The sequence below is a fragment of the Rhinopithecus roxellana genome, chromosome 12 (assembly GCF_007565055.1).
Source record: "Rhinopithecus roxellana isolate Shanxi Qingling chromosome 12, ASM756505v1, whole genome shotgun sequence".
Classification (NCBI taxonomy): domain Eukaryota; kingdom Metazoa; phylum Chordata; class Mammalia; order Primates; family Cercopithecidae; genus Rhinopithecus; species Rhinopithecus roxellana.
The window spans coordinates 74,020,595-74,092,683 of record NC_044560.1 but is presented as its reverse complement, the minus strand read 5'-3'; the positions used below and the strand labels follow the sequence as shown (position 1 = coordinate 74,092,683).

The 72,089-nt window shown below is 40.2% G+C and overlaps 1 protein-coding gene across 1 annotated transcript; it reads left to right on the top strand.

The window, feature by feature from the left end:
• The first annotated feature begins 22,070 nt into the window (after window positions 1-22,070).
• Window positions 22,071-55,954, top strand: LOC104664005 (zinc finger protein 626-like). Its single transcript, XM_010365422.2, is given in 4 exon segments — window positions 22,071-22,222; window positions 37,168-37,294; window positions 37,800-37,895; window positions 52,843-55,954. Coding segments are annotated over 4 exon segments (1,659 nt in total). The 5' UTR covers window positions 22,071-22,219; the 3' UTR covers window positions 54,276-55,954.
• Window positions 55,955-72,089: the final 16,135 nt, after the last annotated feature.

Here is a 72,089-nt window from a genome sequence, read left to right as displayed (position 1 = left end):
GTGAATATTTGTCAAGTCCATTTGTTGTAGGATATAGTTTAAGTCCGTTGTGTTTTTTGTTGTTATTGTTGACTTTCTGTCTTGATGACTTGTCTAGTGCTGTCAGTAGAGTATCGAAATTCCCCATTATTACTGTGTTGCCATTTATCTCGTTTCTTAGGTCTAGTAGTGATTGTTTTATGAATTTGGGAGTGCCAATGTTAGGTGCATATACATTTATGATTATGATATTTTCCTGTTGGACTAGTCCTTTTATCATTATATAATGTCCCTCTTTGTGTTTTTTATTTTTTAACTGTTTTTGCTTTAAAGCCTGTTTTTTCTGATGTAAGAATGGCTACTACTGCTTGCTTTTGGGGTACATTTGCATGGAATATATTTTTCCAACCCTTTACCTTAAGTTATGTTAGTCCTTAAGTGTTGGGTGAGTCTCTTGAAGACAGCAGATATTTTATTGATAAACTCTTATCCATTCTGCTATTGTGTATGTTTTAAGTGGAGCATTTAGGCCATTTACATTCAACGTTAGTATTGAAGTGTTAAGGACTATTTTATTCATTGTGCCAGTGGTTTCCTGAATACCTTTTATATTGTGTTATTGTTTTATAGGCCTTGTGAGGTTTATGCCTTAAGGAGGTTCTATTTCAGTGTATTTTGAGGTTTTGTTTCAAGAGTTAGAACACTTTTTAGCAGTTCTTATAGTGGTGGCTTGGTAGTGGTGAATTCTCTAAGCATTTGTTGGTCTGGAAAAACTGTATCTTTCCTTCATTTATGAAGCTTAGTTTCACTGGATACAAAATTTGGGCTGACACTTGTTTTGTTTAAGGAGGCTAAACATAGGACCCCAATCCCTTCTAGCTTGTAGGGCTTCTGTTGAGAAATCTGCTGGTAATCGGATACGTTTTTCTTTGTAGGTTACTTGATGCTTTTGTCTCACAGTTCTTAAAAATCTTTCCTTTATATTGACTTCAGATAATCTGATGACTGCGTGCCTAGGTGATGATCTTCTTGTGATGAATTTCCTTGGTGTTCTTTGAGCTTCTTGTATTTGGATGTCTAGATCTCTAGCTAGGCCAGGAAAGGTCTTCTCAATTATTTCCTCAAATAAGTTTTCCAAACTTTTAGATTTCACTTCTTCCTTGAGGACACCAGTTATTCTTAGGTTTGGTTGTTTACATAATTCCAAGCTTCTTGGAGGTTTGGTTCATTTTTTAAATTCTTTTTTATTTGTCTTTGTTAGATTGGGTTAATTCAAAAGCCTTGTCTTTCAGCTCTGGAGTTCTTTCTTTTACTTGTTTGGATCTATTGTTGTAATTTTCTACTATATTTTGCATTTCTCTAAGTGTGCCTTTTATTTGCAGAAGTTGTGATTTTTTTTTTTTTATTTATGCTATCTATTTCTCTGGTAATTTTTTTCATCCATATCCTGTATTTTTTAAAAAATTTCTTTTAGTGAGTATTTATCTTTCTCTGGTGCCTCTGTAAGTGGCTTAATGTTGGACCTTATGAATTCTTTTTCTGGCAATTCAGAGACTTCTTGGTTTGCATCCATTGCTAGGGATTGCTAGGGAGCTAGTGTAGTCTTTCAAAGGTGTTAAACAATTTTTCCTTTGTTATGTTACCAGAATTGTTTTTTTGGTTCCTTCTCATTTGGGTTTTCTATGTCAGAGGAAAGAGCTGAGGCTCTAGGCTGCTGTTCAGATTATTTTGTTTCATGGGGTGATCCCTTGACGTGGTGGTCTCCCCTTTTCCCTTGGGATGGGGCTTTCTGAGAGCCAGACTGCAGGGATTGTTATTGCTTTTCTGGGTTTAACGACCCAGTGGAGCTACTTGGCTCTGGGCTGGTACTGGGGAGTGTCTGCAAAGAGTCCTGTGACGTGATCTGTCTTCAGGTTTCTCAGCCATGGATACTACCACCTGCTCTGGTAGAGGTAGCAGGGGAGTAAAGTAGACTCTGTGAGGGTGGTTGGTTGTAGTTCTGTTTAGTGCACTGTTTTTTTTGTTTTTGTTTTTGTTTTGAATGCTGGTTGTTCTAGCAGTGAAGTTGTCACATGAAAGACAGGATTTCTGGTTAGCCAGGATGTTACAGGTGATGGAATTAGCTGTTGTTTTCTTCTTTACTGGAGTGGGTTGTTTTTTTTTTAAATTTGTTTGTTTGTTTGTTTGTTTTTGAGACAGAGTTTTGCTCTTGTTGTCCAGGCTGGAGTGTAATGGTGCGATCTCGGCTCATCGCAACCTCTGCCTCCCAGGTTCAAGGGATTCTCCTGCCTCAGCCTCCCAAGTAGCTGGGATTACAGGCGTGCACAACCACGCCTGGCTAATTTTGTATTTTTAGTAGAAACTGGATGCAGTTTCTCTGTGTTGGTTACAGGGGTCTGGAACTCCTGACCCCAGGTGATCGACCTGCCTCAGCCTCCCAAAATGCTGGGATTACAGGTGTTAGCCACACCACCTGGCTGGGGTTGTTCTTTGATGAGTTGATGTAATGGCTTGAGTTGGTTGACTTCCAACCTGGAGGTGGGATTTTCAATAGAGCATCAGCTGTGGTAGTATAGGGAGTATGCAAGCTTGCCATCGGGTCACCTGGATAAGTATTCAGGTTTCTCAGGCAATGGGTGGGAACATAGAGCTCCCAAGAGAGTATTTCTTTTGTCTTCAGCTACCAGCGTGGGTAGAGTAAGGCCATCAGGTGAGTGCAGGGTTAGACATGTCTGAGCTCAGACCCTCCTTGGGTGGGGCTTGCTGCAGCTGCTGTGGGATTGGGAGTATGGTTCTCAGGTTGATGGAGTTATGTTCCCAGGGGGATTATGGCTGCCATGCCATATCATACATGTCAGGAAGGAAGTGAAGGAAAGCCAGCAGTGGCAGGCCTCACTCAGCTCCCATGAAGCCAGCAAGGCCAGTTTCACTCACTCATACCCCGCCAACAGCACCAAGTTTATATCCAATCAGTGAGCAGTACTGAGATCTTGCCCCAGGCTATAAGCCTCCCCATTGAGAAAGCAACCTGGGCTTTCAGGCCCCACCCCCCACCACCTGCCATGGCTTCTGTGCCCATATCTGTGCTTCTCATTCACTGTCCCCTCACCGATTCTGCCAAGGAACATTTGTACTAGGTCAAAATTATTACAGAGTTTAGCTGGAAGTTTCCTTCTCCCTGTGGCCCTTCCCCAGTTCCACTGACAGATCTTCCCAAGGACCCCTGTGAGATAAAGTCAGAAATGGCTTCCCTGAGAACCAAGAGCGCCTGTGGGGTTCTTCCCATTGCTTCTTCTGCTTTTATATTTTGCTTGGCTCTCTAAGTTCATTTCAGCCCTAGGTAAGGCTAAATCCTTCTCTGGTGATCTGGATTTTCAGGTTTTGAGTATGTGTGTTTAGAGGTGAATGTTCCTTCTCTTACACTTTTGACACTTGGTATTTTTCTGTAGTCTCACAGAGGTTGCAGTGACAAGTCACTTCTTTCAAAGAGTCTGTGCATTCTTTTGGTTTTCCTGGTATGTTCCTATGGTAGTTCTTGGAGCAAAAGTTTGGGATGAGAGTCTCCACATGCTGTTCTGTCCATCCAAGTGGGAGATACAAGTTAATCCTGTCTCCTAGCCACCTTTTTTTTTTCCTTCTGAGAGAAATATTGATTGATTCTTCATCACAGATTTTAAAAAAAAGATCAGTAGGCATTCTCACTCTTTCTTTATTGTTTTAAACAGAACTCTACTTTTTCTTCAGGCAACTGATTTAATTTCTCATTTTACATTTATTTATTTATATGTTTCTTATTGCCTGTGCTCACCACTAGACCAATTGGAAAAAATCAACTGCAGAAATATAAGGTAAGTCTTTCATAAATGATTACTCATTAACTATAAATCCACAAAAATTTCATATTAATATTCATCTGACCTGCCCTCATTTGGCCTTCTACAGAATGCTTGAAGTTAGATTAAAAATAATCTACCGATAAATATTCATTGATAGAACACTGAAAGGTGAAGCCTACTGGTGAAAATGTTGTTCATTCATTAACAGAAATGAAGTAGATACATTTATTTCTTGACTTGCTATTATGCTTCATTAGTGTGTGTTTATTTTTATCCAGTACCATGCTATTTGCTTACTGTAGCTTTTTTATTTTTTGAGACATGTTTCAGTCTGTTGCCGAGGGTGGAGTGCAGTGGCTTCATCGTGACTCACACTGCAGCCTCAACTTCACAGGATCTAGGAATCCTCCTACCTCCGCATCTCAAGTAGCTGAGACTATGGGTTTGTGCCATTACACCGTGCTAATTTTTGTATTTTTTGTAGAGATGGTGTTTTGCTATGTTGCCCAGGCTGGTCTAGAACTCCCGGGCTCAAGCAACCCACCTTGGCCTCTCAAAGTGCTGGGATCACAGATGTGAGCTGCTGCACCTGGCCTTACTGTAGCTTTGTAATATATTCAGAAACCAGGTAGTATGATGCCTCCAGCTTTGTTGTTTTTCCTCAATATTGCTTAGGCTATTCTGGGTCTTTCATGAATTGATAAAGATTTGATAATTACTTTTTAAATTCTGAGAAAAATATATTTGGAATTTTTATAAGGATTGCATTAAATCTGTAGATCACTTTGGGTAGTATGGACATTTTCACAATATTAATTCTTTCAATTCATAAGCATGGTGTATCTTTCAATTTTTTAGTGCCTTCAATTTATTTAATTAATGTTTTAGAGTTTTTAGTGTATAGATATTTTACCTCTTTGAATAAATTTATTTCTATGTATTTTCTTCTTTTTGATGCTTTTGTAAATGAGATTATTAATCTCAATCCCTGTCTACACATCTATACAACTTGAACAGTTTTAGAGATTAAAGTAAATACATGTAAAAATGCAGGAGAGGGAAGAAACTCAAAGTTTTATAGTTTTGTAAAATACAGGTGCCCAATTTAGCATCCTAAATTGGATGTCATGCCCTGTGGTGCCAAACATCGCATTAAGCTTGAACTTGAGCTCAAATTGACTTATTCTTTGGGATAACCCAAAGATAGAGAAACTCATCATCCTGATTTCACACAGGTGGAGACTACTGCTTAGAGAGAATAAATGAATATACAGAATCACATGGCTGCTACATGGTAAACTGGAACTTCTAGAACAAACCATCTGACCCTGAACTTCAAATGAGCTAGGCAGCTTCTTACCATCTGTCTATAAAAAGTCCAGAGATACCAGAGGGTGCCATGTGAGCCTTTGGTGAATAGGTGAAAACTTCAAATGTTGATACTCAGGAGGAAGGAGTTAGATTGACCCAACACTTGATGGAACACTTACTTTTAACTTAATGGAGCCATAAAAGTGCTTATAACATTTGGGGCTTTGAGTTCATCAATTAAGGCAGAATTTCTATAGAGTATACTTTTCCCTAAAAAATGTATTTAGCCATTGATAACTCTATGTAGCTCTGTGAAATATGTGCTTATTAGACAGATCAGGTGTTTTGGCTATAAATAAGATGAATATTGTGTTTGTAATAAAATATATTTATAAATAATTTTGATTCTGAATATTTAAAAACTATTAACTATTGTTTGAATACATCTTTGTCCAAAACATATATATACATTTTATATAATATATAGAATATATGTATATATATAATACACACATGTGTAATCATATGTAATATAGATGGTAATATAACTGTACCTTCTGTGGCTATTACGAGTTTCATTGCTCACCAGTTCCAGAATATAGGGTATCAGGTACTCAAGAGTGGCAGCAAGAAACATAACATGGAAGAGTCCAGACACTGGGCACAGCAGATCTCCCACAGGAGGTGTCCAAACATATCATGCAGAACTGCAGCTCTGCTCTTGCTAAGAAGGTGAAATCTGCTTTTTTTTTTTAGAAGCAGTCTCGCACTGTTGCCCAGGCTGGAGTGCAGTGGTGCTATCTTGGCTCCACCTCTCAGGTTCTAGTGATTCTCCTGCCTAAGCCTCCCAAGCAGCTGGGACTACAAGCGTGAGCTGCCATGTCCAGCTAATTTTTCTGTATTTTTAGTATAGACGGGGTTTCACCACGTTGGCCAGGCTGGTCTCAATATCCTGACCTGGTGACCCATCCGCCTCGGCCTCCCAAGTGCTTGGATTAGAGGCATGAGCCACCCTGCCTGGCCTCTTTTTTTTTTTTTTTTTTTTTAATACACTCTTGCTGCCCCGGCTGGAGTGCAATGGCACGATCTTGCCTTACCACAACATCCACCTCCCGGGTTCAAGCGATTCTCCTGCCTTAGCCGCCCAAGTAACTGGGTAGGCTGGTCTCGAACTCCGAACCTCAGCTGATCCACCGGCCTCGGCCTCCCTTGGCCTCCCGAAGTGTTGAGATTACAGGTGTGAGTCACCGCTCCAGGCTTTTTTTTTTTTTTTGCTTTGTTTGTATGTTTTTAGACAGTCTCACTCTGTCACCCAGATTGGAGTGATGTGGCACAAGCTCACCTCACTCCAACCTTTGCCTCCTGACTTCAAGTGATTCTCCTGGCTCAGTCTCCTGAGTAGCTGGGATTACAGGCGTGCACCACCACGCTAGCTAATTTTTGTATTTTTAGTAGAGACCGGGTTTCACCATATTGGTCAGGGTGGTCTCGAACTCCTGACCTCGTGATCTGCCCACCTTGGCCTCCCAAAGTTTTGGGATTACAGGCGTGAGCCACCGCGCCTGGCCATTTGACTCTTTTTTGTACTGGTTATCATATCGGCTGATTCCTCAGATGTTAAATACATATTTTAATATGTGTTCCTGTCTTTATGAGTGTCACAAATTTATAATTTTTTAAAAAATTATGTTTTAAGCACTTTTTATGTCACACTGATATGCCCAATGGATTTATCTATAAAAAGCATCCAAACTTCTATGACAGAGGATTACACAGTTGAACCTGGGTGTTTTTTTTTTTTAATATCTAGTTGACTAAAGCTTCAGCAGAACTTTGTTGACTCTGTTTTCATTTTATTTTCAATTTTCCTTTCAGCTAACTTAGTGTTTCTATGTTTTTCTGCTGCATTTATAGCATATTATCTAGTCTTTATCATTGGCAACAGTGGCTTGAAGTTTGCTTATAAAATTATGTTTATTGAGGTAAAATTCACATAACATCAAATGCAACATATTAATTATTTTCAGGTTTACACTTCAGTATCTTTTTGTGTATTCACAATACTTTACAATCATTACCACTAGGTAATTTTAGAACAGTATAATTACCCAAAAAAGAAACTCCACACCCATCAAGCGGCCACTTTCTACTTTCCCCACCAGCCTCTGGCAACCATTAATCCACTTTCTGTTTCAAAGGATTTGCCTATTTTGGGAATTTTATACAAATGGATTCATAAAGTACATGACCCTTTTTGTATAGCTTTTTCCATCAAGCATAATGTCTTTAATACGTATCCATGTTGTGTCCCATATTAGTACATCATTCCTTTTTCTGGCTGAAGTATACTATTGCCTTGTATACTATATCCCATTTGTCTATCTAGTCCTCCATGGATAGGCATTTGCACTGGTTTCACTTTTTGGCTATAACGAATAATGTTTCTACGGATATGTATATACATGTTTTTGTGTGGACCTATTTTGATTTCAGTTGAATATATACTCAGAAGTGGAATTGCTAAGACATGTAGTAACTCTATATTAACCTCAGAAGGAATTGTCAAAATGTTTTCCAAAACTGCTGCCTAATTTTACCATTCCACCAGCACTCTATGAGGGTTTCAATTTTTCCACATCTTCACCCACACTGATCTGTCTTCTGAAATATACCCGTACCAGTAGGTATGAAGTGATATATCATTGTGGTTTTGACTTGCATCTTTCTGATGAATAAAGATGTTGTGCATCTTTTCATGTGCTCATTGGCCACTTGTACAGAATAAAAATCTTGGAGCCACTGCTCCAGACTATCAGTCTCAAACACTTGTTACAAACAGATTTTTGGTACTGCACAAGAAATAGCACTCAGCAAGGCAAATTTACTTCTATAAAAGGTTGCGTCTCGCATATTAAGCAATGGCAAGGGCACACAGAACAAAGGAAGCTGGAGTTTTTATTATCTCTGATGCAGCTTCTACTTCTGTGTCTTTCCCTTACTGGTTAGGGTTGGACCGCACAGTCTAAACTAGTCCCGATTGGCTAAATACTTCAAATTTTTTAGAAAAGGGAGTCTTGTAAGGGATGTAAGAGAGAGAGAGACCAGAGGTCCATTATGGGGGAACTAGGAAAGTAACCTATTCCCTAATAAGGAAAATAATGCAGACTGGGTCTTGGGTTGTAGCAAGCTAATTTTTGTATTTTTGGTGGAGACAGGGTAATTTATTTTCCAATTACTAATATTTTCATTCAGAGTGAGAATATTCTGCATAAACACATAAAGTCTGTTTTATTTATTAATAAAAAACTTTAAAGCAAGGTGTAACTACAGACTCCACTGTTCAGTTTATACACTGAACTGTTGTTGCTTTTGCAGTATAAGTACTTCAGCCTGCAAATGCTGCATAATTGCTTTGGATCATCAGGTTTCCATCAAAGATACTTAGTGTCTTTTAGTCTTTATCATTCTATATTGCTAAATTTATTCCTATTTTTGTGCTAAGCTTCTGCGTGCTCTTAAAATTAGCTTTTATCTAAACAAATCTGTGTCTACTTTAGAGGACTAAAGATGAAAAAAAATAAATTTTGGGGAAGCAAAAACAAAGCAATAAATCTGAAGTACTAGATAAACATAATCTGGAGTCAGAGAAAATGACAAAAGGCTTATTCAGCTGTTAATATGATTTACACGTATTTCAAAAAAGCAGAGAAAAACATCTACAAATAATCTAATTCCCTTAAGAAAAGAGGGAAGAGCAAAAAATTTTTTGGTACTTTTTAAAGAGTTTTCAACTCTTGAACATCTGAATTTTGCACACTATATGCACTTGAAAGAATGTTCATGGGGGAAAAAGCAGAAGAGACAAAGATGTTATAAGAAATCCACAAGTGCCCAAGACCAACACAACAGAATAGAGAGCCCAGAAATAATGCCACCCTCCTACATCCATCAGATTTTTGACAAAGCTGACAAGAGGAATGTGGAAAGAATTCTCTCTTCAATAAGTGGGGCTGGAAGAATTACTTAGCATTATGTAGAAGACAGAAACTGGACCCCTTCATTACACCATATACACAAATCAACTCAAGATAAATTAAAGACTTAAATGAAAAACTTAAAATTATAAGAAATCCCACAAGATAACCTAGGAAATACCAGTCTAAACACAGAAACTGGCAAAGACTTCATGATGAAGCTACCAAAAGCAATTGCCACAAAAGCAAAAATTGACAAATGGGACCTATTTAAACTAAAGAGCTTCTTTACAGCAAAGGAAACTATCAACAGAGTAAACATCCTACAGAATAAAAGAAAATATTTGCAAACTTTGGCTCTGACAAAGGTCTAATAATCAAAATTTATTAAAAACTTAAAGAAGTTTGCAAGAAAAAAATCTCATTAAAAAGAGGGAAAACGAGACGGGCGGATCACAAGGTCAGGAGATCGAGACCATCCTGGCTAATACGGTGAAACCCCGTCTCTACTAAAGAATACAAAAAACTAGCCGGGCGACGAGGCGGGCGCTTGTAGTCCCAGCTACTTGGGAGGCGGAGGCAGGAGAATGGCGTGAACCTGGGAGGCGGAGCTTGCAGTGAGCTGAGATCCGGCCACCGCACTCCAGCCTGGGCGACAGAGCCAGACTCCGTCTCAAAAAAAAAAAAAAAAAAAAAAAGAGGGAAAAAATATGAACAGATGCTGTTCAAAAGAAGACATACATGTGCCTAATAAGCATATAAAAAAATGCTCATCGCTAATCATTAGAGAAATTAAAAGAGAAACCACAATGAAATGTCACATCACACTTGTGAGAACACTACATACCCATCAGGATGGCTATTTTTTAAAAGTCAACAAATAACAGATCCTGGCAAATTTGCAGAGAAAAGGGAATGCTTATACTCTGCTGGTGGGAGTGTAAATTAGTTCAACAACTATAAAAAGCAGTGTGGTGATTCCTCAAAGAACTAAAAACAGAATTATCATTTGACCCAGGAACCTTATAATTGGGTATATAGCCAAAGAAATATAAATTATTATATTATAGAGACACATCCACATGCATGTTCATTGCAGAACTATTCACAATAGCAAAGACATGGACAGGCCCTAAATGCCTGTCAGTGGTAGACTGGATAAAGAAAATATGGTATGGTCAGATGCGGTGGCTCATGCTTGTAATCTCAGCACTTTGGAAGGCTGAGGCAGGTGGATTCCCTGAGCTTAGAAGTTTGATACCAGCCTGGGCAACATGGTAAATTCTGTCTCCATGAAAAATACATAAAGAAAAATTGGCCAGGCATGGTAATGCACACGTGTAGTCCCAGTTACTTGGAAGGATGAGGGCGACGGAATTGCTTGAGCCTGGGAGGTTGAGACTAAAGTAAGCAAATGTCATGCCATAGCACTCTAGCCTGGGCAATAAGCCTGTCTCCAAAAATAAAGCAGAATAAAAGATTTAATAAAAACAAAATATGGTACATAAACATGATGGAATACTCTGTGGCCATTAAAAAAAAAGATCATGTCCTTTGCAATAATATGGATGAAGCTGGAGACCACTATGCTTAGAAAACTAATGCAGAGGCCAGGCGCTGTGGCTCAATGCCTGTAATCCCAGCAATTTGGGAGGCCGAGGTTGGTGGATCACCTGAGGTCAGGAGTTTGAGACCAGCCTGATCAACATGGAGAAACCCCATCTCTACTAAAGATACAAAATTAGCCACACACAGTGTCACCCACCTGTAATCCCAGCTACTTGGGAGGTTGAGGCAGTGGAATAGCCTGAACCCAGAAAACTAAGGTAGCAGTGAACGGAGATCATACCATTGCACTCCAGCCTGGGCAACAAGAGCAAAACTCCTACTCAAAAACAAAACAAAGCAAAACAAAAAAAAAAAAACAAAAAAAGAAAACTACTGCAGAAACAAAACCAAATGCATGTTGTTATTTATAAGTAACAGCTTAGTAATAAGAACACGTGAACACAAAGAGGAGAACGACAGGGGCCTAGTTGAGGGTGGAGGGTGGTGTAGGGAGACCTCCTGAAACTATTGCTATGGAATAAAAGATGAAATGCTCCTGATTATTGTAAATACAAAATTGCATGCAGGACTGTGTAAAGACAATGCCAGGTTGGACTGCCAGAATGAGCCGACAGCGTGTGATGTGCTTCCCCCTGCAGAGAGCCTATGAATGGACTTGCAATCAGGAAGGTTTCACATCACCAAGATTCCTATCGCAGAAGAGCAGATGTTCATAGCTCTGGGAATGGAACGCAACTCTCATGGAAAGCCTATAAATGGATGCATGGGGGGGGCGCCTGTCAATATTGGATAAGATAGGGCTATAAACACCCTCATCTTGCCACGGCTCTTCTAGGCTTCTTTAGGGTTGAGGCATACTCCCTTCTGAGAATTTCTGGTCTAACCAGTTGTCTAACTTCACGTCCTGTTTCTATGAATTGTTTGTAACCAGCTTTTGCTGCAACTGTTACTGCTGATTAATATCTTGCTAATCATAGGTTATGGAAAGACTGTGTTCCTGTTTTAAGGCTCTGTTAGAAATTACTGATGCACACACTATATTGTCATTTTTTATCTCTGTATACTGTACTTCTGCATACCAATGTTATGTTAAAGAATTACTTCATTCCCACGTGACCATCTCACCTCATAATTAAATGGCCCTAAATCCCTCACTAACCTACCCCCGCCCTCACTAAACTTTTTTCTTTTTTTTTTTCTTTTTTTTTGAGACGGAGTCTCGCTCTGTCGCCCAGGCTGGATGTAGTGGCCGGATCCTGGCTCACTGCAAGCTCCGCCTCCCGGGTTTACGCCATTCTCCTGCCTCAGCCTCCCGAGTAGCTGGGACTACAGGCGCCCGCCACCTCGCCAGGCTAGTTTTTTGTATGTTTTAGTAGAGACGGGGTTTCACAGTGTTAGCCAGGATGGTCTCGATCTCCTGACCTTGTTATCTGCCCGTCTCGGCCTCCCAAAGTGCTGGGATTACAGGCTTGAGCCACCGCGCCCGGCCACCCTCACTAAACTTAATAATAAATGCTGGCATATCCAGTGCATTGTTGGCACCGCGGAACCAGAAGGCAGTGACCCCCCTGGACGCAGTTTTCACTATCTTGTGTGTGTCTATTATTTCTCGACCTGCAGATCCACCTGGGAGCAAACAGAGAGCCCCGTTGCATTGTGGACTGCTGGCCAGATCCTGCAATAGGGTGGGAGGACTCAGAGGATCAGAAAATATACCTGTTTGGTGCTATGCTTAGTACTCCAGTGACAAAATAATCTGCACATCAAACTCCCATGACATAATTTTAGCTGTGTAACAAGCCCACATGTGTACCGTGAACAAAAAATAAAAGCTAAAAGAAAAAAAAAAATCCCTGGGTGGGAGAGAGTGCAATGTAGGTGAAAGGAATAATTTTTTGCTACACTCAGTAGCCCAGGTGGGGCTGTACTCTGATTCATTTCTGTGTGCATGCAGGCAGATGAGATTATGAACAGGAGGGCCAGAACCCTAGGCTGGTGGAGTAAACAGGCTGCTGCTGCAGATTCGGTGTCCAGGGATGGGGATATGCAAGGAGACCTGTAGACACTTGTGGCTTTTTGGCAAGAAACACTTGGATCAAAAATGCCGTGGTGAAGTTTCTGAGGATGGTGCCTAGTCCTGGGAGGAGTGTGGACACGTCAATGTCTAGTGTGTGTGTTTGGGAGCAGGTGGGAATCCTGTGGTAGTAGCTGCAAGAAAAGGGGGTCTGTCATCAGAGCTCTTTCCTCTAAGTTTTCAGTCCTCTGTCACCCTAGGAGAAGACCTGGAATCACAAGACAATGGGCAGTGTGACAGCCTGTGTACAGGAGAGCAGCGCCTCCAGTTCCCAAATACCCAGAGTTTTATTCCATGCCAGGCCTTCATGATATCTTTTTTTCTGGCACCAAATCTGCAGAGTTCTCTGCAGAAAACAATTCTCCAACACCAACTCAGTGTGAAACATTTGAATTCTGACAGCACCCAAAGTCAGCACAGACCATGATTCAGGACTCAGTCCCACAACATTGTTCTCACTGCAGATGCCAGTCACAAACCCCATGGGCCCATCTATGCTTCTGAGCTACTGTTTAAAAATTGGGGACTTTCATAACCTCCTTGAAGTTCAATAATTTAGGTAAAGCTACTCACAGAACTCAGCAAAACACCGTAGTTATGTTTACCAGTTTCATATATAAGAGGCAGCCCAGGAAAAGCCAAATGGAAGAAATGTGTAGAACAAAGAAAAGACATGGGGAAAGATGAAACACATAGATAATCCTGGAAAATATTTGTGATTAATAAAATTCTCCATCCTTTGTGTGCTCCAGGAACAGTTTATGGAAAGAAACACTCTTCCTGTTATGACTTTTTCTTACATATCACACAGCCAGACACACAGTCTGCACAGTTTCTCCATTTTCTCATTAAGAAAAATCAGTTGAATTTGTCTTCACTGGTCAAAATATATATATTTTTTGAGATGGAGTCTCGCTCTGTCATCCAGGCTGGAGTGCAGTGGCACAGTCTCGGCTCACTGCAACATCCTTCTCCCAGATTGAAGCAATTTTCCTGCCTTAGCCTCCCAGGTAGCTGGGATTACAGGTGCCCACAAGGATGCCTGGCTAATTTTTGTATTTTTAGTAGACACAGGGTTTCCCCATGTTGGCCAGGCTGGTCTCAAACTCCTGACCTCAGGTGATCCGCCTGCCTTGGCCAGCCAAAGTGCTGGGATTACAGGTGTGAACCACTGCACCCGGCTTAAAAGAAAATATTTTTAAATCAAACTTTACTTAGTGTTATCTCACTCCCTCAGGCTCCTGAACTTTGAGCTACCCTCAGCCTGAGTCAACATAGAAGCTTATTTTACATCCCTCCTAAGAACATGCTGATTTCAGGGTAAGACATTCTCTGATCTAAAATCTGACTTTTTCACCCTCCATTTGCCATTCCCCTCCCACCTCCTTTCTAATCTTGTTTGCTCCTCCGCAGGGAAGAAAGTCCTTTTATGCCTACATTTTTGCAAGCCATAAAGATCTTATAGTTGGTTGTTGCTTTCTCCTGTTGCAATAATTTTTTGGAATTCATTTTTTTACATAAATATAGTGTTTTTATTTTACAAAATCTAGAAAGTGCCTCAAAACAATAACAAATTCATGATCAGTAAGACCTTCCCAGTTTCCCTTCATAGCCTCAACCGCATCTGCCTGTGGGACCCCAGGTTTCCAGGGCTCTGTAGCTTCTCTCAGAATAACGGCTCCTTCAATGGCTGGGGTGAGCAGGGGAGTCTTTCCAGAATAAAGTAACTGGGCCTTTGGCCGCGCGCTGTGGCCTGTAATCCCAACACTTTGGGAGGCCAAGGTGGGTGAATCACATGGTCAGGCATTTGAGACCAGCCTGGCCAACATAGTGAAACCCTGTCTCTACTAAAAATTAGCCAGGTATGGTGGCGGGGACCTGTAATCCCAGCTACTCGAAAGGCTGAGGCAGGATAATCTTTTGAACCCAGGAGGCAGAGGTTGCAGTGAGCCGAGATCCTGGCAGTGCACTCCAGCCTAGGCGACTGGGTGAGATTCCATCTCAAAAAAAAAAAAAAAAAAAATCTAACTCTGCCTTTAATAACCTTCTGTTGCAGGCTTAATATTAGCCTTAGGTTCAAGTCACTAGGTTAAAGCTTTAATTTCCATGTCAGAGTTATTCACTTGATTTTGAAACTAACTGCTTGAAAAATCCAGTGACATTACTCAAAGTGTTTACATAAGGGAAGGAAATTTTAAGGTGCTTACATTTATTTTATTTTATTTTGTTTTGTTTTATTTTTGAGATGGAGTCTCGCTCTGTCACCTTGGCTGGAGTGCAATGGCACAATCTCAGCTCACTACAACCTCCGCCTCCCAGGTTCTAGCCATTCTCCTGCCTCAGCCTCCCAAGGAGCTGGGACTACAGGCATGTGCCACAGCACCCGGCTAATTTTTCTATTTCTAGTAGAGACAGGGTTTCGCCATGTTGGGCAGCCTGGTCTCGAATTCTTGACCTCAAGTGATCAGCCTGCCTCGGCCTCCCAAAATGCTGGGATTGTAGGCATGAGCCACAGAAAATGGCTAAGGTGCTTGCATTTTGTATCTCCATAAGAAAAGCAAATATGTCTACTTCTTTCAGAAAACATATGTATTATTTTATTATTTCTATTGAAAATAATGTAAAAAATTAGTCATATGGGAACACTTGTAGAAGGTACATAAGTTTCATCACATATAATTTAGCATTAAACTAAGAAATCAAGACAACATGATATAAAACCAAGATATTCACTGTCACAAATTTACCCTGCAAAAAGAGGAACTGATGTTTTGATGAATCTATGTAACCCATAAATCATCTACCACATTTTCCTGTGGATATATGTTCATTGTCCACAGTCGAAATGAAAGAGAGATTTTCTGTAAATTTTTTTCTTTTTCCTTTTTTTTTTGGTAGCTAACATTCTTTTTTTTTTTTTTTTTTTGAGATGGAGGATGGAGTCTTGCTCTGTCACCATGGCTGGAGTGCAGTGGCATGATCTCAGCTCACTGCAACCTCTGCCTCCCAGGTTCAAGTAATTATCTGCCTCAAGCTCCAGAATAGATGCGATTACAGGCGCCGGCCACCACGCCCGGCTAATTTTTGTATTTTTAGTAGAGACAGGGTTTCACCATCTCGGACAGGCTGGTCTTGAACTGCTGACCTCGTGATCTGCTCGCCTCATCCTCCCAAAGTGCTGGGATTACAGGCATGAGATACCGCGCTCAGCCGGTAGCTAACATTCCTAAAGCTAAGGCTTTAAGGAATTTTGTTTGAAATAACTCAGCCATAAAAAACACACTTGAAAAAATTCCTAAGCTTACTCTGGGAAAGAAAAAGGTAAATGAGAATTATTAACAAACGGAATATATTATTAAATACCAATTTTTTGAAACTCATCTCTTTTATGTCCTTTGTAAATATTTCTTACCTTTTAAGCCCTACTAATACAATGCAAATAACAGTAAAAAAAAAAAAATTGATGCGGCTGGGTGCAGTGGTTCACGCCTGTAATCCCAGCACTTTGGGTGGCCAAGTCAGGTGGATCACTTAAGACCGTAAGTTTGGGATCAGCCTGGTCCATCTCTACTAAAAATACAAAACCTAGCCAGGCGCAATGGTGCTCACCTATAGACCTAGCTACTTGGGAGGCCGAGGCACGAGAATCACTTGAACCCAGGAGGCGGAGGTTGCAGTGATCTGAGATCGAGCCATTGAATTACATACAGCCTGTGCAACAGAGGGAGACTGTCTAATAAATAAATAAATACCGGAGGTCAAAATAAGTGAACAAATCTTTTCAAGGTACACATCCAATTACCTATCCCATCCTGTTCACTTACATGCTCAGTAACCACCTTCCCAGGAGATAGTGCGCTATGCCCCAGTGAGAGCCCCAGGTGCATTTTACTTCGTAAGTTTTTATGCCATCACACTGGGGTCAGTTTTTTTGTCTGTTGGAGTGTTTTTTGTTTTTTGTTTTTTCAAATTTTTGACTATTTTTTCTTCACCATTTTTCTGCCCCACTCAAGAGAATCCAGGGACGGAAATTATCTGTTTTCCCCTCAATACCAGGTTCTGATTGGCTGCCCAGCAATGCGTATCCAACAAATGGAAGCTAGGTTGGGTGAAGACAATCTTCATGTCTCAAACGGTTAGCTTTTCAAAAAGAAAAAAAAAAGAAAGCGCACAGGGAGATGCCTTTCAGCCCCAAGGCTGCCACCTGCTCCCTTGAGAGGCTACACTCCATACTTCAAGTGGTCCTATTAGAGAAAATGACCAAAGAGCTAATAGTCACTAGACACTCTAGCAGAGATAGCCATGGTGGGTGGGTATCTTGGTTTATCGCCAGAAAGTACTAAAACCCAGGCCCAGAAAAAAAAAAAAAAAACTGAAGGATAGCTGAGGACACATCACCCTATAAAATTTCCAAAGGGTAATCTTAACCTAAAAACATTCTGATAAGTTCTCTGGAAAAATAGAAGAAAAAGAGGCACAGATATTTTTACAATACAGTGTCAGGGGATTATTCTTTGCTTTCTTTTCAGGGGAAATATTTACAAACAGAAAACAAATTTATTTAATAGTGTTATGCAAGGCTTTTTAAAAAATGATTAATTGAGGAACATGGGGTACACTTGAGGCCCTGCTTGGGACACATGTGAAAAATGCCAGAGAATATCAGTCCCCTGTGGGGTGTGAAAATAATTAAGTGGCAGACAGTTAGACTTTAGGAGTCTGAGAGACTGAAGAGGCTCTAGTCCCCGAATTCCTGCTTCTAAGAAGAAAATCTAAATTCAAGTGCATTTTTTGGTAAATCACTGCATTAGGGGAAACACAATTCAAGCTTAAACAACGATAAAGTGCCAATTAAACTCTGATTACATAATCAGGAAATTTTCACCTTGATTGTACAAATTAAGAAACTACCTAACTACATCTGACCAATTATTGAATATGGTTTTCTTCATCATGCATCTTATAAATGTGTTTTCTTCAAGCCCCTCCCATGGACCTCAAACTACAAACGATAGCTGGGTGCTCTACAATTCTTCTATAATTCTTTCATTAAATTACTGGATATTGTTGCAGTGACTCCCATATGGTTTTTGTTTTGTTTTGTTTTGTTTTGTTTGAGACGGAGTCTTGCTCTGTCGCCCAGGCTGGAGTGCAGTGGCCCGATCTCGGCTCACTGCCACCTCCCCCTCCCAGGTTCAAGAGATTCTCTCTCCTCTGTCCCCGGAGTAGCTGGGACTACAGACATTCGCCATCACACCCAGCTAATTTTTGTTTAGTAGAGATGGGGTTTCCCCATTTTGGCCAGGCTGGTCTTCAACTCCTGACCTCAAGTGATTTGCCCACCTCCGCCTCCCAAAGTGCTGGGATTACAGGCGTGAGCGACCGCGGCCGGCCCCATACATTTTTAATAGGAGAAAAGAAACACTGAGAACCCCACGGACCAAAGCTCTTTCCATTCATGAACCCGCAGCCCGAGTCAGGAATCTCCCCTGTCGACCCTTCCCTGATCCCTGCACAATCTGGGAGAGATGCGGCGCTGTGGGTGCAGAGCTGCCCAGAGAGGGCTCCAGGCCAGGGCACAGTCACTGTGCAGGGAAGAGACAGGACGGCCGGGCCCGGCTGTCAGCGTAGCCAACATGTTATGGCTGAAGCGGACAGAGGGCGAGCTGGGCAAGAAAAACTCGGGGAGCAGATTTTGGAGCTGACTGTGGGAGGCCTGAGTCCTGCCACAGCCATTTCCCAGCCAAGGGAGGGGGTGACTGAGCAGGCTACCCAGCCTGGGAAACTGTGCTTTTTCCGTGAAACTGTGCAATCCACTGATCAGAAGATTCCACTCGTGAAGCCACGCCACTGGAGCCTCAGATTCCAACCCAGGAGTGAACAGATTCTTAACATCCTGTCAGCTAGAGTCTGCTTCAGCCTGCTGAGTTCCCGGGGGGAGGGGTGACCAGCACCATGGCTGTGGCTGCCTGCTGTCTAAGCCTTTTGAGCTCCTTGGAGGAGGGACAGCAGCCAGCACTGAGACTCCCAATTGCCTAAAAGGCAAAGCTCCCTGGGCACGGGAAGGGCAGCAGTAATTTCTAGAGCTCCTGGCTGCATTTTTTTCCCTGCTAGAGCCAGGGAGGCTAGACAACTTGGTCTCAAGAGGTGTCCCCCACAGCCCAACACACTGGCTGTGGCAGACTGCAGCCAAAGTGTCTCTTTAGGCCTGACCCTGACTCATCCCTCCTCACTGGGCAGGGCCTCCCTGCAGGAACTCCAACAACTCCAGCCAGGGGCTCAGGGACATAACTCTGATGTCCCTGGGCCCGAGCCCCTAAGGGGAGGGGTGGCTGCAGTCTCTGCGGAGCAGCAGACTTAGCCTTTCCTCCTGCTAGTTCTGAAAAATGCAGGCAGCCCAGATGAGTGGGTTTCCCCCCAGTGAAACACCCCCCTCTACCAAGGAACAAAGTGCTTCATTAAATGGGTTCTCTTCCCCATGCCACCCAACTGGATGAAACTCTTCAACAGGGGTTGTCAGACACCCTATACAGGAGCAATCCTACTGGCATCAGGTTGGGCACCTCCTGAGGTCAGAGATTCCAGAGGAAGGAGCAGACACTCTTCTTTGCTATTCTCCAGCCTCCTTGATTGACATCTCCAGGAACAGGAGTGAACCTGTTGTCCTGAATAGGGCCTAAAGTGACCCCCAGCAAACTGCAGCAGCCCTACAGAAGAGGGACCTGACCACTGAAAGAAAATCAAACAAACAGAAAGCAACAACAACAGCATCAACAACAAAAAAGGACCGACAAAAACCCATCCAAAGCCAGGCATGGTGGCTCACACCAGTAATCTCAATACTTTGGGAGGCTGAGGCAGGCAGATCACTTGAGGTCAGGAGTTCAAAACCAGCCTGGCCAACATGGCGAAAACCCCATCTCTACTAAAAAATACAAAAATTAGCCAGGCATTGTGTTGCATGCCTGTAGTGCCAGCTACTCAGGAGTCTGAGACACGAGAATCACTTGAACCTGGGATGCGAAGGTTGCACTGAGCCGAGATTGTGCCACTGCCCTCCAGCCTGGGTGACAGAGTGAGACTCTGTCTCAAAACAAAACAAAACAAAACAAAAACAAAAACAACAATTCAATTGTCAGCAGACTCAAAGATCTAAACTAGACAAGTTCATGAAGATGAGAAAGAACCAACAAAAGAACGGTGAAAGGCCAGAGTGCTGCTTTTCCTCTGAGTTATCAAAATGTCTCTTCAGCAAGGGCGCAGAACTGGACAGAATATGAGATGGATGAATTGACAAAAGTAGGCTTCAGAAGATGGGTAATTAACTCTGCTGAGCTAAAGGAACATGTTCTAACCCAATTCAAAGAAGCTAAGAACCTTGATAAAAGGTTAGATGAAGTGCTAACTAGAATAACCAGTTTAGAGAGGAACATAAATGATCTAATGGAGGTGAAAAACACAGCATGAGAACTTCATGAAGCATGCAAAACTATTTGTAGCCGAATTGACCAAGCAGAAGAAAGGACATCAGAGTTTGAAGACCACCTTGCCAAAATAAGGCATGCAGACAAGATTAAACAAAAAACAATAAAAAGGAACAAAGCCTTTGAAAAATATAATGTTCTGTGCAGGAAACACATGAGGGGAGAAGAAAAGACACACACTTGCAATACCTTTAAGGGTAAACAAGCTTTATCCCAGGTAAATGGCAATGCATCTATAATAAGCAAATTGATATAATAAGAACATTGCAATGGGAAGGGGAGAAGAGAAAAAATATATATATAAACGTATGTATATATATATATCTACACTCACCAGACTATGGAGGATTCATCAGCAGATCAGGAAGCAACAGTCTGGACTCCAGAGTCAGACACCCACTCACCAGACCGGGATTCACCACCACACCTGGAAACAACAGTCTGGGCCCAATAGTCAGCCACCCGTCCACGCACAGACAAGGAGAGGTCTTTGAAGCTTTGGTGCAGTTGGGGATCCTAGCTCCTTTTGTAACAAGTTGTTTGGCATGAGGCCCAGTTGCAACTGGGCTCTTTGCAGCTGGGCTGGAGGAACACAAAAAGGTCAACTTGTTTTTTTTGCGATTGGCTATTGTTTTTCAATAACTAACATATAGGAATAGACTAAAATAGAGATTTCTCCAAAACAATCTGCGCCCCAAGTTCTCTTTGCCCAGCTTGGACTCAGTCCCATTCAGCCAGAAGATGGCAGCTGCACTGACAGCCAGGCCCCCAGGCGTCCTGTCTCTTCACTGCGCTGTGACTGTTCCCTGGCCTGGAGCCCTCTCTGGGCAGCTCTGTACCTGCAGCATAGCGTCTCTCCCAGATTGTGCAGGGACCAGGGGAGGGTCAGCAGAGGAATGCCTCAAGGGGCTCACATAACCTGTTCCAGGACTTGGTGACCATTGTGTGTGTCCACATTCAATTGAGTTCAAATTTAATATTTAACTTTTCCTCCACAAATTCCCCTGTCTTGATGAATCACCTCTGTCTCGACAAGATGAAGCCCTTAGGCCGTTACACAACCTCCGCCTCCTGGGTTCAAGCGATTCCCCTGCTTCAGCCCCCGTAGCACCTGGGACTACAGGTATGTACCACCACACGTGGCTAATTTTTTGTATTTTTATTAGAGATGAGGTTTCGCCACGTTGGCCAGGCTGGTCTTGAACTCCTGACCTCATGAGACCCACCCACTTTGGCTTTCCAAAGTGCTGGGATTACAAGCGTGCACCAGCGGACTGGCCCTAAATGATTTCTTTCTGTCTCCTGTAACAGTTTGAAATTACTTAAAGGTTGTTTCAAATTGAAAAAATAAAAATAATATAGATAAAATAAAATATAAACAGTTAAAAAATTATATTAGATTACAAAATATATACGTAAATCTCGAGAGGTCAAAAATGACAAATTTGATCTTTTATAAGGTTTTATCAAAATTACCTTTAGTATTGACAATACATTATTGCTAAAGTAAAAGTTGATTTTCTCTTGAAAAAAAGTTTTATGTATTATTAATATGAGAGCAAAATATTTCTGTTCACCTTTTGAAATACATTCAACGAGAGAGAGAGTAAAGAAAAGAGAATTTTCCCAGGCTCTGGGGTGGGCTTGGCTCAGCTCAGGGAGGAAGCCCTGCCTGAAAAGGCTGCAGCGTAGGCTGTCACTCTTTCTTCACTCAGCCCAGCGTCTAATCACATCTACTGTCACTCGGGGCCTCAGAGGGCGGGGCCTTAAGCACTATCCAATCAGGGACGGCGGGCTGGAAACCGTCCAATCAGAAAGGCAGCTGGAGCGAAGAGGACGGTTTCCGGGTTTGGTGCGGCCTTTGTCTCTCGCTGTAGTTAGAGCTCCAGGTCTCGTTCTCACTGCTCCTAGATGCTCAGGCTCTGTGGTCCTGTGTCCTGCAGGTATTGGGAGATCCACAGCTAAGACACCGGGACCTCCTGGAAGCCAAAAATGGTGAGAGTGCCGGTCCGACATCCCGAGAGAGGAGAGGGACTGGTTGGAACCGGTGAAAAGTGGCTGTGGCGGGACTCAGGCCTCCCCGCAGTCAGCTCCACAATCTGCGCTCCCAGTTCTTGCCCAGCTCGGCCTCAGTCCCGTTCAGCCATAAGATGGCAGCTGTACTGACAGCCGGGCCCCGGGCGCTTTGTCTCTTCACTGAGCGGTGACTGTGCCCTGGCGTGGAGCCCTCTCTAGGCAGCTCTGCAACCGCAGCGTGGCGTCTCTCCCAGATTGTGCAGGGACCAGGGGAGGTTGGGCAGGGGGGAGAATCCCGACTTGGGGTGCGGGTTCATGAATGGGAAGAGCTTTGTTCCTTTGGGTTTACAGTGTCTCTTTTCTCCTATTAAAAATGTATGGGGCCGGACGCGGTGGCTCACGCCTATAATCCCAACGTTTTGGGAAGCCGAGGCGGGCGGATCGCTTGAGGTAAAGAGGTGTTAGGACAACAAAGTTCCTCTTAAATGACTTAACTTTCTGGTCGTAAGTTGTAAAAGTTGTAAATCAACCCTACCCCTTCTTCTTCCCCTTTTCCTTTTCTCGCAAGTCGCGCATTTACCTTATTTGGAAAAAGTTTCGGTCTAAGCTTACGGGGATCAGCTTAGATTGTGCGGTCTGATCCCAGACAACAGGGGACGGAAACAAAAACAGGAACTGCATTAGGGTTCAAAACCCCTTCCTGGCTGGGTGCGGTGGCTCAAGCCTGCAATCCCAGCACTTCGGAGGCCGAGGCGGGTGGATCACGTGGTCAGGAGTTGTAGACCAGCCTGGCAAACGTGGTGAAACGCGTCTCTACTAAAAATACGAAAACTATCTGGGCGTGGTGGCACGTGCCTGTAGTACCAGCTACTTGGAAGGCTGAGGCACGAGAATTTCTTGAACCTGGGAGGCGGAAGTTGCAGTAAGCTGAGATCCAGTCATCTTAGCCTGCTAGACAAAGCGGGACTCCGGCTCAAAAAAAAAAAAAAAAAAAGTAAGCATCTTAAAACTTCCTTTATGTAAACACTGTGAGTAATTTCACTGATTTTCTAACACTTACTTTCACAAACCAAGTGAATAACCCTGACGTGGAAATTAAAGCTTGAACCTAGTGCCTCCAAGCTAAGGCTGATATTAAGCCTGCAACAGGAGGGTTTTTGTTGTTGTGGGTTTTTTTGTTTTTTGTTTTTGTTTTGGACACAGTGTCGCTCTTGGTGCCCAGGCTGGAATGTAATGGCGTGATCTCAGCTTACCAGGTTCAAGTGATTCTCCTACCTCAGCCCCTCCAGTAACTGGGATTACAGGCATGCACCATCACGCCCGGCTAATATTGATGTTTAGTAGAGACGGGTTTTCTCCGTGTTTGTCAGGCTGGTCTTGAACTCTCTGCATCAGGCCCGCCTCAGCCTCCCAAAGTGCTGGCACTATCGGTGTGAGCCACCGCACCCGGCCAATAGGAGGTTATTAAAGACCCTGTTAGTTTTTTCTGGGGAGTCTCCCCTGCAGATATCTCAGACTGCTCACCCCAGCCATGGAAGGAGCCTTTATTCTGAAAGAAGCTACAGAGCCCTGGAAAGCTGGGGCCCTCGCAGGCAGATGCGGTTAAGATTAAGATGAAAGGAAACTGGGAGGGTCTTACTGGTAATTAAGTTGTTACGGTTTTGAGGCACTTTTTACACTTTCTAAAATAAAAATGTTAGATTTACGTAAAAAAAAAAAAAAAATGAGTTCCTAAAAAGTATTGCAACAGGAAGAAGTACCAACTAACTAAAAGATCTTTATGGCTTGCAAAAAATGTAGGCAGAAAAGGGCTTTCTTTTATAGGGAGGAGTAAACAAGATTACAGAGGAAGGTGAGAGGGGAATGGCAAATGGAGGGTGAAAAAGTTTAGATCAGAGAATGTCTTACCCTGAAATCAGCGTGTTCTTAGGAGGGACATAAAATGGGGTTGTATGTTGACTCAGACTGAGGGCAGCTCAAAGTTCACTAGTCTGAGGGATGGAGATAAACTTAAGTTTGATTAAGAAATATTTTAGGCTGAGCGCCATGGCTCAGGCATGTAATCCCAGCAGTTTGGGAGGCCGAGGCAGGCGGATCACCTGAGGTCAGGAGTTCCAGACCAGCCTGGTCAACATGTTGATACCCTGTGTCTACTAAAAATACAAAAATTAGCCAGTAGTCATGGTGGCCACCTGTAATGCCAGCTACTTGGGAGGCTGAGGCAGGAGAATTGCTTGAACCCTGGAAGCAGAGGTTGCAGTGAGCTGAGATGGTGCCAAGGAACTCCAGCCTGGGTGGCAGACCGAGACTCCATCTCAAAAAAAAAAATCATTTTGACCACTGAAGACAAATTCAACTGAATTTCTTAATGAGAAAAAGGAGAAAATATGCAGAGTATGTGTCTGGCTGTGTAATAGGTAAGAAAAGAGGGCACCATCTAAGTCATAATGAGAAGGGCGTTTCTTTCCATATACTGTTCCTGGAGCACACAAAGGATAGAGAATTTTATTAATCACAAATATTTTCCAGGATTATCTATGTATTTCATCTTTCCCCATCTCTTTTCTTTGTTCTATGCATTTCTTCCATTTGGCTTTTCCTGGGCTGCATCTTATATATGAAACCGGTAAACATAACTACAGTGTTTTGCTGAGTTCTGTAAGTAGCTGTACCAAATTATTGAATTTCAGGGAGGTTTGGGAGTCCTCAGTTTTCAAACAGTAGCTCAGAAGTATAGATTGGCCTATGGGGTTTTTGATTGGCATTTGCAGTGAGGGACAATGTTGTGAGAATGAGCCCTGGATCAGGGTCTGTGCTGACTCTGGGTGGTGTCAGAATTCAAATATTAGGCAATGAATTGGTGTTGGAAAAGTGTTTGATGTTCAGCAAACTCTACAGATTTGGTGTCAGAAAAAAGATATCACGGAGGCCTGACCTGGAACAAAGCTCTGAGTATTTGAAAATGGGAGGCTCTGTTCTCCTGTACACAGGCTGTCACACTGCCTGTTGTCCTGTGATTTAAGGTCTTCTTCCAGGGTGACAGAAGCCTGAAAACTTAGAGGAAAGAGCTCTGATGACAGACCCCCTTTTCTTGCAGCTGCCATCACAGGATTCCCACCCACTCACAAACACACACACTAGACATTGACATGTCCACACTCTTCCCAGGACTAAGCACCACCCTCAGGAACTTCACCACGGCATTTTGATCCTAGTGTTTCTTGCCAAGAACCCAGAAGTCTCTACAAGTCTCCTGGCATATCCCCACCCCTAGACACAGAATCTGCAGCAGCAACCTGTTTTCTCCACCAACCTAAGGACCTCCTATTTATAATCTCATCTATCTGCATGCAAACAAAAATAAATCAGGATACAGCACCACCTGGGCCACTATCTGTAATGAAAATCAGTCCTTTCACCTACATTGCACTCTCTCCCACTCCTCCACAGGGATTTTTTTTTTTTTAAAGCTTTGATTTTTGATGGGGTGTACACATGTGGGTTTGTTACACAGCTAAAATTATGCCATGGGAGTTTGGAGTGGAGATTATTTTGTCACTGAGGTACTAAGCATAGCACCAAACAGGTATGTTTTCTGATCCTCTTACTGCTCCCACCCTCCCCCCTCAACTAGGCCTGACTGTCTGTTGTTCTCTTTGTGTTTATGTGTTCTTATTACTTAGCTCTTACTTATAAATAATAACATGCATTTGGTTTGCTGTTTCTGCATTAGTTTTCTTTTTTTGTTTTTTGTTTTGTTTTGTTTTTTTGAGACGTATTTTTGTTCTTGTTGCCCAGGCTGGAGTGCAATTGTGCGACCTCGGCTCACCACAGTCTTTGCTTCCCGGATTCAAGCGAATCTCCTGCCTCAGCCTCCTATGTAGCTGGGATTACAGGTGCATGCCACCACACCTGGCTGATTTTGTGTTTTTAGTAGAGAGGGGTTTCTCCATGTTGGTCAGGCTGGTCTTAAACTCCTGACCTCAGGTGATTATTCCACTTTGGCCTCCCAAAGTGCTGGGATTACAGGCGTGAGCCACAGCGCCCGGCCTCTGCATTAGTTTTCTTTTTTTTTTTTTTTTTTTTTGAGACGGAGTCTTGCTCTGTCGCCCAGGCTGGAGTGCAGTGGCCGCATCTCAGCTCACTGCAAGCTCCGCCTCCCGCGTTTACGCCATTCTCCTGCCTCAGCCTCCTGAGTAGCTGGGACTACAGGCGCCCGCCACCACGCCCGGCTAGTTTTTTTGTATTTTTTAGTAGAGACGGGGTTTCACTGTGTTAGCCAGGATGGTCTCGATCTCCTGACCTCGTGATCCGCCCATCTCGGCCTCCCAAAGTGCTGGGATTACAGGCTTGAGCCACCGCGCCCGGCCTCTGCATTAGTTTTCTAAGAATAATTGTCTCCAGCTTCATCAGTGTTATTGCAAAGGACATGGTCATTTTTTTTTTTTTTAATGACCACAGAGTATTCCATGATGTTTATGTACCATGTTTTGTTTTTACTAAATCTTTTATTTTATTTTATTTTTGGAGACAGGCTTATTGCCCAGGCTAGAGTGCCATGGCATGATATTGGCATACTTTAGCTTCAACCTTTCAGGCTCAAGCAGTTCTCTCCTACTTCATCCTCCCAAGTAGCTGGGACTACACATATGCATTACCATGCCTGGCCAATTTTTCTTTTTGTATTTTCCGTGGAGACAGGATTTTGCCATGTTGCCCAGGCTGGTCTCAAACTTCTAAGCTCAGGTAATCCACCTGCCTTGGCCTCCCAAAATGCTGGGATTACAGACATGAGGCACCGCATCTGACCATACCATATTTTCTTTATCTTGTCTGCCAGTGATAGGCATTCAGGGCCTGTCCATGTCTTTGCTATAGTGAATAGTGCTGCAATGAACATGCATGTGAATATGTCTTTAAAATAATTTATATTTCTTTGGGTATATACCCAATTATGAGGTTCCTGGGTCAAATGATAATTCCGTTTTTAGTTCTGTGAGGAATCACCACACTGATTTTTACTGTCATTGAACTAATTTACACTCCCACCAGCAGAGTATAAGCATTCCGTTTTCTCTGCAACCTTACCCATCTGTTGTTTTTTGACTTATTAAAAACAGCCACTCTGATGGGTGTGAGGTGGTATTTCATTGTGGTTTTTCTTTTAATTTATTTAATGACTAGCGATGACCTTTTTTTTTTTAATATATAATGCTTGTTAGCCACATGTATTTCTTTTGACAAGCGTCTGTTCATGTTTTTTGCCCACTTTTTAATGAAGTTTGCTTTTTTTTCTTGTAAACTTGTTTAAGTTCTTAATAAATTCTGTATGTTAGACCTTTGTCAGAGGCAACGTTTGCAAATATTTTCTTTTATTCTGTAGGTTGTTTGCTCTATTTATAGTTTCCTTTGCTGTGAACAAGCTCTTTAGCTTAAATAGGTCCCATTTGTCAATTTTTGCTTTTGTTGCAGTTGCTTTTGGTACCTTTGTCATGAAGTCTTCGCCAGTTTCTGTGTCTAGAATGTTATTCCCCATGTTTTCTTGCAGAGTTTCTTATAATAAGTCTGTGATTTATCTTCAGTTGATTTTTGTGTATGGTGTAATGAAGGGGTCCAGTTTCAGTCTTCTACATAGTGCTAGGTAGTTATTCCTGTACCATTTGTTAAAGAGAGAATTCTTCCCACAATCCTCTTGTCAGCTTTGTCAAAACTCTGATGAGTATAGGAGGGTGGCATTATTTCTGGGCTCTCTATTCTGTTGCATTGGTCTTGTGCACTTATGGATATCATATAATATCTTTCTGTCTTCTGGTTTTTCCCCCATAAACATTATTTCAAGTGCATACAGTGTGCTAATTTCAGATGTCCAAGAGTTCAAAAAGTCTTTCAAAAGTTCCAAAAAAATTTTTGCAGTGCCCTTTTTTCTTTTTTCTTTTTCTTTTTTTTTTTTTTTTTTTGTTGAGATGGAGTCTTGCTCTGTCGCCCAGGCTGGAGTGCAATGGCCGGATCTCAGCTCACTGCAAGCTCCGCCTCCCGGGTTTACGCCATTCTCCTGCCTCAGCCGCCCAAGTAGCTGGGACTACAGGCGCCCGCCACCACACCCAACTAATTTTTTTTTTTTTTGTATTTTCAGTAGAGATGGGGTTTCACCGTGTTAGCCAGGATGGTCTCGATCTCCTGACCTGATGATCTGCCTGCCTCAGCCTCCCAAAGTGCTGGGATTACAGGCGTGAGCCACCACGCCTGGCTTCTATTCCCTCTTTTCTTAAGGAATTTAGAATATATGTAGATACTTTTCTCTGCTTGTTTGAATATACGTAAATCATGTCAACAACTAAATAAAACTTTTGTCATTTTTTATGACTCCAGATTATCTTTATCTAGTACTTCAGATTTATTGCTTTGTTTTGGTTCTGAAAAGTTTATTTTTTTGATTTTTATTCCTTTAAAGTAGACATAGATTTGTTTAGATACAAGCTCATTCTAGGAGCACACAGAGCTTAGCACAAAGATAAGATTAAAGGTAACAATACAGAATAATAAAGACTAAATGATACTCAGTTTCTGTGACAGAAACCTGATAATCCAAGGTAACTATCCAATATTTGCAGGCTGAAGTACTTACACTGTGAAAGCAAGAACAGTTCAGGGTATAAACTGAACAGTGGAGTCTGTAGTTGTACCTTGCTTTCTATTTATTACTTCAGAGCAATTAGCCTAGTTATGTGTAATGTTTGTAGATAACCTGCATTCACATAAATAAAACAATATTTTCTTTTTTTTTTTTTTTTTTTTTTTTTTTTGAGACAGAGTCTCACTCTGTTGCCGAGACTGGAGTGCAGTTGTTTGATCTCTGCTCACTACAACTGCTGCCTCCCAGGTTGAAGTGATTCTCCTGCCTCAGTCCCCTGAGTAGCTAGGTTTACAGGCATGCATCACCATGCCTGGCTGAGTTTTTGTATTTATAGTAGAGATGGGGTATTACCATGTTCGCCAGCTTGAACTTGAACTGCTGACCTTAGGTGATCCACGCGCCTCAGCCTCCCAGAGTGCTGGGATTACAGGCATGAGCCCTAAACAGTATTTTCTAAAATAGTATGAATACAAAGCCACAATATTTACTTTGAATTAATCACTTAAATGGTTATTTTAATACTGTTATTTATGCTTTTGAAACATAAAATGTTTTAACTGAAGTATACATTCCCCACCCACCCCCCACCGGAGTCTCGCTCTGTCGCTGGGGCTGGAGTGCAGTGGCGCCATCTCGGCTTACTGCAACCTCTGCCTCCCGGGTTCACGCCATTCTCCTGCCTCAGCCTCCTGAGTAGCTGGGACTACAGGCCCCCGCCACCATGCCCAGCTAATTTTTTTTGTATTTTCAGTAGAGACGGGGTTTCACCGTGTTAGCCAGGATGGTCTCGATCTCCTGACCTCGTGATTCACCTGCCTCGGCCTCCCAAAGTGCTAGGATTACAGGCGTGAGCCACAGCACCCAGCCTCTGTTGCCCAGGCTGGAGTGCAGTGGTGCGATCTCGGCTCACTGCAAACTCGGCCTCCGAGGTTCAAGCAATTCTCCTGCCTCAGCCTCCCAAGTAGCTGGTAGTACAGTTGTGAGCCACCAGGTCCGGCTAATTTTTTTATATGGTTTTAGTAGAGACAGAGTTTCACTATATTGGCCAGGCTGTTCTCAAACTGACCTCGTGATTCACCATCCTCGGCCTCCCAAAGTGCTGGGATTACAGGCATGAGCCACCGCGCCCAGCCTAACTGATGTATAATTTTAATTTTTTAAAATGCTACATACATTACGACTAGTTCATTAAAATTATTCATACTTAGATATTTATATCTAATATCCAAAGAATATTTACAACCAAATTGTTAGTAGATATTAGTCAGACATGTTTATTACTTTATTCAATCAGGATAATTATGATTAAGCACAATTTTAGTATCTTTTATTTCACTAAATTTGTATGTGGCTGTTACAAGACAAATAAAGACAGGTGATGTGGCCACCCAAAAACTGTAGTAGTTCTTCAATTAGCTATGTTGCAAGATCTAATATATTCCAGTGTATGAACATAGTCAGTTTCTATTTTTTCATCAAAATGTGTCATTGGAAGTTGTAAGATATATTTCAATATAGACCCCCATTCAGTGGCTAGGAGAGCACAGCAGAAATGGAAATGGAACTTTATAAAATTCTTCTGAAAATATGCCCCCGTTCTTTTCCTTTCTTTTCTTTTTTTTTTTTTTTATAGGGGAACAGAGTCTCACTCTGTCCCCTGGCTGTAGTGCACTGGCGCTATCTGGGCTCACTGCAACCTCTGCTTCCCGGGTTCAAGTTATTCTTCTGCCTCTGCCTCCCGAGTAGCTGGTGCTATAGCACCCACCACCATGCCCTGTGAATTTTTTTGTATTTTTAGTAGAGGTGAGGTTTCACCATATTGGCCAGGCTAGTCTCGAACTACTGATCTTGTGATCCACCCGCCTCAGCCTCCCAAAGTGCCAGGATTACAGGCGTGAGCCATCTCACCTGGCCTTGCCCCCTTCCTTCATAATGCACATGTTTCTCATGCTTAGAGTAGCTGTGCACTTTGGGTGTTTAGAGAGAAATTGCTTTTAGGGGAATATTTTCTGGCTGACATCATCAATCTTATATGTAAACTGAGCTTTTTCTTAAGATCTAACTTTTTTCTCTCAAAAGAATCTTGCTCAGATGCAGATCTGTTTTTCTCTCCAATGCTTTGGGTGTCTGTTTCAGAAGCCCTATTAATATCCCATGGTTTCTGAATAAGGTGGGCTGTCACCGTGAGAGATAACTTTTGGAGCTATCTCTATCTGGACTCATGCTGGAAATTTAGCAGTATTTTTTCCTTGTCACTATTATAAGTAGAAACTGAGGCTGAAACACTGCTCCCATTTCCATTATTGTGAAGGTGAAATTCTACCCAGGAGGCCTGCAGGCTCTCCTCCTGCAGCTCAGGCTTCCATTTCTGATGTGACCCTAGGGTGCTGCTGTGGCAAATGGAGTTCACATAAACTGTAAACTGTGCTCTGAGCTGTGCCTCAGTGGCAGATGGTAGAGGTCAAGAGAGGACACTAGCACTCAGGAGAAAGCAAGCAGGAGTGCTGTAGCCCAGTGCCAAGGAGTACAGAGCCACTGCTCTAAAATGTAAATAGCCAAAAAGATAGAACCCTATTCAACCATTTTTGTAGCAGAGTGAGAGCCTACGTTTAGCAGGCACCTGGCTTCAAGCTGCTAAACTTCCTCCTGTTATGAAGAGGTGAAAAGTTTATTTGTCATTGAATATAAGTAATTAGCATACACAGATGACCTCTTCAATCTCCAGGTGAATTTAGGATAAACTATGTATGATATGGTGCTGGAAATTCTTCTACTTGTGGACTAATTATGGTGGCTGTCTTTCTATTTTTGCAGTCTCTTAAGCAGATTGACTATGATGCATGTCACATTCAAGTTTAATTGTGTAATAAAACCATTTTCTTTCTGTTGTATTATTGTGGAGTTTCTCTGGGGCTGGAGAAAATTTTTCTTTTAATTATTGTTTCCAAACAGTCTAGAATTACCAGACATGATATAAACACATATGGTGCCAACCAGAATTTACTCTAGAGGGGACGTTCCGTCTCAGGCTTCCAGTCAACTCACATTTGTGCAGAGAAGTGTATGCTGTCCCCTAAATGTGCAGGCAGAATTGTGTTTCTGCCTATTTGTTATTTATAGTCCTCTACAGTCACTTCTAGAGAGTCTAGATCAGATTTCTATAAATTTCACAGGGCAGCAATCAATCATTTTACTTCTTTCAATGACTCTTTTATCTTCAATCATGAAACTGATTCAGAGACCATGGGGCCCATAAACCCAAGTAGAGTAACATGTGTGCATTGAGTAGACATGTAGACAAGAAAATCTCCATTTTTTTCTTCCTTCCCTTGCTAAAAAGCTCACAAATGTGCAGGTAACATGTGCTGCTGCTCCAGCCACTCAAGCCCTAAATCTGCAGCTCCATATTTTGAGTCCAGGTCTTGGGATTTGGGAATTAAAAAACTTTTATCTGAAAAATGCAAGTCCTTTTAGTTATCAAACTCAGAGATGTTAAAATAAAAGTGCAATTATGTCTTTCTCCTCCCTTTGAATTGTGTATTCATCTTTTGAAACTGTTCAGTATTGCCACATGTAGCTATAAATTAAACAATAATGCCACATTGGACACTATATCCCATACCCTAAACTATAACGATATATATCTAATTAATAATCAATGTTATTTTTTTACATAAATAGAAATTACTGACAAACAACTTCGTGTCAGCCCACTCTGTGTTTCTCTTTTTGTCTTTACAAATCTTCTTGTAACTACTGCTAATCGAAGTGTAGATTCCAGGCAACTTTAATCTTTGCTCCCAGGTTATTATCTGTAAACTTTACCCAAATAAACTGTCTACTTAATATTCATGTTGTGTCAGCTTTTTTTTTTTTTTCCATGTAGACTTATCATTTAGAATGTGCTAGAGTAGCCTCTATGAGGGGATCACTCCTTTGTTTGTACTCCACTTGCTGTAACACCAAAGGATGCAGAGCCAGGTGTAGCCTACCTAGAATCTGCAGATAACATCTGGCCTCTGCCTGGGATTTACAAAAAAGGGCCGGACTTTGGATAGAGAATGTACAGAAAACTAACAAAAGACATTTTCTGCATTGTGAGATGTCAACCTAGACAGCTTACAGCCCCCATTTGGGAGTATGGCTCTGTGAGATTTTTCACATCTTGTTCATTGACCTGCTACAGTGGTGTGAGAGCTTCCAGGAGGAAATAGAATCTGATGACAGAATATGTGTAAGTATAGAAAAGCATCTTAAAAGTGAGAGAACAAGGCCACAAAGTATCCAGAGCTATGACCACAACTATATTTACCTGTAAAATGTGATACTGGAGTACAGTATTTATGTTCTTTCTTTTACCCAAGAGCTAGCAAATCAGGACAGGTGATCCAGCTTCCGGAGCTCCACCAAGGCAGTTCCATTTCTCGTTGAGAATCAGCCTGTGTCTCTCCAGCCTGGCTTATCATTGGGCCATCAGTCCCAGGTCACTGGGAATTCTCTCACAATCATCCAGGTATCTTTGAGGGATTTGAGGATGTCCAGAGCAGAATTGTGTCAGGCTGACAAGAGTAGTTAATTCTGCTTCTTTCTCAGTGTAAAAGAAATGAATCATCCTGTGTTTGTTCATCCCCTCATACAAGGGGTGTCTTTGGTAGGTACCCAGATGAGAGTTTATCCAGTTTCGTGGTACTTGGATGATAAACAAGAGGACATCTGGAGACCCAAATAGATAAACTAGTAAATTCCATTTCATATGACCATTAAAATAAAACATGAAGCAGTCATGGTTCCTACAGTCCAGAAGCTTTTAGTCTAGACTAGCAACTGGGTAAATAATTGAACCATCATATGGTTGGTACAACAAATAGATATGCCCAAAATATTGGGCATTATTTGCCACTTTATATTGTGACTTCTGATGTCTATACTTGAAAGGATATTTATGAACAGAAGAATTGTTATAATTTCTTTTCTTTTTCTTTTTTGATATGGAGTCTCCCTCTGTCACTCAGGCTGGAATTCAGTGGCACAATCTCGACTCACCACAAACTCTGCCATTTGGGTTCAAGTGATTCTTCTGCCTCAGCCCCCTGAATAGCTGGGATTACAGGTGCCCGCCACCACACCCAGCTAATTTTTGTAATTTTAATAGAGATGGAGTTTCAAAATGTTGGTCAATCTGGTCTTGAACTCCTGACCTCATGATCCACTTACCTCAGCTTCCCAAAGTGTTGAGATTATGGGCATGAGCCAACAGGCCCAGCAGCATTTCTATTTCTTTCATCCTGTTAAGTGTACATATTTTGTACATATTTGTTTCCTAATAAACTTACCCTAGAAAATCTTAAGGGATTTGTTTAAATTGCATATTAGCATATAATATAGAGTTGACAGGGCAGTGGCTAGAAAAGATTAAAATTACACAGACTCTGGTATTTAAGTTTCTTTTAGGTAAGCTTAGAAAAAACAAAACTGGAAATACCCCAGTGGCATAGAGAACAGAATTCTACATAGGGTCCACTTCCTGACCCAGTTCTGTTGAGATTCACCCTTTTTGGAGGCCTTATTTAGGTGTGACCCTACCCTGGAGTCTTGCCTCATAGAACCTTGTAAAAGAGATCAGAGTTTTGGCTGGTGAATCCTGTTGTCTTTCTAGAGCTGCTGCTTACAATATCCTGAAATCCAAAAACAGATAAATGGGAAAATAAATTATATGTTGTAGGGTCTTGGTTTTTAAATTTTACATTAAAACCAGTATTTGCAGAGACATTCTGTTTAGGAACTTGTTTTCCATTCCTGCATATCCAGTAGTTGCTCCACAAGTCACAAAAATGTAAATATAAACAGAATAAAATTTTCTCTAAACTACATTAAACTCTTGCTTTCCATGTTTCTTTCATCTGTTTATATTTAGCTTTAATTTTTTGCAGTTTTTTAAAAAATTTGATGGCAGAGAAACAGAAGCAACAAAAATGCTGGGCCCTTTACCTAAATCCTGAAAATTATTATACACTTAGTACCAGCTCCCAGGGTGTTATGAGAATTAAATCACATAATGTGTTATGCCCAGCACACTGCTCTGTATCCTACTCTTGAGCACATAGTACCTGTTTGAAAAACATTGCATTAGTACATGTGTACATGCTTTTTAAATCCAGACTTATTCAGAAACTGCTGCCTTTTGTTTTTTCTGTAAACTGTAAAGAACCAGCAAAGGATATAAAAACTTTAGGATGGAGATGGGTTGTCCTTATTTGTACCAGAGGGATGGCATTTATTACCCAGAAAGTTCTGAAAAAAATTATTAGGAGATACCTGCTCTTTAGGGTGCTAAATGAAGCCTACTTAAAATTACTACTAAAAATTACAGAACGTAGCAGTCGTCTGTATTTTAAAGTTTGTATAAAACTGATGTTTCTTTTTTTTTTTTTTTTTTTGACACGGAGTCTGGCTCTGTCACCGAGGCTGGAGTGCAGTGGCGTGATCTCGGCTCACTGCAACCTTCGCCTCCCAGGTTCAAGCAATTCTCCTGCCTTAGCATGCTAAGTAGCTGGGATTACAAGTGCTTGCCACAACACCCGGCTAATTTTTGTACTTTTAGTAGAGACAGGGTTACACCATGTTAGTCACACTGGTCTCGAACTCCTGACCTTGTGATCCTTCCCCCGCAGCCTCCCAAATTGCTGGGATCACAGACATGAGCCACTGTGCCTGGCCTAAAACTGATGTTTCTTTATACTTACATTCAGACTATAATTTATTTTCTTTGGGAGGAATATTTCAACAGTGATGCTGTGTTCTTCTGTGTGCATTAGCACATCATAAAAATTTGTCCTAGGCTGGGCGCGGTGGCTCACGCCTGTATTCCCAGCACTTTGGGAGGCCGAGGCAGGTGGATCATGAGGTCAGGAGATCGAGACCATCCTGGCTAATACGGTGAAACCCGGTCTCTACTAAAAATACAAAAAAATTATCCAGGCATGGTAGTGGACGCCTGTAAGCAGGAGAATGGTGTGAACTCGGGAGGCAGAGCTTGCAGTGAGCCGAGACTGCGCCACTGCACTCCAGCCTGGGTGACAGAGCAAGACTCCATTTCAAAAAAAAAAAATTGTCCTAGTGAAGTTAATGGTTAATGATTCACTTGGTTAAATATCTCTGATATATTTTTTTTCACTATAGAGTTAATTATTTTTCCTCTTTATTATTAAGTATCTTTATGCAGCTGATGTGCATAAACCATCACATTTAATCTGGCAACTGTCCTTTTTTTTCTCTACATATGTTTCTATGGTGAATGAAGGCTATTATGTTTGTTTACAGGCTAGAAAAAGTGGGAAAAACACAGGCTCTTCCACTTACTAGATGTTTGTCAAAATATCCTTCTTGGGCCAAAAACATTGGCATTACTGGTGAGCTTGTTAGAAATTCACAAAACACAGGCTCTTCCACTTACTAGATGTTTGTCAAAATATCCTTCTTGGGCCAAAAACATTGGCATTACTGGTGAGCTTGTTAGAAATTCACAAAATTAGCTGGGCATGGTGTCTCTACCTGTAATCCCAACACTTTAGGAGGCCAGAGGGGGCAGATCACCTGAGGTAAGGAGTTCAAGACCAGCCTGACCAACATAAAGAAACACCATCTCTACTAAAAACACACACACACACACAAAATTACCGAGTGTGGTGGGGCATGCCTGCAATCCCAGATACTTGGGAGGCTGAGGCAGGAGAATTTCTTGAACCTGGGAGGCGAAGGTGGCGGTGAGCCGAGATGGCACCATTTCACTCCAGCTTGGTCAACAAGAGCGAAACTCCATCTCTAAATAAATAAATAAATCAGACTTTATTCCAGATCTTCTGCGGGGGAGGGGAGGGACCTGCATAACGAGGTCTTCAGCTTATTGTACATATTAAAACTTTAGAGATGCTCTTCTAACTCAACATGTCTTTTCCATCTGAAAAATATTCACAACTCATTCTGTATGATGTAAATATAGCACTCAAAAATGTACATGTTCATGTTCTTGCCCTTAATTTTATACTTTATTTTAATCTAGAAAAATACATGAATTGATGTGGATCTTATGCTGCTCTTTCTTCTCTGAGTTAGAGAATACATTAGATAATATTTCTGTTTTGAAATCATTTTATTGGATAATTTTAGTCAGTTCTATAAGTCAGAACCAGTTCTCTTTACTCTCTCATTTCACCTTAAGTCAAATTAAAAATTCCGCCCATGGCCACTTGGTAAAAATATGTGTGTGTGTGTGTATGTGTATGTTTTTCAGGGACTATTACAATTTAGAGATGTGGCCATAGAATTCTCTCTGGAGGAGTGGCATTGCCTGGACACTGCACAGCGGAATTTATATAGGGATGTGATGTTAGAGAACTACAGAAACCTGGTCTTCCTTGGTGAGGATAACTTGAGTACATAATAATATACCCTAAAGGTTTTATTTATTTATTTATTTATTGTATAATTTTTTTAGTAATTTATTCTTTGCATAAAAGAGTTTCGGATCCCCATTTTCCAGAAAATCTTCAGAATTTGTTCATTTAGAAAAGAATTTCTTCAACGTGTTCCATCTTAATCCAAACTTTCCACATTCCTGAGTTGATCTATATTCTTCATTCTAAATTAGTGGTAATTCCAGAAATTTAATGGCATAAAATATTGTTGCCCCCACCTGAAAATCTAATTGCCACCACCAATTTTTGATTCAGTAGTACCAGATAGTAAAATTAAGAAACTACAAGTTGAAAGTATTTTCTAATTATTTAGAAATTTCTGTTATAAGTTAGTATTTTTGTATTAATTTACTAGAATATTTTGTCACATTCTCTCTGCTGAGCACATTACTAGCTTGTAATTGGAGAATATAAGCAAGATTTATGTTCTTTATTTTTAATAAAACAGGTATTCCTGTTTCTAAGCCAGACCTGATCACCTGTCTAGAGCAAGGAAAAAAACCTTTGACTATGAAGAGACATGAGATGGTTGCCAAATCCCCAGGTAGGTGCCAGTGAAAATGAATACAACAGACGACACAGATAAGGGGTCCCAAGGTCAAAGAGAAAGCCAGTCCTTAAAGTGTGATTTGGGAAGCTGTGTTCCAAAGGAAATAGTTCTTGGGCAGCTGTTTTTTGTTTGTTTGTTTGTTTGTTTTTTCTTTTTTAATTTTGCTCTTACAAAGGAGCATCATCTGTCTTATGCTTTTAAATTCTCTAAGGATTTTCCTTTTCTTTCAGTGAGCTTCCTTCAAGTTCACAGTGAGAGCCAAAGTCCTCTTCATGGCATATAAGAGACTGTACAATGTGGCTGCTTTTCCTTAATTTTTGGGACACACAAATATCTGCATGATTTTGAGAAACTAAAATTACTCTCAAAGTTCTCTTTTTGCATCAGGTCTGAAATGTCTGAGAGTAATAGTTTCTGTTGAATTTTGTTTGTTCATTTTTCTGCACAATCCATTCCGTTTTTATTACTATCTAGTCTTGAAATATATAGTTTGAAATTATAAGTATGTGATCCCTCTGCTTTGTTATTTTTCCTCATGGTTGCTTTGGCTATTCAAAGTTCATTTTAGTTTCATGTAAATTTTTGAATTATATTTTCCATTATTGTGAAAATAGTACCACTGCAATTTTAATTAATAGGAGGTTTATTGAATCTATAGATTGGATAATATGGCACTTCAATAATATTTATTTTTTCAATTCATAGATAAAATATTTTAAAATTTATTTGTATCTTTTCTAATTTTTCCTTTTTTTATTGTAAAGATTTTTTACCTCCTTAATATTTTCCTCAGAAATTTATTATTTAATGGTATAGTCAATAAAATTTTTTCTTCTTCTATTTTATCAGATATGTATGAAACCATAGATGTATGTTAATTTTATATTTTGCTAGTTTACTGAGTATATCTATTAGTTTAGACAGATTTTAATATACTGTTTATGGTTTTTTAAATATAAGATTGTATGATCTACAAATAGCAGCATTTTACTTATTTTTTAATTTCAGTGGATTTTTTTATTTCTTTGATTAATTCTTCTGCCACATACTTCCAGTGCTACATTAAAATAGAAGCATTGACAATGGGCACAATATAGCTTTGTATTGGTGTCTGAATTTGATGGAACAAACACCTCTTCAAGTTTTCATAAACTGATTTGAGAAGGTAAAGATTTTCTTTTATCGGGCCCTTAGGGTGATGAGATGCCCTCTGAATTTGTAGTGAAGAGGGGTTGTAGCTTGGTCACAAGGATGCTGGGTCTCCACTAGGGTTCACCTTCAGTTAGCCTGTTGCGGGGGCTTGGGTAGTTGTAATTCCTGTTTTATTTTTGGACAGACTGCATATCTTTCAGGACTTTGCTCTGTAGGGCAGACACTAGGGCATGCTTTTGCAGTCAGGTCTGCATATGCTGGGCCTTAAATCAGGATGTGGATGAGTGTGGCTTTCAGTAAGTACCAGAGAGCCTTTCCTCAGGTAACTGTGTGGGTTTCTGTATAGGCAGAACTGACAATAAACTGTGGCTCACATAACTGAAACTGAGTCAGTGAACTGTTTCAGGGACAACGGTAAAGGCCAGAGTCTGCAGGCCTGCCTACATGGCTGTAAATGAGTGCCTTCCTCCAGGTCTCTGGCATAGCAGGACCGCTGCCAGTCCGGGGCTGGGAGGAGTCTGTGATGGTTACAGAGTAAGTTCAGAATTCTCTGTGGGACCAAGTTGGGTGAATCCTATCCTGGTCTGTAGGCAAGAACTGGGGTCCTGTAATTTCCCACCTGAATGAAGGCCTGCCTTCCGAATAGAACATGTCTCGAACTGAAGCTTTAACAGCATTTCACAACTCCATCCCTGGATCTCAAATCTCTCTTAGAGGCGCTTATTTTGGAGATGGCGTCTTGCTACATAATCAAGGCTGGTCTCAAAATCCTGGCCTGAAGCATTTCTCCAACAGTAATGTACCATGTAGCTGTCATTACAGGTGTGAACCATAATGCCTGGTTCTCTCATAAAGTCATTTTTGGTCAGGGATGGCTGACTTTTTTTGCTGTGAGGGGATATGAAAATAGAGCACTTTTATTCTTTTCATCTCACTGATGTCACTCTCCTTATACATTTCTTTCTTTCTATATTCTATTTCAAATTTGTAATTTTAGATTCAGATATTTAGACAATATGCTAGAATTTGCATGGTATGCCGAAAGTAAATTAGATAATTAGTAAGCACTCCATATTTATGAAAATAGTTACTAAATGGTTATATTTACTAAATATAAATAGTTACTAGTTATAAGTAGTTATAAAATTATGGGATTTTCATCTACTTTCTTCACCCTGTATATAAATAATAACAGAGTTTACTTCCTAATATTTGTTTTCGTATCAGAGGGTCTAACCTATTCTGCAAAATATATATATATTTTTTTCTATATTTAACAATGTAAGGCTATTCTTTGCTTCTAAAGTTGGAATACATTAGTTTTGTGTGAGAATAACATATTTAAAACGTAAAAAGCAGCTCTAGTTTCTTTTAAATGCTAATTTATTAAAAGTTTCTCATTAGAATCTTTTTATAATTATACTGCATATTCTCTGAAATTTTACTGCCACACAGTGCATGCCAATGATTCAAAATACCTGTATATGATAAGTACATAATAATAGTTTAAAGATTGCAGTTACCTCAACAATTTTTTTTTTTTTTTTTGAGAAGGAGTTACCCTCTCTCATCCAGGCTGGAGTGTGGTAGTGCTATCTTGGCTCACTGCAACCCTCACCTTCCGGGTTCAAGCAATTCTCATGCCTCAGCCTCCCAAGTAGCGGGGATTACAGGCATGTGCCACCGTGCCTGGCTAATTTTTGTATTTTTAGTAGAGATGGGGTTTCATCACGTTGACCATACTAGTCTTAAACTCCTAACCTCAGGTCATCCGCCTGCCTCAGCCTCCCAAAGTGCTGAGATTACAGGCATGAGCCACAGCGCCTGGCCTGACAGATTTTTGTAATGATACTTACATGTGTTATACCAGATTTTATGAGTAAACATTTTTTTTTTTTTTTTTTTTTTTTTTTTTTTGAGGCGGAGTCTGCGGCCCAGGCTGGAGTGCAGTGGCCAGATCTCAGCTCACTGCAAGCTCCGCCTCCCGGGTTCACACCATTCTCCTGCCTCAGCCTCCGGAGTAGCTGGGACTACAGGCGCACGCCACGTCGCCCGGCTAGTTTTTTTCTATTTTTAGTAGAGACGGGGTTTCACCATGTTAGCCAGGATGGTCTCGATCTCCTGACCTCGTGATCCGCCCGTCTCGGCCTCCCAAAGTGCTGGGATTACAGGCTTGAGCCACCGATGAGTAAACATTTATCTTATTTTTTGAAGTTCTGTATTAGCATGTTTTTTCAGTGTAGTTTTTTTGTTTGTTGTTGTTGTTTTGAGAGGAAGTCTCGCTCTCTTGCCCAGGCTAAAGTGCACTGGCGCAATCAGCTCACTGCAACCTCCGCCTTCCGCGTTCAAGCCATTCTTCTGCCTCAGCCTCCCGAGTAGCTGAGACTACAGGCGCGCCACCACTCCCGGCAAATTCTTGCATTATTATTCGAGACAGTGTTTCACCATATTGTCCAGGCTAATCTCAAACTCCTGACCTCCTGATCTGCCTGTCTTGGCCTCCCAAAGTGCTGGAATTATAGTCATAAGCCCCTGCGCCTGGCCTCAGTGTAGGTTTCTTAACATAAGTTTATTGTGCCTGTTGGTTTTACTTACATATTATAATTTTAGATAATTTGCAATTCTGTTTGTACACTTTAAGTCCATTTGAGGTTTAACTAAGAGATAAATTGCACATGTCTATCCCAATCAGATTACATATGTGTGTTTGTAAATATGACCCCAGTTTTAGTTATGGGTTGTCTTATATTCTTAGCTGATTTTCAGTGGTAGTTTTATCTTGCCTAAGTGATTAGTCATGAAGATAGTCTATTTCACCATGTGTTTAATGATGAATATATATTTCCTTTTGTGAGAGAAACACTTTTGTGATTTGAAGGTAATTTTCAAAAAGACTTATAATTCTGGATTTTTTCAGTTTTTCTTTAAAAACATTGTTTTAAAAACACATAACATAAAGTTTACCATCTTAAATTTATTGAAGTGTACATTTCAGGGCCAGGCATGGTTGTGGCTCTCATCTGTAATCCCAGGATTTTGGGAGGCCAAGACAGGAGGATTCCTGGAGCCCAAAAGCTTGAGACCAGCCTGGGGAACATATAGAGACCCCTTTCTATAAAAAAAAATTAATAATAGTCAGGCATCGTGGTGTGCAGCTGTGGTCCCAGCTACATGGGAGATTGAGGGGGAGTCAAAACTGTGCCACTACACTCCAGCTTGGGTGACAGAGTGAGACCCTGTGTCAAAATAAACAAGGTGTTTATTTCAGGCATGTTAAGTATATTCACATTGTTATGCAAAAGACTTCTAGAAATTTTGCATCTTGTAAAACTGAAACTCAATACCCATTAAATAACAACTGCTCATTTTACCTTCTCTCCAGCCCTTGACAGACAAACCTTCCACTTTCTGTTTTTATGGTTTTGACTACTTAAGGTATCTCATATAAGTGGAATCATACAGTATCCATAATTTTGTTACTGGATTAATTCAGGTGACATAATATTCTCAATGTTTATCTTAAAATGTGACAAGATTGTTTTATTTAAGGTGGAATAATATTCCATTGTGTGTATGTTACTTTTTTTATATATTTTTAAATCAAGAGACATCTGGGTGGCTTCAGCCTTTTGGCTTTTGTGAATACTGGTATAATAAAGACAGATTTTCAAATATGTCTTCCAGGTCCTGTGTTGCTTTCTTTTTTTTCTTGAGATGGAGTCTCACTCTGTCACCCATGCTGGAGTGCAGTGGTGTGATCTCAGCTAACTACCACCTCTGCCTCCTGGGTTCAAGCAATTCTCCTGCTTCAGCCTCCCGAGTAACTGGGATTTTAGGTGCCCACCACCATGCCTAGCTAATTTTTTGTATTTTTAGTAGAGACAGGACCAGCCTCGTCTTAAACTCCTGGTGTCAGGTGATGTGTTCCCGCCTCAGCCTCCCAAATTGCTAGGATTACAGGCTTGAGCCATTGTGCCTGGCCTTTTTTACATATTTTGGATATAGATTTACAAATGAGAAACATTTATAACTTTTAAAAATAATGACTGCATCTTTGTTATCTACCAACATTCAACTTAGGTTTCATTTTTATTGCATCATCAACAGATTTGGTGTTTTTTAAAAAATTTATAGTGGCCTTTCTGGCCGGGCGCGGTGGCTCAAGCCTGTAATCCCAGCACTTTGGGAGGCCGAGACGGGCGGATCACGAGGTCAGGAGATCGAGACCATCCTGGCTAACACGGTGAAACCCCGTCTCTACTAAAAACTACAAAAAACTAGCCGGGCGAGGTGGCAGGCGCCTGTAGTCCCAGCTACCCGGGAGGCTGAGGCAGGAGAATGGCGTGAACCCGGGAGGCGGAGCTTGCAGTGAGCTGAGATTCGGCCACAGCACTCCAGCCTGGGTGACAGAGCGAGACTCCGTCTCAAAAAAAAAAAAAAAAGAAAAGAAAATGATGCCAAGACCAATGTGATGTCTTACTCCTGTATTTTTTTCTAAAAGATTTGTTAGTTATTTTATGTCTAAGTATTTTATTAAAAATATATTTTTGTAACATTCAAGGAAATAATCCAACTTTATTGGTGTTGATATTCAGTTTTCAACATCATTTTTTGAAGAGATTATTTTTCTCTATTTTGTACTCTTGGCAACTTTGCGGAAGATCATTTGGTAGTATACAGAAGGGTTCATTTCTGAGCTCTCTATTCTGTTCTTTCATCTGTTTATCTTTGTGTCAGTATCACATTGTTTATGTTCTGTAACTTTTAACTCTAGGTTGTATTGACATTTTGTGAAAAATGAAATTTTTTGACCCCTGAGCAAGAATATGTTGAAGAGTGTTTCATATACACATAGTTTTGAATTTGCCAGTTTGACTTTTGCTTTTAATTCCCAGTTTCATTCACTTTTTATTGGAAAACACACATGCATAATTTTAGTCTTTTTTAAATGATTGCTTTTGTTGTTTTGAGACAAGATCTTAGCGTCACCTAGTGTGGAGTACAGTGGCATAATTTTGGCTCTCTGTAGCCTCAGCCTCCTGGGCTCAAGTGATCCTCTTACCTCAGTTTTCTGAGTAGCTAGGACTACAGATAGGCACTACCATGTCTTGCTAATTGTTTGTTTGTTTGTAGTGTTTGAATCTGACTATGTTGCCCAGGCTGGTCTCAAACTTTTGGCACCAATGGATCCTCTTACTTTCATCTCCCAAAGGGTTAGGATTATAGGCAGCAGCCATGGCACCCAATCAGTATTTTTGAAATTAATAAAACTTGGTGTGTGTCCTAAGAGAATACACCAGATGTAAATAAGAATATTGCGTATTATCTTGGTTTTGACTGGAAAGTTTTGTATGCGTCTGTGAAGCCTAGTTGGTCTATAATATGGTTTGGATGTCCATGTTCTCCAAACCTCATGCTGCAATATAAATCCTTAATGTTGGATGTAGGACCTGGTGGGACATGTTTGGATCATGGGGGCAAATTTCTCATGAATGGCTGGTACATTTTCTTGGTAACCATAAAGTTTACACTCTATTAATTCAAATGAGAGTAGGTTCTTTAAAAGAACCTGGCTCCTTCACCTCACACTTGCTCTGTCTCTTACCGTATAATACATCCAGTTACCCTTTATTTTTCACCATGATTGTAAGTTTCCTGAGACCCTCACCAGAAGCAGATATTGGCACACACTTCTTATGCAGTCTGCCAAACTGTGAGCCAAATAAACCTCTTTTTGTTATAAATAATGTACTCTCAATTATTCCTCTATTTGGAAAATAATTAACATAGTCTATAATGTTTTCTAAGTTTTCTGTTTGTTATTTTTTATCTGAATTTTCTATTTATTATTGCAAATGGGGTCTTGATGTCTACAATGATTATGTTGCTATGTATGTCTTGCTTCACTTTTGTCAATATTTGCTTTATATATTTTGGAGCCCTGATGTTATATACACATATACATATAGATAGATAAATATTATAGATTTCTGGTATATCAACTCACTTTGTCATAATACAATATCAATCTTTGTCTCATAGTAGTACATGACTTAAAGCATGTTATGTCTAGTATAATTATGACCACCTCACTCAATTGTGGTTACTATTTTCATGGAATATACAATTTTTCCATTCTGTTACTACAGCCTATTTGACTGAATGCTAAGATGAGTCTCTCGTAGGCAGCATACTGATTGCTTTTTTAAAAACCACTCAGGCTTTCTATTTCTTTTTCTTTATATAATTTTATTTATTTATATATTTATTTATTTAGACATGCAGTTTTGCTCTTGTTGCCCAGGCTGGAGTGCAATGGTGCGATCTCAGTTCACTTCAACCTCCGCCTCCCGGGTTTAAGCGATTCTCCTGCCTCGGCTTCCAGAGTAGCTGGGATTACAGGTGCCCGCCACCATGCCCGGCTAATTTTTTGTATTTTTAGTAGAGACAGGGTTTCACCATGATGGCCAGGCTGGTCTTGAACTCCTGACTTCAGATGAGCTGCCCATTTCGGCCTCTCAAAGTGCTGGGATTACAGGCGTGAACCACCACGCCTGACCTCATTTATTTTTGAAATAGGGCCTCACTCTGTCAACCAGGCTGATTTGCATGTCTCACTGCTATCCAAACCTCCCAAACTCAGATTGTCCTCTCATTTTAGCCTCCCAAGTAACTGGGTTACTAGTATGTGTCATCACACCCAGCTAGCTTTTTTGTATTTTTTGTAGAGACAGAGTTTTCCCATGTTGCCCAGGCTGGTCTTGAACTCCTGGGATCAAGTGATCAGCCTACATTGGCCTTCCAAAATCCTAAGATTACATTTTATTTTATTAAGTAGTTTAATTAATTTATATTTAAAATGATTGCTTAAAGAAATGAAGTTGTTATTTCCCGTTATACTGTTATTGTTTTATGTGTTTCTAGTAGTTTTATTTTTCTCATTTCCTGTTTTACTTTCTTAATTTTTATTTAATTTTGTACTGGCATGCATTATTTTTTACTTTCTTTTGCATACATTCTATAAATATTATCTTTGTAATCATCTTGAAAATTGGAGATTACATGTATCTTAAAACAATATGTTTTAATTTTATAACAACTTCAATTTAATACAAAAGCTATGTCTCTATATTTTCCAGTTATTGATATTAAAATTATTTTATATGGTATATTTATTAACAAATTTAGGCAGAATTTTTTTTTTTTTTTTTTTTTTTTTTTTTTTTTTTTGAGACAGAGTCTCACTCTATTGTCCAGGCTGTAATGCAGTGACACAGTCTCGGCTCACTGCAGGCTCCACCTCCCAGGTACAAGTGATTGTCCTGCCTCAGCCTCCCATGTAGCTGGGATTACAGGTGTGCACCACCATGCCCAGCTAATTTTTGTATTTTTAGTAGAGACAGGGTTTCACCGTGTTGGCCAGGCTGGTCTCAAAGTCCTGGCCTTATGATTCGCCCTCCTTGGCCATCCAAAGCACTGGGATTACAGGCATGAGCCACTGTGCCCGGCTGATTTATGCACATTTACTTACGTTTTTTATATTCTATAAAAGAACTTTAAAGGTTTTATGAACAATCATTTTGCTTTTGTTTTGTTTTGTTTTTGTTTTTGTTTTGTTTTTTGAGACTGAGTGTCGCTCTGTTGCTCAGGATGGAGTGCAGTAGTGGAGTGCAGTGGGCACCATTGCACCTGGCCTATTTTTTTTTTTTTTGTAAGATGGAGTCTTTCTCTGTCACACAGGCTGGAGTACCATGGCATGATTTTGGCTCACTGCAACCTCCACCTCCTTGATTCAAGAAATTCTCCTGCCTTGTCCGCCTCAGTAGCTGGGACAACAGGAATGCGCCACCATGTCCGAATAATTTTTGCACTTTTAGTACAGATGGTGTTTCACCATGTTATTCAGGCTGGTCTTGAACTCCTGACCTCAGACAATTCACCCGCCTCAGCCTCCCAAAGTGTTGGGATTACAGGCGTGAGCCAGGGTGCACAACCCCGTATGGTATATCTTGTAGGATTGTGCTAATGGTGAGGAACACTCAACTTTTATTTTGGAAAGTCTTTATACTCTTTTTGAAGTAAAATAATTTTGAATCAAGTATTACTGGTTAGAAGTTTTTGTTGTTGTTACGTTAAAATTTGGGAAGTTCTCAGCTTTTTTTTTTTAATCTTCAAGTAACCTTTGTATTACTTTACCTTATATTCTAAGATTCCTTTCATGAATACATGGATCTACTTGTTTTACATCCCATGTTTTAATTTTTTTGTAATTTAATATTTTGTGTTATATATTTTTGGGTATGTCACATCACACCAGTTAATTATGTGTTGATTTTTTAGTTTATATTATAATTGTACATAACAATATATTTTTTAGTTTATATTATTGTATATAAGAATATTTAACTCTGTACAATTTAAGACAATGTAGAGCAAAATTAAATATGAAAAAGCCATCTAACTATTGCCAATATAATTATTTTTATGTGTCTTTGCCTGTATAAATATTATCCCTGTAGTTTTGTGTCACTTGTATATTTGTTGTGTAGGTTTGGTGTAACAGGGTTTTGTTTTTGGTTTTGGTTTTTTTGAGAGGGAATTTTGCTCTTATTATGCAGGCTGCAGTACAACGGTGGGATCTCAGCTCACTGAAACCTCCAACTTCTGGGTTCATGCCATTCTCCTACCTCAGCCTCCTGAGTAGCTGGGATTACAGGCATGTGCCACCACACCTGGCTAATTTTGTACTTTTAGTAGAGACAGGGTTTCACCATTTTGGTCAGGTTGTTCTCGAACTCCTGACCTCAGGTGGTCTGCCTGCCTCGGCCTCCCACAGTGCTGGGATTACAGGTGTGAGCCACTTCATCTGGCCTGTAACAGTTTTTTAATCCTGTCTAGGTGAGTAGTCATAAAATCTCTCCCAATTTCAACGTCTATTTATTTGTGAATCTATATTAATTTTGTGTCAGAGAAACACTTTTGGATTTGAAGATAATTTAAAAACAATAATTACTCTGTATTTTAGGTATTATTGTTTATTTTTACTTATGTGTTATGTGTCAAAAACACATAACAAAATTAACAATAAAATTTTCTAGGCCAAGCACGGTGGCTTATGCCTGTAATCCCATCACTTTCAAAGGCCAAGGCGGGTGGATCATGGTGTCAGAAGATCGAGACCATCCTGGCCAACATGGTGAAACCCCGTCTCTACTAAAATACAAAAAATTAGCCAGGCGTGGTGCCGTGCACCTGTAATTCCAGCTACTGAGAAGCCTGAGGCAGGGGAATTGCTTAAACCCAGGAAGTGGAGGTTGCAGTGAGCTGAGATAATGCCACTGCAGTTTTGCCTGAGAGTTAGAGTGATAAGTACATATTTCTAAATATTCAGGTTGGTCATATTAATTATATTGACATTGTTATGCAGCATATCACTAGAATGTTTTTATCTGGCAAAGCTAAATCTCATTACACATTAAACAACTACCAATTCTTCCCATTTCGTGGCACTTTTCAAACACCACTCTGTTTTCTGTTTTTAAGAGTATAACTGCTTTATGTATCTCATACAATCTGTGTCTTTTTCTGGCTGGCTCATTTTATTTTGCATAATGTCATCAATATTTATCTTAACAGTCAGACTATTTTCTGCTATTTGAAAACTGAATGAGATTCCAGTATTTTTCTATCTACTGAATGATTTGGTGACAGAAATTTGCATTGCTTTAACCTATTGGCTTTCAGTAACAATGCTGCAATAATTATGTGAAAGCTAACGTGTGCTGCATTTTTTTTTTTTTTTTTTTTTTTTTTTTTTTTTTGAGACAGAGTCTCCCTCTGTGGCCCAGGCTGGAGTGCAGTGGCGCGATCTCCGCTCACTGCAAGCTCCGCTGCCTCCTGGGTTCACGCCATTCTCCTGCCTCAGCCTCCCGAGAAGCTGGGACTACAGGCGCCTGCCACCACGCCCGGCTAATTTTTTTTTTTTTTTTTTGTATTTTTAGTAGAGACGGGGTTTCACCGTGTTCGCCAGGATGGTCTGGATCTCCTGACCTCGTGATCTGCCCGCCTCAGCCTCCCAAAGTGCTGGGATTACAGGCGTGAGCCACCACGCCCAGCCTGCATTCTGTTTTATTGGTCTACTTTTTCACTTTTATACTCATACCAAATTGTTTTAATTCTGTAGCTTTTTGATGTGTTTAGAAATCAGAAATTGTAATGCCTCCAACATTATTCCTTGAAGATTATTGGGTACTTTATTATCTCTTTAGATTCCATATACTTTTGGATTTGCCGTTTTTATTCAAAAATGCAATGAGAAATTGAAAAATATTGCATTAATTCTGTAGATTAAATTGAACAGTATAGACATCTTCACAATATTATTCCTTTTTTGATTGTTTGTTTTTGAGATGGAGTTAAATTCACCCACCTTGGCCTCCCAAAGTGCTGGGATTACAGGCGTTAGCCACTGCACCCAGCCCAGTAATTTCAACAAGTGCATGCTTAATAGTGTGTTGTATCATTTCTATATATTTTTAGATTTATCAATTATTTATGTTATTGTTTTATACTAATTCCATTTTTGTCATAGAAAGTGATCAATAAAATTTCAGTTTTAAAAAATGTGTTAAGGCTTTGTTTTTGGCCTAACAGGTGGTCTATAAAGAAGAAAGTTGTATGAGCTATTGAGAAGGCTGTGTATTCTGTTGTTGAGGAGTGTTCTCTATACCTTCATTAGAAATCATTGTTTTTTACTGCCTTCTAGCCTTCTGTTTCCTTACTAATATTCTCTCTTGTTTTATTACAGAAAGTGGAGTATTGAAATGTCATATTACAATTATATTGCTCTCTCTGTGTTTATTCAGTTTTGTTAGTATTTGCTTTATATATTTGAAACCCCAATATGAGACACACACACATAAATACACACATGTATATACAAATTTGTAATAGGTTCCCAGTGAATGAATCTGTATATTTTTTTAATGTCCTTTGTCTTTTTGAAGTTTTGACTTAAAGTACATTTTATAAAGTATGACAGTTTTTAACTTAACATGTAGCTTGTGTAATATTTTGACCCCTTCTCTCATTTTGTTAACATTTACATGAAATTTCTACTTCCGTCTTGCCACTTTCAGTCTTTTTTTGTCATTAGATCTCAACTGACTCTTGTAGAAAGGCAAGTTGAATCTTGATTTTTATAATTTTTTAATAAACCTGTTTATTGAAAGTATATCTCTTGATTGGAAAGATAATTATGTATATATTTAAATGGTTTTCTGAAAGAGAAAAACTTACTAATGTTATTTTATTAATTGTTATATTTGATTCTTGTATCTTTGTCTCTCCTTTTTCTGTGGTTTTTGTGTTTTTTTGATTTTTGTATTGGTATGCATTCAGGATTTTTTAAATTTTCTTTTGTGTATCCATACAAATATTTTCTTAGCAGTACCTTGGGGATTACATGAAACCGCTAAAAGAGCCGACAATATATTTGAATGTGGTAAAAAATAAACTTCAGTTAAATACAAAAATTTTTCATCATTACATCTGCCTGCATTGTAGCTCCTAAAATTCTCTTATCTGTGAGTTTTGAAGTTTTGCTTGTATATGTGTTTGTTATAAATATCTTTTTGTGTATCCTACTTTGTTCAGCTTTTTCATGTTTACATTAGTTTTTCTTTTAGAGACGGGCAGATCACGAGGTCAGGAGATCGAGACCATCCTGGCTAACACGGTGAAACCCCGTCTCTACTAAAAAATACAAAAAAACTAGCCGGGCGAGGTGGCGGGCACCTGTAGTCCCAGCTACTCGGGAGGCTGAGGCAGGAGAATAGCGGGAACCCGGGAGGCGGAGCTTGCAGTGAGCTGAGATCCGGCCACTGCACTCCAGCCTGGGTGACAGAGCAAGACTCCGTCTCAAAAAAAAAAAAAAAAAAAAAAAGAAAGAAAGAAAGAAAATTTTCTTTCTGTTATTTTTTGAATTTTTTATATCCACAATTTTTGTTTTTTGCTATTTTAATATTTCTTATTATCCTCATTTTTATCTTCAGTACTTAATCTGTTTCACTGACATAATATTTTTCAAATTTATTTATTTATTTATTTATTTATTTATTTATTTATTTATTCATTCTGAGATGGAGTCTTTTTCTGTTGCCCAGTCTCTGGAGTGCAGTGGCGTGACCTCGGCTCATGGCAGCCTCTGCCTTCTGAGTTCCAGCGATTCTTCTGCCTCCGTCTCCCAAGTAGCTGGGGTTACAGGTGGCTGCTGGCATGCCCGGCTAATTTTTTGTATTTTTAGCAGAGACAGGGTTTTCACCATGTTGGCCAGGCTAATTTTGGACTCCTGACTTCAAATGATCCACCCACCTCGGCCTCCTAAGTTGCTGGGATTATAGGTGTGAGCCATTGTGCCCAGCCTATTTTATTTTAGTTTTGAAACAGTCTTGCTCTGGCACCCAGTCTGGAGTGCAGTGGTACAATATCCACTCACTGCAATCGTCCCCTCCCAGGTTCAAGCAATTCTTGTGTGTCAGCCTCCCAAGTAGCTGGGATTACAGGCACATGCTACCACGCCCAGCTAGTTTTTGTATTTTTAGTAGATACAAGGTTTCACCATGTTGGCCAGGCTGGTCTCAAACTCTGATCTAATGTGGTTTACCCACCTTGGCCTCCTAGTGTGTTGGGATTCCAGGAATGAGCCACCAAGCTTGACCTGTACAGTTTATTGGGAATTTTTAAAATTACTTTATATACATTTTATGGTTGTTTTTGAAAATTTTATAACTTTGATGGGGTCATATTGCTCTAATATTTTGTATTTATTGTAATCTTTGAGATTTTGACATTAACAAAATGCTACCTGTTACAATCTTTGTAATATAGCTTTGTCCTGGCATAGTCTGAAATCAATTGTCTTAACTAGAGATTCTGGGACTCTCAGCTCACTGCAACCTCCACCTCCCAGGTTCAAGCAATTCTCTGCCTCGGCCTCCTGAGTAGCTGGGATTACAGGTGTCCAGCACCACACCCAACTACTTTTTTGAATTTTAGTACAGATTGAATTTCACCATCTTTGTCAAGCTGGTCTTGAACTCCTGACCTTCTGATCCACCCATGTCAGCCTCCCAACATGCTGGGATTACAGGCATGAATCACCCTGGCCAGTCGACAATTTGCTTTTAAAGGCACAATATTATACTGGAGAGCAAAAACAGCTGTGTTGGGTATAAGTAACAGACTTTTCTATTTCTTCTATTTGGCCCTTTGCATTGTGCTCACCTGGGGCCCTTCACAACTTATTTACAAGTTTTTTACAAATGTATTTTGGGCCGGGCGCGGTGGCTCAAGCCTGTAATCCCAGCACTTTGGGAGGCCGAGACCATCCTGGCTAACATGGTGAAACCCCGTCTCTACTAAAAATACAAAAAACTAGCCGGGCGACCTGGTGGTCGCCTGTAGTCCCAGCTACTCGGGAGGCTGAGGCAGGAGAATGGCGGGAACCCGGGAGGCGGAGCTTGCAGTGAGCTGAGATCTGGCCACTACACTCCAGCCTGGGTGGCAGAGCGAGACTCCGTCTCAAAAAAAAAAAAAAAAAAATGTATTTTGGTCAGTATGTTTTTGTTAAATTTATATGTCCAGGAAGAAATTACAGCTGTGGTATTTTGCTGTGTCATCTTGCTTATGTAGTTTTTATAGTTTTATACAAACTACATAAGCAAGATGACATATTTATATTTATCTGAGTCTACCAATTGAAGTAATGTGTTTTTGTTGTTTCTTTCAGTTATGTGTTCTCATTTTGTCCAAGACCTTTGGCCAGAGCAGAGCATAAAAGATTCTTTCCAAAAAGTGATACTGAGAAGGTATGAAAAATGTAGACATGGCGATTTACAGTTATAAAAAGGACGTGAAAGTGTGGATGAGTGTAAGGTGCACAAAGAAGGTTATAATGAACTTAACCAATGTTTGACAACTACCCCAAGAAAAATATTTCAATGTGATAAATATGTGAAAGTGTTTCATCAATTTTCAAATTCAAACAGACAAAAGAGAGGACATACTGGGAAAAAACCTTTCAAATATATAGAATGTGGCAAAGCTTGTAAGCAGTTCTCAACTCTTACTACACATAAGAAAATTCATACTGGAGGGAAACCCTACAAATGTGAAGAATGTGGCAAAGCCTTTAAGCACTCCTCCACTCTTACTACCCATAAGAGAAATCATACTGGAGAGAAACCGTACAAGTGTGATAAATGTGGCAAAGCCTTTATGTCATCCTCAGCCCTTAGTAAACATGAGATAATTCATACGGAAAAGAAACCCTACAAATGTGAAGAATGTGGCAAAGCCTTCAACCGGTCCTCAACCCTTACGACACATAAGATAATTCATACTGGAGAGAAACCCTACAAATGTGAAGAATGTGGCAAATCTTTTAAATACTCCTCTACCCTTCCTACACATAAAAGAATTCATACTAGAGAGAAACCCTACAAATGTGAAGAATGTGGCAAAGCCTTCAAGCGGTCCTCAGACCTTACTACACATAAGATAATTCATACTGGAGAGAAACCCTGCAACTGTGAAGCATGTGGCAAAGCTTTTAAGTACTCCTCCAACCTTACTACACATAAGAAAATTCATACTGGAGAGAGACCCTACAAATGTGAAGAATGTGGCAAAGCCTTCAACCAGTCCTCAATCCTTACTACACATAAGAGAATTCATACTGGAGAAAAATTCTACAAATGTGAAGAATGTGGCAAAAGCTTCAAGCGGTCCTCACACCTTACTACACATAAGATAATTCATACTCGAGAGAAGTTCTACAAATGTGAAGAATGCAGCAAAGCTTTTAAGCAGTTCTCTAACCTTAGTACACATAAGAAAATTCATACTGGAAAACCCTACAGATGTGAAGAATGTGGCAAAGCCTTTGAGCGCTCCTCTAAACTTACTACACATAAGAGATTTCATACTGGAGAGAAACCCTACAGATGTGAGTAATGTGGCAGAGCTTTTCACCTATCCTCACACCTTACTACACATAAGGTAATTCATACTGGAGAGAAACCATATGAATGTGATGAATGTGGAAAAGCTTTTAACCAGCCCTCAATTCTAACTATGAGAATTGATATGGAATATAAACCCTACAAATATAAAGAATGCGACAAATTTTTTAAGGAACTTCTCAACTTTAATTACACATAATTCATACTAGAAAGAAACCCTACAAGTGTGAAGAATGTGGCAAGGCATATAACAAGTTCTATTTTCTTTCTTTTTTTTTTTTTTGAGATGGAGTTTCAACTCTTATCACCCAGGCTGGTGTGCAACAGCACAATCTCGACTCACTGCAACCTCCGCCTCTTGGGTTCAATCCATTCTCCTGCCTCAGCCTCCCAAGTAGAGGGGATTACCAGTGCCCACCCCCATGCCCAGCTAACTTTTGTATTTTTAGTAGAGACAGGGTTACGCCATGATTGTCAGGCTGGTATCCAACTCCTGACCTCACATGATCCACCCACCTCGGCCTCCTAAAGTGCTGGAATTATAGGCATGAGCCACCATGCCTGGCCACAAGTTCTTAATTCTTAAGAGACATGGTGATAATTCATGCTGAAGAGGAACTCTACAAACGTGAAAGATGTGACAGTGCTTTTATCAACACCTCCATCCTTTCTACATATAAAAAATCTATACTAGTGTGAAACCCTAGAAATATATAAAATGTGAAACAACCTTTATATGGTTGCCATTTTTGATAGTAAGTAAGATAATTCATACTGGCAAAATTCCTACAAGCATGAAGAATGTGGCAAAACTTTTAGTCAGTGTGTACACCTTATTTCGCAGGAAAGCTAGTATCCTTGAGAAAAATTGTACAAATATAAAGAATATGGAAAACCCATGAATGCCTACTCAACATAAGAAGGTTCATAGTTAATCTTACTCAACATCTTACTCAACATAAGAAGGTTCATAGTTAATAAAAGCATTAAAAGTGCAATTACTGTCAAAAAGTCTTTCAGAAAATATAAGCCTTTAAAGTGAAGAAGAGTGTTTATTCTGAAGACAACCATTACAAATTTAGAGGGGGTTTATTGCACACATTTTGTACTAGAGGAAAACCCTGAAGCAGTTGCTCCAGCTTTGCTCAACATCAGGGAACTTATATTGGAGAAGAGTCTTGCAAATGTAATGAATTTGGAAACACTTAAAAAAAAAAAAAAGTACAGCTCAGAAAACACCAGAGTTTATACTAAAATATATTTTTGCAGATGCAGTCAACATGAAAAAATATTTAATTCAAAATTAATTGTATGTACATATCAGAGAATTAAAGAATAAGGCACTGACACTTCAGACATTACACTAAATAAGAGTGTTGAGTATAAAAATGAATTCACAGATAAAGTTGTTAAATTATTTGTATATAACTTTAAAAGGAGATTTTTTTGAAGCTTTGTAATTACATTGAAACTATACTGGTTTCCTTGAAAACGGTTTTTTGAAAAGTGAATAATGATGTAATACAGCTTTCAAATTACTTTATGCTGTTACTTTATTTCTGTTGTATTCACATGTGAATGTATGTGATCAATTGTCGCTGCATCAGAGATATTAGAGATTCTTTATTGAGCATTCTTTATGACCTTTTCTATAAAAGAGTAAGGACATTAAAATGTAAGATGCATGATGAAAATATAAGTGGAGAGGCTCATTGTAGTTAACCTGAATTAAGTAATGTTTAAGGTAGGTGTTCAGAGTAATACTTTTCTACATTATACTGAGAGAAAGAAATTATAAATTATAGTTAAAGTATATCAATTATTATTTTAGTAATTTTACTGTTATGTAATAAAATGCAATATATTTAAAAATTGTTAGATTATGTGTGAACTTAATTTATATTTTATTTTTTTATTTATTTAACTTTTCTTTTGAGATGGAGTCTTGCTCTGTCACCCAGGCTGGAGTGCAGCAGCATGATCTCAGTGCAATGACTGCAACCTCCGCCTCCCAAGTTTAAGAAATCGTCCTGCCTTAGCCTCTCGAGTAGTGGGGACTACAGGTGCTCAACACCACTCCTGGCTAATTTTTGTATTTTTAGTAGTCACAGGGTTTCCCCATATTGGTCAGGCTAGTCTCGAACTCCTAAGCTCAAGCGATCCACCCACCTGGGCCTCCCAAAGTGTTGGGATTACAGGTGTGAGCCAATATGCCTGGCCTAATTTTATTTTTTACCATCTTAAAACTATTGTGCATTTAATGAAGCATTATTATGCCACTAACTTTAACCTACCCCACCATACTCAATGGTGTAAGTAAAAGATGGAAGAAGTATACTATTTGGCATATAGTGGACTACCATCACTAGTAATCACTTTGCCAGTAGCTTTAAACTGCAAATGAATTGAAGAATATTGTTCCCATTAGTTAAATTTTTAATCTTTTTTCGTAATTTATTATTACTATTTTTGAGTATATAGTATGTGTATAAATGTCTTACAGAGCATATTTTGATTCAGGCATACAATATGTAGTAATTAGGGTAAATAAGGTATCCATCACCTCTAGTATTTATCCTTTCTATTCCAAACAGTGTAATTATACACTTTTAGTTATTTTAAAATACCCAATTAAATTGTAATTGATGACAGGGTTATTTTTATGGTCATAATAAAAATTATACAGATATATAAATAGAATATGGGCTGGGCGCAGTGGCTCATGCCTGTAATCCCAGCACATTGGTAGGCCAAGCCGGGCAGATCATGAGGTCAGGAGTTCAAGACCAGCCTGACCAACACTGTGAAACTCTCTCTCTACTAAAACTACATAAATTAGTTGGGCATGGTGGTGCACCTGTATTCCTCGCTACTCAGGAGCCTGAGGCAGGAGAATGGCTTGAACCTGGGAGGTGGAGGTTGCAGTGAGCTGAGATAGCACCACTGCACTCCAGCCTGGGTGACAAAGGGACACTCCATCTCAAAAAAAAAAAGAAACTGGGCATGGTGGCTCACACCTGTAATCCCAGCACTTTGGGAGGCTGAGGCGGGTGAATCGTGAGGTCAGGAGATCAAGACCATCCTGGCTAACATGGTGAAACCCCGTCTCTACTAAAAATACTAAAAAAAAATTACCCCGGCGTGGTGGTGGGCACCTGTAGTCCCAGCTACTTGGGAGGCTGCGGCAGGAGAATGGCATGATCCCTGGAGGTGGAGGTTGCAGTGAGCCAAGATCGTGCCACTGCACTCCAGCCAGGGCAACAGAGCAAGACTCCATGTCAAAAAAAAAAAAAAAAAAAATACGGCCATGTGCAGTGGCTCACGCCTGTTATCCCAGCAATTTCGGAGACTAAAGCAGGTGGATTGCCTGAGTTCAGGAGTTAAAGACCAGCCTGGCCAACATGGTGAAACCCTGTCTCTACTAAAAATAGAAAAATTAGCCAGGCATAGTGGCACACACCTGGAGGCTGAGGCAGGAGAATCATTTGAACCTGGGAGGTGGAGGTTGCAGTGAGCTGAGATTGCACTGCTGCACTCCAGCCTGGGTGACAGTGAGATTCCTCAAAAGAAAAGTATATATATATATATAATTTTTACATTTCTGAGCCCTGAAAAATTATTAATAAATATTTGTTATATAGTTTTCTTTGAACATGTGGTCTCTTTGCCTGCAAACATAAATACTTTTAGTTTTAATTTTCATAGAGTGAAATATACACATACTCCTCTGAAGATAAACCATAGGTGTAAGAAATTATGGAGTGTGTTTGGTGAGTATGCATTCGTACATATTTTCAGAAGAAAAGCACAATTATTGGAACAAAACAAATTTTTAATTAGGTGACTAATGGAAAACTAAACGCCTTGAATATGCTGAAAGCAAATGTATACTTTATGCTTTGTATTGAATTTGTTAATGTAAAATGTTATGGCTTATGGCTTGGATTCTCCCCAGAATAAAGCACAGGCAACTTTGTCTCCAGAAATAACACTCTTAAGTACAACAATAAAAACCCTCTTCAAACACACACACAAAAAATTATTTTTAATGCTTATTTTAATAAAAATTAAACCAAAATTGAATAATTGGATATATTTTCATTGTTCTATTTGTGTGTGAATGTATAAAATAGCACATAAAGGAAAATAATTAAGCCAGAAAAAAGAGGTTAGTTAATATTTGTAATGAATAAAACTGGAAAGTAGTTCATTATTATTTGCAGATGACATTTTTGTTTATGTAGATAACAAAACAGTAGAAAAACTTTTTAAAGTTTATTCAGGTGGGTAGGCAACATTCTAAGATAATACCCTGGATTCCCAGTCTGTTGCACACCTACTGTGTAATACTTTCCTCTTGAGTATAGAAACGTGTGACTGTGGTGGGAAATCACTCATGAAATTAGGTTACTCATGTGTTGACTTTGTGTTTACCAAAATGGATATTACCCTGATTGTGCTAAACTTGTGGGCCATGTTGTAAGCTGCTTATGGTGGCCACATAAAGGAAACAGGTTTGTATATTGTCATCATTTCTACCTTCCGCATGTTGCTTCCAGTAGGGAGAATAAGAGGATCCTATGGCAGAGGGAAGAAAAGGGAATCTCATTCATGCAAGAAATAATCACCTCTCACCTGGGATAGCTTAAGAAAAACAGGAGACCACAACAGGCCCACATTAATGAAAGGAAAAGGGTAACCCAGGTAAAAGTGCCCACTGTCATTATGGAACAACATTTAGTAAGCTGCAGTGAATGATCAGCTTCTGGGATACCAATAGTCTGCCAACAAGGCTGAACTCATTCTAATTCAATCAGCATGTCTGCACCATTCTGGTGACTGGGTTTACACTACTCATTACAGAAATACCATGAAGACCAGTGGGTAATGTCCTAGAACTGAACTTACTTCAAATCATACCTAATTGTTTTCACATTTGAAAAACCTTAAACACAATGAATTCATAAACAATTCTAATTATAAATGATTTTACTATACTGTAATAAACTATAAACAATATGACTATTTCTTGAATGCATAATTATGTAGACAGTTTAAATTAACATGATAAAACAATTAGAGAAAACATTTCAGATGGGATAAAATTAATCAAAATCACATATTTTCAATGACGTGGCTTGATTGCCATGCTTTTGGAAATGGCCAGATGACTAACAAGAAACAAAAACAAGATTTTGACTTCGCTCATTGTTTTGACCTTTTGAAATCTAAAATCCTGGCTAAAGTATTCAAAGGGAGTATTTTATAGTTGGCTTCCTTGAGTTTCTAATTCAATAAAGGAAGAATTTTGATAGGCAGGAAAATGCACACTATAGACACACATTGCTCTTCTCTGATTTAACGCTGAAAAATTGAAGATTGTAAATGTAGTCTCAATTTAGAGTAAATTAATGAAAGATTTGTTTTTCAAAACAAAGCAAATGTATAAAATTAATGGTAACAGATGCCATTAGCTGCTAAAAAATAGTATGAGTAAATTCAGTAAGTATCTAGCCATGCAAATAACAGCCCAATTAAATGGAGACCCTAATAGCTGCATGTGAAAAGCATTGCTGTGCAGTGTGGTGCACCTCCACTCAGCATTTTCTTTTGCCTCTGCACAGATACCAGTTTCCCCTGAGTGACTCGGGGTGCATACTGGGAACTGAGAATGCTGTGTTCAGAGTGATTGCTGAAAACATAGTTAATGCACTTCTTTCATATGATAATAAAATGTTATAAATTTTACTCTGCCTCAGAAAAGCTTTTAGTTAAAGATTATCTATAGCACTCAATTTAGCTTAATGGAAAATGTAAATAGTCCAGATAATTCAGACACTTAAGTGTCAAGGAAATCCCATAAAACATATTTGAATAAGATAAAGTCTTCTTAGCTAACAATTTTATATTACAGGTAAATTTAGAAAAAAATAGAAAAACAGTACTTTTATTGCAGTAAACTGAGGAATGAAGAGACCTATGTGGAGTACAGGAGGATTTTTTTATTTTAGTTATGCACCGGCTCAGAGGATTCACATCCAAAAGCTGAGCATTGAACAAAGATAGAGTGGGGTTTTCAGAAGCGGCCTTACAGAAGCAAAACAACAGCAGTTAATCATACAGGAACAGGTCATGTAATCTATAGCATAACATAACTTGTGACCTAGCCGGTAGCCTTGTAGCTGCATTAGAAGAAAAACAAGAACTGGCTAAATACAGACATTTGTAAAACATAATCATGCTTAAGAAGCCTGGGAAAAGAGTAACAGTAAAAGAACCTATCTCTCTCTTTGTTTTTTCCTTCAACCTTGCACTGGAAGGGAGGCGGATGTCTGGAGCCCATTCCTTTGGACTTGGCTGTTCAGACAGTGTTATCTTCTAACTATTTGAAGTGAGCTGCTAGGCAGAGGCAAACTTGTTCTTTTCTTTTTAACCTTTGCCTTGCCACATTCTGGGCCTTAGCTTTTACTTTTCTTGGGGTGAATAAATGCAGTACTTATTATTTTTAAACTTCTGCCTCACTTTAAGCCAAATAACAGTGTTTGACATGTGAGCTGCAGCCAAACAAGTGCTCTTCATGATCACTGTTAAAGCAGCAATAGCACCACGTGCTTTCCTGGGACCTACTGGCCTGTTTTCCACTGATATAAAGTGGAGAAGGGATTGAAATAGCAAAGGAAGGTGATATAAATTGAATGCTTATATGAAATACAATTTTAAATAAAAAATAGCATTTGATGTTGTACAACTATAGGTGAGACTATTAGTGTGAGGTCATATTTTTACTTATATTGACAAAATAACCATTCTCAATATTCTTATTTAGAATAATATTCCCTTTCTCCTGTATATTTGTTAGCTTTTGATCAAATATTTTGGGAGCTCAATAGAAATTAACATAATCTTTATTTTACCACAAGCATTATTGATGCATATGCTTGTTTTTCTTAAAATTCATTAGCTTTTCATGAAAGATTTAGACTTTTTTTTTCAGTGTGTTGTTTATTGCTTAGAAGTGGCTGTCCTGCCAGAAAACTGCTATTCTCAGCTATACCCACACTGACTAATAGTGAATGGAAGTGAAGTGGGTAAAAAGCAAATGTGTCTTCTCTGTATCTTTTTTCACTTAGTGGCTGGAAAGCAGAGGGATGCAGAAGATAAAAGAATATGTGATCCCTGAAAGATCATGAAGAAGCTCTCTTAGCCAGACCAAAAACCCAATAGGGGATTTTTTTTTTTTCTCATTATTTTATTGTCTGCTTTTTTTTTTTTTTTTTTTTTTTTTTTTTTTTTGAGACGATTCTCACTCTGTTGACCAGGCTGGAGTACAGTGGCCTGATCTCAGCTCACTGCTACCTCCACCTCCTGGGTTCAAGCAATCATTTTTCCTCAGCCTCCTGAGTAACTGGGATTACAGGTGCGTACCACACACCTGGCTAATTTTGGGGTTTTTTTGCTTTTTTTTTTTTGAAACGGAGTCTCGCTCTGTCACCCAGCCTGGAGTGCAGTGGCGTGATCTCAGCTCACTGCAAGCTCCACCCCCCGAGTTCACGCCATTCTCCTGCCTCAGCCTCCCGAATAGCTGGGACTACAGGCGCCCGCCACCTCGCCCAGCTAGTTTTTTGTATTTTTTAGTAGAGACGGGGTTTCACCGTGTTAGCCAGGATGGTCTCGATCTCCTGACCTCGTGATCCGCCCATCTCGGCCTCCCAAAGTGCTGGGATTAGAGGCGTGAGCCACCACGCCTGGCCAATTTTTGTATTTTTATTAGAGACGGGGGTTTCACCATGTTGGTCAGGCTGGTCTCGAATACCTGACCTCATGATTTGCCCACTTTGGCCTCCCAAAGTGCTGAGATTATATGCATGAGCCACTGTGCCTGGTGAGTTTAATTTTTTTTCACACTTTAGACACTGGATTATGTGGGCCAGGCACGGTGGCTCACGCCTGTAATCCCACCACTTTGAGGGGCTGAGGTGGGTGGACCACTTGAGGTCAGGAGTTTGAGACCTGTCTCTACTAAAAATATAAAAATTAGTCAGGCATGGTGGCGGACACCTGTAATTGCAGGTACTGGGGAGGCTGAGGCAGGAAAATCGCTTGATCCCAGGAGATGGAGGTTGCAGTGAGCAATGAAGATCCAGTTTTATTCTTATTTGACTTAGCATATCATTCAGGTTCATGAATGTTGTTGAAAATAAGAAGACTTTCTTATTTTTAAGGGCTGAATAGAATTGCATTGTGTACATATACCACATTTTCTTTCTTCATTTACCTATTGATGCACATTTAGGTTGATTCCATATCTTAGCTATTGTAAGTAACCCACTTCCTTCCTTCTCTTTTATTTTTTTTAATTTTGTTTTGTTTGAGAAGGAGTCTCATTCTGTCACTCAAGCTGGAGTGCAGTGGCACAATCTCGGCTCACTGCAGCATCCACCTCCCGGGTTCAAGTGATTATAGTGCCTCAGCCTCCCAAGTAGCTGAGATTACAGGTGTGCACCACCACAATTGACTAATTTTTGTATTTTTAGTAGAGGCAGGCTTTCACCATGTTGACCAGGCTGCCTTTCATTTGTTTGTATATTTCTTTCTTCCTTTCCTTTTTTATTCTAGAAGCATTTTAATTTCAAAATATAAATTATGAATGTTAAAAACCTCCATTTCTCTGTCTTTGATTACTATTATGGTTGATGAAAAATAAGTTGTTTTTTTTTTTTTTTTTTTTTTTGAGGCGGAGTCTCGCTCTGTCACCCGGACTGGAGTGCAGTGGCCGGATCTCAGCTCACTGCAAGCTCCGCCTCCCGGGTTCACGCCATTCTCCTGCCTCAGCCTCCCGAGTAGCTGGGACTACAGGCGCCCGCCACCTCGCCCAGCTAGTTTTTTGTATTTTTTAGTAGAGACGGGGTTTCACCGTGTTAGCCAGGATGGTCTCGATCTCCTGACCTTGTGATCCGCCCGTCTCGGCCTCCCAAAGTGCTGGGATTACAGGCTTGAGCCACCGCGCCCGGCGAAAAATAAGTTTTTTTGAAATTTCCCAGATAAACGTTATTACTTCATTATTAATATAACGAGATAATATAGAAATGAAAATGAGTATTTGTTAGTAAAACAGCAATTATCTAGCCCCTGGTAGTCATTTAATCTCTCACCTAGTCTAGATAGAACTTCTATCAAGACTAGAACTCTGTTTTTTTTTTTTCAAGAGTGTATGATGTAAAATCACGGTCTTTTTGTCTTTGTGGCAGAAGTCGGGTATTAATGGTAATAAAAAACGAGTCTAGGTCTCTTTTTAGAAGACAGATGGTGATGATGAAGCAAATACAATGGTATATGGTACTTGGCCACATTTCAAATGGAATAGAACAGTCACTGAAGTGCCACAGGTGGCTCTTATTTGCCAGGTCAATCTTCTTTATGAGGGAGGCTCAGTCCACTTGTGTCAAACATTTCTGGCAGTTCCTAGATACATGAAAAAAACCTCACTGTGCTTGTTTTATGAGACCAGAATTAAAAACACCCAGGTGCCAGGTTATTAAAAACATTTTTACACTTATGGAAAAAAATGTGATGTGGCGTGTGGCTTGGTTTGAGTAAATCTTCACTGAGCTAAGTAACTGATTGGATTTACCTAACCTGTAGGAAAAGAAAATGGAAATCACCTCTGAACAAGTTTATTTTATAGGCTTCTTTCTGTACACATAGATATAAATATAAAATAGGTGGCTAGATAAACATATACACAAAAATTGAGTCACATGGGTATGTCTATGTAATGTTTATTTGTGCATAAACACGACACAAAAAAAGCCTCAGAAATAAAGTAGGTCAGATGACATCTCCGTATTCTACCCCTGAAGCTGAGGTAAATTAAATAAGCAAATTAGCAGAACCCAGATGATTCCAATCAGCCAGTTTGCATAGCCCAGGTGATTCCAACCAGCGAAGTAGCTCAGCCCAGGGCGATCCAATCATATAATTATTTGAATAGAGACTGTGGCTTCATTAAGGCAGGCCCCAAATGGTGATGTGAACAGGACATGCACACTCTGAGGAGACATGCAGGGCGCTGAAATACTAACCTGGACAGATGTGTTACATGGGTTTGTTTTCAGCTTATTTCTACGGGTTTGCCCTTGAAGATAAAGCTTTGTTGATATTTACATAAACAACATTGTATGGCTGTGTTCCATTCTGACATGTTATTTAGCAAAAGAAAAAAAGCAATTCTACATCAGCATCTTTAGTGCATGCTAGAAGATTAAAAATGTCTTTTGGGGAACGTGTTTTGTATACATAAATATTTAGATGGAAATATTTATATAATTCTCTATGTATTTGTCTTCTTATGTATATTTATATCTAGATGTATCAATCTTTGTATTGATATGTATTGCTATGAATAGTAAGATAAAAGTAACTTCCCCCCGCCCCAGGTGCAGTGGCTCATGCCTGTAATCCCAGCACTTTGGGAGGCAGAAGTGGGCAGATCACCTGAGGTCAGGAGTTCGAGAACAGCCTGGCCAAAATGGTGAAACCTCGTCTCTACTAAAAATACAAAAATTAGCCGGACTGGGTGGTGGACAAAGGTTACTTGGGGGGCTGAGGCGAGAGAATCGCTTGTACCCGGGAAGCTGAGGTCGCAGTGAGCTGAGATTGCACCACTGCATTCCAGCCTGGGTGACCCAGCGAGACTCCATCTCAAGAAACCAAAACAAAAACAAAAACGAAACAAAAAAAAGTAACATCTATACATGTATAAGTTATATATAAATCCTATAAACAATATCACAAATACTACACAAATAAAAATATACTCTAATATACATTCTGCTGCATTTAATATATATGAAAAAGCATTTTTTGTTGTTTCTTGCTTCTGGGAGATAAAAATGCACTAAGGGGTGAGGTGCGATGGCTTACTTATGTAATCCCAGCACTCTGGGAGGCGGAGGCGGGCACATCACCTGAAATCAAGGGTTAGAGACCAGCCTGACCACCATAGCAAAACCCCATCTCTATTAAAAATACAAAATTAGCCAGGCGTGATGATGCATGCCTGTAATCCCAGCTACTCAGGAGGCTGAGACAGGAGAATTGCTTGAACCCAGGAAGCGGAGGTTGTGGTGAGCCGAGATCGTGCCATTACACTCCAGCCTGGGCCAAATGAGTGAAACTCCATCTCAAAAACAAAACAAAACAAAAAATTGCACTAAGGTGCAGGGGCCATTGAAAATAATATGCTAAGAATAGATAAGGCTCAAGGACAGTATCTCTAGCTAGTTGCACTTTCAATGAACTCCAGTAGTCAAGGACAGTATCTCTAGTTGAACTTTTAATGAACTCTAGTAGGCGCCAAGAAGGCAGACAAATAAGAAAGAACTTAGAGACAAGGAACTAAGCAGAAGGTTATATCTGGGTGCAGAAAGTTTGTTTTGCATTGTGTTATTTTTGCTGACGTAGGATTTATGGAGTATAAATAAAGTGAGGCGGAGGCTCTAGGCATGGCCGCCATGTTCTCTGTTTGTCTCTTGTGTCTGTTCATTCTCCACCACCCCCGGCACAGTCCCCAATAAGTGGCGCAGCGAGCAGGGTGCACAGGGTGAGTAGTGGGGAACAAGAAGGGGAACCCCCTAGGAGCGGGTAAAACCCGGGAATTGTTAAGGGGAACCTTCTTAAGCTTTCATTATGGGGAATTCCAGTTCCTTGGCCTCAGAATATTTAAGATTATTACAAGGGCTTTTACTTTCGATTGGGGTTGATGCAAAAGAGAGAACTTTGCGGAAATTGTTTGCTCATGTGGAACAACATTGCTCTTGGTTTCAATATCAAACTGAAGTACAATTAAATAAGCGAGAGTGGCAACAGGTTAAGACCCTTCGTCAAGCGCATCAGTGCGGCGATGTAATGTCAGCACCTTTGTGGGCCCTTTGTGCCTCTATTTCTCAGGCTTTGGAGCTCTTAGAGACAGACTCTGAAAAGGGGGAAGGCGGGGATGAGGAGTCTTTGAAGTCTCTGATAGCCATTTCCCCTCCTTTAGATAATTCTGTAACTGAAGGAGAAGGTCCTTTGTGTGATAATATGTCTCATGAAAAGGAATCAGAAATTCAAAAGGAGCTTCAGCCAGTTGTTCAATTGTTACAACAAATTTTGCAATTGCAGTTATCTCCCCCTCAACCTTCTCCTCCACCCACTCAAGTTTTTACTTTTCCCGTGGTTCATCCACCCCCATCAGTACCTAAGGCGGAGGAGGAGGATAGTTTTCCACCACCACCACCGCCGGTGGAAATGCTGCCTCGTTCAGGCACGGTTTTTGCTGCTCCCGCTTCTACTGCTAAAGCTGTAATTAAGGTATTGGATTCTCAAGAGGATGAGGATCCTCTACAATTGTTCCCCATTATTAGGTAACCTTTTGGTCCTAATGACCAATTTCCTTAAGGGGGTATAAATGTGCAGTATAATGTTCTTCAATTTAAATTTCTTAAAGAAATGAAGGCAGCTGTTGCTAATTATGGCCCTCAATCTCCTTTTGTCATGGGGCTTCTAGATTTTTTCTCCTCTGAGAATTTGTTTTTGCCTCTTGATTGGGAGACTTTGGGGAAGGCTGTTTTGGACCGCTCTCAGTGGCTTCAGCTACGCAGTTGGTGGCTGAAAGATGCCAAAGAGCAGGCCCGCCGCAATGCCACTAGAAATCCTCCAGGACCTACAGAGGAGCAATTAACAGGCACTGGTCAGTTTGCTACCGTAGCGGCTCAATCTGGACTTAAGGATGTGACATTATCACAAGTTAAAGCACTTTTTTTAAAGGGTTGGTGTAAAGTAGAACCATCAGGAAAAACTGCCTTGTCTTTTGTTAAGATTTTGCAAGGCGCAAACAAACCTTATCCTGACTTTGTGGCTCGGCTCCAAGATGCTGTAATAAAGACTGTGGGTAGTGGGGCTGCAGGCCAAATCCTGGTAACCACACTAGCTTTTGAGAATGCTAATCAGGAATGTCAGAGGTTGTTGCGTCCTCTAAAGGCTGCTGGAAACTTACAAATAGAAGATTTTATTAGAGCCTGTGCAGGAGTGGGAGGGGCTGCCTACAACGCTCAGTTGTTTGCTGGAGCTTTATCTAAGGCATTCATGGGAAAAAAGGGAGTTTGCTTCCAATGTGGAAAGACCGGTCATTTTAAAAAGGAGTGCCGTAAGTTATCTAATAGGAGTGACTCCTCCAAAGTAAAATTTGTAAAATTTAAAAAGCTTCCTACTGAGCCCTGTCGTCGTTGCGGCAAAGGGCGACACTGGACTAATGAATGTCACTCTAAAGTGGACAAGAACGGTAATTCTCTCACCTCCGGATCGGGAAACTTGCAGAGGAGCCCTTCAGCTTGGGGCCCCAACAACAATACAAACCCTCTTCATTTGCAATTTCCAGTCAGCTCAGGGGTCCAGCATCAGCAGGCCAGTCAGCCAATGTTAACCCCCAATTTTCATTAGCTCAGCTTTTCTCTGCTACTTCCGGTAGCGCCACTGCTGATGTGGCGATTTTACAGGCTGTTGAACTCACCCCAGAAATGGGAGTTGTTAAATTGGCTACAGGTGTTTTTGGGCCATTACCTCCACATACTGTTGGATTGCTTATAGGACGCAGTAGTAGCATTTTACAGGGTTTACAAGTTCATTTGGGTGTTATAGATTCTGATTATAAAAGGGAAATTCAAATTATGGCTCAGGCTCATAAACCTATATCCTTGAAAAAGGGGCAGCGAATTGCACAACTCCTTGTACTGCCCTATTTTCAGTTTCCTTCATGGAGGCAAGAAAGAACCGGAGGTTTTGGAAGCATGGGTAAACATATTTTTTGGGAAACTTTAGTAACTCAACAAAAACCTTTGTTTCCCCTCGAAGTAGAGGGACAAATTTTTCAGGGCTTGGTCGACACTGGAGCTGACGTTTCCATTATTACCTCTGATCAATGGCCTTTGCAGTGGCCTAAACAGCCTGTTGCTGTTTCTCTTACAGGATTAGGTTCTGCCTCTGAGGTGTATCAAAGTTCTCAATCCTTAAATTGCCGAAGGCCGGATGGTCAAGTGGCCCAAGTTCAGTTTTATATTGTTCCTATTGCCCTAAATTTATGGGGGCGAGATTTATTGCAATAATTTGGTGCTTTTGTTTCTATTCCTCATGTCTCTAATTCTGCCAAAAATATGATGTTCCGCATGGGCTACAATCCCCTTAAAAAATCTTTAAACATGTAGCCACTGTTCAGCAGCCTCAAGCCCTTCCCTTAACATGGAAAACTAATATTCCTGTATGGGTTGAACAGTGGCCTTTAACACGTGAAAAGCTTAAGGCCTTGGAAAACTTAGTTCAGGAACAATTATCCCTAGGTCATATAGAACCTAGTACTTCTCCATGGAATTCCCCTGTCTTTGTGATTAAAAAAAAAAACAAAAAACGGTAAATGGAGACTATTAACAGATCTTCGTGCTATTAATGCATGTATTCAACCCATGGGATCCTTACAACCTGGCCTTCCTAACCCTTCTATGATTTCTCAAGATTGGTTACTTATGGTTATTGATTTAAAATATTGTTTTTTTTTTTTTCTATTCTTTTGGATCAAAAGGATTGTAAGCGTTTTGCCTTCTCTGTCCCTGTTTTTAATAATTCTCAGCCACTTTCTCAATATCAGTGAAAGGTTTTACCTCAAGGTATGTTAAACAGCCCTACCTTGTGTCAAAAATTTGTCCATCAAGCTCTGAATCCTGTTCAAAAATGTCATCCTTCTGTTCTTTTATATCATTATATGGATGACATTCTTCTTGCCGCACCCACCAAAAAAGAGCAGCAAGATGCTTTTACATCCTTACAAACGCAGCTCTCTTTATACTCACTTAATATTGCCCCAGAAAAAATTCAAATAGATTTTCCTATTCAATATTTAGGTTATACCTTGGGAGCGTGAAATATTCGACCCCAAAAAATTCAAATTCGACGCGATCATTTAAAAACATTAAATGACTTTCAAAAGCTTTTAGGAGATATTAATTGGATACGTCCTGTTTTAGGAATACCAACGTATCAGTTACAACATCTTTTTTCTATTCTAGAAGGAGACAGTCACTTGGACAGCTCACATCATTTAACTCCTTTGGCTTTACGGGAACTCCAGCTGGTAGAAGAACAACTTCAAAAGGCCCATCTACATTATATTCTTCCCGACGTTCCCCTTTCCTTTTGTTTATTTCATACTTTACATTCTCCTACAGGTATGATTCATCAAACAAATCGGCCATTAAAATGGATTTTTTTATCCAACAAAACATCTAAACGCTTGACTACTTATATTGATCGTTTAGCTAAATTGATCATCAAAGGACGGCATCGCCGTCGACAACTCTGGGGAGGAGATCCTTCCTTCATTATCTCTCAATTAACTCATAGTCAGATTACTTATCTTCTTGCCACTTCTGATTCTTGGCAAGTTGCTTGTGCCTCATTTGTCAGACAATTTTCTACCCAATATCCTAAGTCTCCGTTCTTTTCATTTTTTAGACAACATTTTGTGTTGCCTTTCTCACCAATATCTTTATTTCCTGTTCAAGGCCCTACCATTTTTACTGATGCTAGTGGCAATGGTAAAGCTGAATATTGGAGTGTTCATCAATCTCGAGTTACAGTTTATCCTTATCCCTCAGTACAACAGGGAGAACTGTTTGCTATTCTCATGGTCTTACTTGATTTCCCTTCCACCAGTTGTAACATTGTTAGTGATTCTTCTCTTCAAAAACTCTTTTCTTTGTTGTCTTCTACTTTGAGCCAACGTCGAGCTCCTTTATTCATCACTCATCTTTGTTCTCATTCTCAACTTCCTGGATCGTTAGTTCATGGTAATGCTCAGATTAATTCACTTTTAATTGGCCACCTACAGGCTACAAAACAAGAACATGCTCTACGTCACACTAATAGTTTTGGCCTTCAACGACGATTTCATTTAACTCGTAAACAAGCTCGTTCTCTTATTCGAGCTTGTCCTTCTTGTGCTCCTTTGAGCATTCCATCTTTCCATCCTGGGGTTAATCCGCGAGGTACTCGAGTTAATCAGATTTGGCAAATGGATGTCACACACGTCCCTTCTTTTGAACGATTAAAGTCTGTTCATCATACCATTGATACTTTCTCTCATTTTCAATGGGCAACTCCTTTGCCATCTAAAAAAGCTGATTCTGTTATTACTCATCTCTTAGCTTGTTTCGCCATCATGGGCATTCCTCTAATACTTAAAACTAATAATGCCCCTGCCTATGTTTCTTGTAAGTTACAAGTTTTCTTACAGCAATACAATATTCAACATCTCACCGGTATCCCGGGCAACAGTCAAGGTCAAGCCATCATTAAGCGCGCAAATTTAACCTTAAAAACTCAACTGCTAAAACAAAAAGGGGGAAATGAGTCCCCCAGAAATCAGATTTTAAAGGTTTTGTTTACCTTAAATTTTTTGAATCAATGGAGACAATTGCAGGACTCCGCTGCCGTAACTCATCTTTCCTCACCTCCCTCAGCGATAGTCCCCGCTGACAATTTAAAGGTTTGGTATCCTAATGAAAAAGGTAAGTATGCTCAGGGGCAAGTTCTAAAACAGGGACGGGGCTATGCTCTTGTCCTTACAGGGAGTGGACCTGAGTGGTTTCCTACAAGGCGATTGAAACCCTGTTGAAAAGAAAACTGGACTCAGCATGCATCTCTTCCTTTGTTGTATGTGCCTCAGCGGGGGACTTATTTCCCTTAGTGAGGCTTTGTATGAATATTGGACTTATATTCCCTTTCCACCCTTGTATCAGGGAGTCGCCTGGGGGGAGGCGGAAATTAAGGTTTTCACCAATGACACTACTTGGATGCCGTCCCCCTATATGGACAAGGACAACATAGAATGGGAAACGGGAATAATAAACAGCACATACCAATTTGGAGTGGAAGGACTTCCGATTTGCATGGGAAATAGTCCTCATTGTCTCCGGAAATTGCATGAAGCTTGGGCTGTTCGCTATAATCATAGCCATGTGGCTGCCAATACTGTTATTATTGTAACTAAAAGTTTTCATTATAATCATACTGTATATATTAATGAGACTATTCCTAGTTCCTTACCTTTTTGTCCTATTCCAGAGGTTTCCCCTAATATTGCGGTATTGGAGTGGCAACATTGTCGGGGAACTAAGCCCTGGATTTTATTAGAATATAATGGGCTGCAAGTAATTGATTGGAGTGTGCACGGTGATTTTCAAACAAAATTTAGTCACATACTTTTGAAATGGCACCGGGTAAATAAAAGTATTGCTGCTGACGGTAATGAAACTTTGGTATGGTGTGAAGGAGGCTTGTCGCCACCTATGCCTCATCTTAGATACTCTTTACAAGTACAAAGTCATCTTTGGAAGTTATTAGCTGCAGGTGATGCTATTAGTACTTTTGTGGGGAATATGTCCCTTAATCTTTCTAACCCGAATAACCCCTTTCATATTCAATTACATCGGAATATCTCCCGATATATTATTGCTTGTGTCCAAAAGCCTTACCTATTGTTAGCGGGGAATTTAACATGGGATAATGATACGGAAATTGTTAATTGTACAGATACGTGTACATTTTTGTCTTGCCTCAATCATTCCTGGTGGCACAACTTTACTGGGGATATTTATATCCTCAGGGCTTGTAAGGAAATTTGGCTACCTGTCAACCTTACGCAACCGTGGGGGGCATCACCTCTTGAAACTTATATTTGGACTTCCCTCCAGCGGACCCTTCATGCCCTTGGACTTATAGTTGCCTCGGTAATGGGCCTTGTCACCATCGCCTCCACTGCAGCCGTGGCAGGACTCGCTCTACATCAAAGCATACAAAATGCTGAATTTGTGCAGCAATGGCATGAGCAATCTCATCGGTTGTGGCTTCAACAACGGAACATTGACTCTCAACTCGCTGAAAGATTGGACAACGTGGAGCAAGCCTTAATGTGGCTTGGAGATCA